The 72,089-nt window shown below is 39.5% G+C and overlaps 2 protein-coding genes across 2 annotated transcripts; both read right to left on the reverse strand.

Moving 5' to 3' along the window:
• Positions 1-10,230: 10,230 nt before the first annotated feature.
• On the reverse strand, positions 10,231-12,434 carry LOC111900576 (uncharacterized). The gene is made up of 2 exons (XM_023896457.2): positions 10,966-12,434; positions 10,231-10,708 (listed from the first exon to the last, which is right to left on the reverse strand). The coding sequence occupies exons 1-2, from the start codon at positions 12,432-12,434 to the stop codon at positions 10,231-10,233; spliced, it is 1,947 nt and encodes a 648-aa protein (XP_023752225.2).
• A 39,398-nt stretch (positions 12,435-51,832) lies between these two features.
• On the reverse strand, positions 51,833-52,723 carry LOC111900577 (uncharacterized). The gene has a single exon (XM_023896458.1). It carries the CDS (start codon positions 52,721-52,723, stop codon positions 51,833-51,835), a length of 891 nt encoding a protein of 296 aa, XP_023752226.1.
• Between the last annotated feature and the right edge of the window lie 19,366 nt (positions 52,724-72,089).

Here is a 72,089-nt window from a genome sequence, read left to right on the forward strand (position 1 = left end):
GTCATCTAGCAGTGGCCCAAAGGCTAAGCCCAATACAACCATTCCCTATGTTTCTGATCCAAAGGAAGCTATTTGCTTTATTGCAATCAAAAAGAGCATTGGAAGAGAACCTGCCCACAGTATATGTAGGATATCAAAGATGGCTAAGTGAATCCATCTTCGTCAGGTATTTACACTATTTCTTTTAATAACTCATTATCTTCTCGTTCATGGGTCCTTGATACAGGATGTGGTTTTCACATCTGTTCTGATTTGCAGGGGCTAAAGGAAAGTGAGGAGATAGAGCGAGGAAGGATAAACTTGATCATGGGAAACAAGAAGTCTTCACCAGTGACCAAGATCAGAGTTTATCAACTCTTGCTTAGTAATGATGTTAGATTAGATTTATTGAATTGTTGCTATTCGCCTGAGATGACGAGACACATTATTTCATTTCATGCATTGTTTAGACAAGGTTTTAAGTATTATTTTAATAATTTGAATGGTTCAATTTCTATTTATAAGAATTGTGTTTTCATGTTTTAAGCTTTACCTTGTGATGGTGTGTATGAAACAGTGACTTGTGCTGATAGCTTAGGAAATAGTGTATTTAATATTGACTTGTCTAATAGTGTAGAAAAGGCATGCTTGTGGCATTGTCATCTTGGACACATTAACAAGAAACGCATAGTCAAACTCCAAAAGGATGGAGTGTTGGAATCATTTGACCTAAAATCAGATGATGTGTGTGAATCTTGTCTTTTGGGAAAGATGACAAAATCACCATTCACAGGGTCTTGTGAAAGAGGTGAAGGTTTGTTGGACCTCATACATACAGATGTTTGTGGACACTTCAGATCAACCACAAGAGATGCTAATCGATTTTATGTGACTTTCACTGATGATTATAGTAGATATGGTTATGTATACTTAATCAAACATAAGTCAGAAACCTTTGAAAAGTTCAAAGAGTCTAAACATGAGGTCGAAAATCAATTAGGCAGGAAAATAAAGATACTTAGATCCGATAGAGGCGGAGAGTATCTTAGCATTGATTTCAACGACTATCTAAAGGAATGTGGGATAGTCTCACAATTGACTCCTCCTAGGACACCACGGTTCAATGGGGGTGGCCGAGAGGCGTAATCGAACCTTGTTAGACATGGTTCGTTCTATGATGAGTCGTGCTCCACTTCCAATTCATTTATGGGGTTATGCCTTAGAAACAGCCGCCCATATCCTAAATCTTGTCACAACAAAGAAGGTTGTCAAAACACCTCACGAAATGTGGACAGGGAAAGTTCCCTCGTTAGTACATATTAAAGTCTGGGGTTGTGAAGCTTTCGTAAGACGAGAGACTCACGACAAGCTAGCAGCAAGAAGTGAGAAATGTGTTTTCATTGGTTACCCGAAACAGTCTTTTGGATATTTGTTCTACAGACCTAGTGAGAACGTGGTTTTTGTAGCTCGAAGAGGAGTCTTTCTAGAAAGAGAGCTCATATTCAAAGAGGAAAGTGGGAGTACCATTGACCTTGAAGAGATTCAAGAGTCAACTATTAAAGGAGCCTTATATGACACTAGCACTCAACCAAAGGAAAAAGTTCCTGTTGAACCAGTTGATAAATCATTGCCTCTTCGAAGATCCACTAGGGTGAGTGTGCCACCTGAGTTGTATGGTTTTCATATTACTTCAAATGGTGAAACATTCATCAGTGATAGGACAATAGTGAATTTAGATGAACCAGTCTCTTATAAGGAAGCAATGGCAGGCCCAGAGGCTTCCAAGTGGAAAGAGGCAATGGATAGCGAGATAAAGTCCATGTATGACAACTAAGTTTGGAATTTGGTTGATAATGCACCGGGTCGTAAGACAATTGGGTGCAAATGGATCTTCAAGAAGAAGACAGACATGGATGGGAATGTACACACACTCAAGGCTAGACTGGTTGCGAAAGGTTTCACACAAACCCCAGGGGTTTACTATGATGAAACTTTCTCGCCAATAGTCAAGATTAAATCTATTAGGATATTGCTCGCCATAGCTGCCTTTCATGACTATGAAATCTGGCAGATGGATGTCAAGACTGCTTTCCTTAACGGGAAGTTGGCCAAGGATGTTTACATGAATCAACCAGAGGTTTTTGTTGGTGCAAAGTTTTCCAATAGAGTGTGTAAGCTTGAGAAATCCATTTATGGATTGAAACAAGCATCTCGCAGTTGGAATCTTTGCTTCCATGAGAAAGTCAAAAAGTTTAGCTTCTCTAGGAGTGAAGATGAGTTATGTGTGTATATCAAGGCTAGTGGGAGTATAGTGACTTTTCTGGAGTTATATGTCGATGACATATTACTCATTGGTAACGACATTCCAACCTTGAACGAAGTTAAGTCTTGGCTTGGAAAGTGTTTTGCCATGAAAGACCTAAGAGAAGCCACCTATATTCTTGGGATCAGGATATTGAGAGATAGAAAGAAGAGAATAATTGGACTTAGTCAGAGCACATACTTGGATAAGGTACTAAAGAGGTTTAGTATGGAAAATTCCAAGAAGGGAGAACTACCTATCCAAAGCAGCACAAAATTAAGTAAGACTCAATGCCCTAGTATAGATGAGGAAATAGCTGACATGAGTCGTGTACCTTATGCTTCCGCTGTCGGATCGATCATGTATGCTATGACATGTACTCACCCTGATGTGGCCTTTGCTTTGAGCATGGTCAGTCGCTATCAGGGAAACCCAGGTAGAGCTCATTAGATAGCAGTAAAGAATATACTCAAGTATTTGCGAAGAACGAAGGACTGGGTCCTTGTACTTGGTGGCAATGATACTTTGAGAGTAGATGGTTACAGTGATGCCAACTTTCAAACAGATAGAGATAACTTCCGTTCTCAATCTGGCTGGGTATTTCTATTGAATGGAGGAGCAGTTACATGGAAAAGTTCCAAGCAAGATACGGTGGCTGATTCTACTTGTGAGTCAGAGTACATAGCAGCGAGTGAAGCGTCTAAAGAAGCATCTTAGTTAAGGAAATTCATCAGGGATCTCGGAGTTGTTCCAACCATCCAGGAGCCCATGGAATTGTTCTGCGATAATGAGGGAGCGGTTGCCTTAACTAAGGAACCCAGAGACCATGGTAAGACCAGACATATCGACAGAAAGTACCATTTCATCAGGCATAGAGTAGAAGAAGGTCATCTTGTTGTAAAGAGGGTGTCATCTGAAGATAACCCAGCAGACCCCCTCACAAAGGGTCTGAGTAGGGCTAAGCATATTCAGCACGCTCGAAGCATAGGGCTGAAAGATGATATTAGTTTTAGTGGTTAGATTAGTCTGGTTCAGAAACTTGTTACAAAGTAAATGTAATTGACTTTTGGTGATTAAATAATAAAGTACTATTTATGAGTTTTATTATTGCCTTTTGTTAATTGTTTATTATTGTGTTTCATATTTTGCATGTTTAACTTCCCGAATAATATGATTGTTCAAACTCCACAGTCGCTCGTACTTTTGGAAGTAAGTAGTGAATTAAGACTGTCATGAATTGGATTGCATATTGTCTAAGGATAGACATAGCAATAGAATTGATGCAATGTTCATGAGTACTTAGAGAGTGAGATTTGAGTATTGGATAAACCTATGCTCAGAGTATTACTTCATGGAATTCATCACAAGTAATGCTGAGACGATAATATCTATGATCTTGAAATAGAGAGGATATGAGTTGTAATTTGCAAGTCGGCTATACATTGGTGATACGAAAACGCATCAGTAACTTGGTGTTACAAAAAATATCGTCATGTATGGTTTGATGAGTAAAAGATACAAGCATACGAGTCAATGTGTATTTGTTCCTTTTGCCCTAACAGGAAAAGCGATATCTGTGGGCCCCTCGATAATTTGGTGTTGACTTTTGTGTTGGGCCCAACCAGGACTAAATTGATGTGTTCGATTAGAAGCCCTATATCATCACAAATCAGAAATCGGGAAACATAGATTTTGAACAAAGAGATTGATTGTATTCCATGTCTTATGTCTAGGGATATCTAGTAGAACGAAGGGTCATGTGATCACTTATCTTAGGTCACGTAACTGACTGGGTCAGAGTTCGGCAGCAGCTTTTGGAAGCTACAATTTGCTGGTCAAATTTAGAAGTCATACTAGCAATTATAGTTATAGACTTATCCAAGTAGGAGACTGTTGGATTAGGCGTTTAAACCCATAACTATAATTGGTATGTACTTGAATTGATAGCAGCACAGTCCTTTTGGGTTGCCCTTAAACCTAGCAACCGGACAAGGAAATTATGAAAGGAGAGATATTGATTTATTATAAGATTAATAAATTAATATAAATGATCTATTAATATGTTAAAAGATTAATATATTTATTAGAAATCATAATGTTTAATTAATAGTTAGCCATAAATTAATTAGAATTAATTTTGGGGTTAACTATATTAATTATAAAGTGTTGGGACTAGTTTGCAATTATCTAATAGTTGAGTGGAAGGTTCCAAGACCTCTTTGGGAGGGGGTGGACGAAATCTATAGGTGATCCCCTAATGATTTTGTCTAAGGGGCTTGGATAAGGCCTTTAGATAAGCTTAGGCCCTAAGCAAAGGAACATTAGGGTTTTCCCTAAACCCTAGATCCCTCAGCTATATAAGGAGCCTCCTGGCTCTCAAAATTGGTCACTCCTACCTTGGAAGAAACCCTAGGCTGATTTTTGCATACCCTACCCTCTCTCCTTCAAGTTTCCTTCTTGCTAGTTCTTGGGTGTGATTCCATTAGAGGCATTACATTTGTGGTGCTAGGCTTCCAAGAAGATCAAGTTCAAGAGGATTATCAATTGTTTACTATAACAATTGAAAGGTATGTAACTCTTAAACCCTAGTTAGTTATTTTCGAAAATAGCCTCTCTCCTCTAGGGTTCTTGTTTTGTAATTCAAAGTTATATGTTCAATAGTTAAAACATAGATCCAAAGTAGGTTGCATGTAAACTTAGGAATTGTTTTCTAGTTTATTTGTTTTACCTAAAACACAACAGTTCAAAGGTACTAATGTTGACCTATGGTTTATTATGATTATGACGCTAGGTGTCTGTGTGACTCTTGCATTTATGATATATGATATGTGTCTGTATGAGTACCGGACAGCAATCGAGGTCGAGCGGTGCCTGATGAATATATTTTATGTTATTTATCTTTGTGATACTTGCATGTGTTTATGTGTTTGTATGTATACCGTGTGGGGCCTGATGACTTGTTCCGAGTGGGGCCAGATAACTGATAGATTTGTTTCGAGTGGGGCTCGATGTTGGGCGGGCCTATTATGTGTTTGATATGTATAATATGTGGTATTTTGGGGAACTCACTAAGCTTGTGCTTATGGTTTTCAGTTTATGTTTCAGGTACTTTTAATTTAAAGGGGAAGAGTTTGGAATGACTGCATTGCACACACCATATTTTTCCGTATTTTACATAACTCTGATGTATTTGGATGTTTATTTACATACTCTAGTTTCACTGTGATTTTCTGATTTTGTTTTGTAAAATGGTTTTATTACTATAAAAATTAAAATTTTTGTAAGCTTACACCCTATATGGTATATAAGCCCATTGCATAAATAATTTTTTAAAAACACCTATAAGTCTAAAACTCAAAAATTGTTTTGAACTAGTGAAGAAACCCGCGTTGCGGGATTGAATTTTATTACTTGCAGAAGCATATTTTATTATCATAGTTGACAAACATGGCAATAGATGTAGTTTACATTAGACTTCTTCATTGTTCATTATACATTTATAAACTTGAATTCGTTTATGGATACTTTTAAGTATGAAGTCCATATTATCTTCTATTGATTGGTCGTCATCAGTTGTATCCTGAAGTAATTTTTTGAGGGAACTGAAGTGTTGGTGTTCTTTATCTGTGGAAACAGCGTTATAGGATCTACTGTCCATGACGAAACCTTCTCTCAATCTGGTTTGTGCTGCTTCTAGCAGTTGTATTTCTCGTAGGTAAGCGATTTGTGAAGAAAGCACGGCAAGAACGATTTGTTTTGACATGTTGGATGTGTATTTTGATGAGGTTTTGTGGTGAGTAATAGAGATCTAATATTGGGAGTCTTATATAAGAGCTGAAGAGCGTGACGTCTGTTCAGGGGTTGCACATGGACGAATATAGTGACATGCAAGTTGTATTGTTTACTGTTCAAGTGGTGTGTTGTCATTTCTTTTCTGGTTGTCGGATATAGTGTGTGTTTTTTTGTTTATATATTGTTATTCTTTTGTATACAATAGAAAAGTTTACCCTTAAATATCTAGTGTTTGTTCTGGTATTTAGAAAAGATCAGATTTCATCAAATGAAATCTTTGTAGAACAAATATGTAGTTATGGCATATCTCGTATGGTATATGAAAACCGAAAGAGACACATATAAAATAGTCGTCCACATAACAACTTTTTTTTAACATGCATACGATTGATTTTGATTACATTGGCTAACAAAAGATTGTTTATATTTTCTAGCAAAAGAGGCAAAAGAGAAACCATTTGTTTTCATGATCAACTTCAATCCATGTAGGGACGCTCATCCTCAGGGAGTTTTTTGACTTCTTTCTTTAGTTCATCGATCATTTCATTTGCTTTCCTTTTGAGGCTATAGATAGCCTGTATGGACTTCGACGCCTCGTATTTGTAGTTGTGAATGATTTTCTGCATTTTCAGGAAGTTGTACGCTGGGCGCCTGAGCATGTTTTGTAGCATCTCATCGATCATTTGTTGAGTGAGTTACATTTGTCAGCAACAGGAAAATGACGGGCATGCATTTATTATTGTTCTTTTTGATTTTTAGGAATTTACACTACAAGGAAAAAGGCCATTACCGGCGACAAAAGTCGCCGGTAAAAGTCTCAAAAGTCGCCGGTAATACTAATAGCGGCGACGCGTCGCCGGTACCGAGTCGCCGCTACTGCCTCGTCGCTATTGATCAGTCTGTCGCCGCTAATGATAATAGTCACCGCTATTAGTATGTCGCCGCTAATGATTATTGTCGCCGCTAATAAGCTAGTCGCCGGTAATGACATCTGTCGCCGGTAAAAGCGTCGCCGGCAAAAGTGTCGCGGGTAATGAGTTCTGTCGCCGGTAAAAGCATCGCCGGTAATTTTTTTTTCAATTTTTTTTAAATAATGATTTTCGTTGCCGGTGATAATATCGCAAGTAAAAGTGTCGCCGGTAATAACAATATTCGATTAAATATCAAAACCAATAGTGTCGACGCTAATTACAAAACAAACATCCTATTAAATATCAAACATAATAGTGTCAATGCAAATTACAAACAAACATCCAAAATACAATTAAATATCAAAAGTCATAATATCCGAGTAGCAAAACAACAAAATTTTTACAATATACCAAGTAGCAAAACGAGACAACATATGCAAATAAAACTCATTCTTACATACCCTCATCGCCGTTCTCATCGTTTCCTTGATTATTTTGGGATTGAAAAAACGAATAAAGCTCATCCCTACATGCCGGGTCGGCGAGCATTGCACGAAGATTTTCCAACTACATAATTAATAACAATATATATAAACTTATAAGTTCGATCGTCAAACATAAACAAAAACTATCAAAATATATTGTTATTTTTAAAGTAAGATAGAAAACCAAAGTACATTGCTATATTTTGCACTTGGGACAAAAACCAAATTACCAAACTTTTTAGCAAATAACCACCACAAAACCAAAACTACCAAATCAACATGGATTTTACGATGCTAAAGTAGATTGCTATTTTACCTGTGATGGTTGTGATGGCGGTTATGATGGTTGCGAAGGCTGTGGAATCGTCGGGAGACCAGAAGGTTTGCGGCCAATGCCTCTAATGTGGCCACGTCGCTCTCTTAATACTTTCTCGAACGTAGCTCTTTCTTGAGTTGACGTTAACTCACTTTCACCTTGAGTTTGTTCTAGCAGCTCTTCAACTAACCGATTCTGTAACTCCCAAAAGTGAGTAACAATTAAGTATAAATAAACATTTAAATATATGATAAAATTATAACTAAATACTTACATATTGTTGTTCCGATTCAGCAGTAACAAATACACCATTCTTATCGGTATGAGCTTTGCAAAATGTTTCCACTCTCTTAAGGTTCTATTTAAGTTTAAAAATTAGATTATATTTTAAATAAATAATTACATGTATCGTACGGTATCTTCTTATAGCAAGTACTGCTATACGAGCTCGAACCCCCACGATTCACAGTTGTTTGCTTTTCACGGATTTTTTTGTTCCTTTCTGAAGCAATTTTGTGTTCGTCAGTTTGAAAATACTCAACTGTCTTCTCCCAGTTATCAACAAGCATACCATCCAGAGGATTTGCCAATGCTCTCGGGATATCTTCATACCCTCCGACCATCTTGAAATATTCTTTTGAGTTGGCTTTACGCTCTCGAAAACCTTTTAACAAGGCTGCTTGAAAACTCTCTGTCAATAGAGTAGCTTGTGTATCCTGGTACATTTGATTGAGATCAAACTTTGTCTACAATAAAAAAAAAAGTTAACCAAGTAAAAAACAATTATAGTTAAACCTATAAAATATATTTAAATAAATAATTACCGCTAAATGTTGTAATACAGTGTCCTTTATATCAGGGGAAACTCTTTTCCAACTCCATTTGTCGAAAGGGACCATCTGCCACATTGTTTTCCCAACTTATCGGGAAAACATGTCTCCCGCCTCTCCTACGGGATTAAATGTGATATCCCTATCATATTGCATGCCTATTGGTTTCCCCTGGTTCTGCAAGATTGCTTTTTCAAGCTTTATATTTTTTGCTTTTTCTCGAACTTTCCTTCGGGCACGTCCCTCAACTACAAATGTAATTAAAAATTATTAGAAACGACATTTAATTTATGATAATTGAACAAAAATAGTAAATAAAAATTCATGATAAGACTTACCGTCCTGCTCGTGCTGGCCAGGACCTCTACCACCTGGGAAAGGTGGGTACTTAGCTCTGTCTCCCCCATGTCCACGACCCATGATAGCAGCCATGGTAAACATAAACAATAGCCACACTCTCATCATTTCCTGAAAATTTATAAGATATACAAATACAGTTTTTATTATAGATACACATTACATAGAAATAAACATTTAGATAGGAATAAACATTTAGATAGGAATAAACATTTCTATTTAAACTAGAAATCCAAATAAAGTTCATATTACAAACACATATTACAAATACACATTACATAAGAACAATTCTAATCAGAATCTTCCTCATATCCTTCAGTGTCTTCTTCGGTATCATAGTCAGAATCGGTGTCATCGTAATCAGTCTCGCAATCAGAAACATCATTGACTCTACCAGTTGGCGGAGGAACATCAGATGCACTTTCTACATCAACAATGACTCTAGGAATGTTTTGAAAGTACATGCTGAAATCGATAAAAAGTGGAGCATCGGATGAAGAGATATTTTGAAGTACATCGACATCGTCTACATTTTCGTGTGAGACATTGTCAACATTTTGAACAAGTTCATCGTTCGATGGTAGATCCCAAATAGTTCGATGATTAACATGCTCGACAACACACTGATGGTTATTGTTTGCTCTCTGATGTAGAACACTTGTTTGGCTTGTGATGCATATATGAGTTGATCTTCTTTGTATGCTTCACGTCGTGTGTAGATACTGGTGAAACTATGACTAGAAATAACTCATGTTCGAGTATCAAACCACTTGCAACGAAATAGTACAGTTGAATAATCATGTGTATACCTCAACTCTATAATCTCTTCTAATTGGACATAATATTTCTCGCCTTTCTCACCCACCGCTAAAACCCCAAAGTTTTGTGTTGTATGTTGTGTGTCACGACTAAGTACCATAAACCTAACACCATTGACTATGCATGCTGTGTAAGAATAAACATTCATTTGCGGGCCCATTGCAAGAACTGACAACTCTTTGTGGAATTCTGGATATTTTTCTATTTTCATTTGATGAACCTAACAATTATAAATTAATATGTATTATGTATTCGTTAGATCCATGAAACAAATTTTTTTATTAATTTATATTACCTTTTCACGAAACCAATTACGAAATTCTCTCTTTTCATCACTTTAGGGATGCTCAGATTTGAATTTCCTATGTTGATGACCAAAAGATATAGATTTAAAAAGATAAAATAAAAAATTAAGAATGAAAGTTAGAGATAAGATTAATTACTTGATATATTGTCTGACTTCTTCACAGCTATTCAATACAAACCATTCCATGTTATGCATTTCCGTTAAATTAAGAGTTTTGATTTGAGTTGTGCTGGTCGGTCGACATTTAGACTCAAACATCCAAAACTTTGTTTTCTCAATGACAACATCTATATTTCTTTCCGGACGATTCTTTACATCTCGAAGGTACATTGAACAAAATGATAAAGCTTCTTCAGCAACATAACCCTCAGCTATAGAACCTTCTGGCTTCGCCTTGTTTCTGACATAGTTTTTTAGTTTTTTCATATATCTCTTGAATGGAAACATCCATCTCATACAAACCGGGCCTCCAGCAATTGCTTCATCAGGTAAATGCAAAAGTAAATGAACCATAATGTCAAAAAACGCCGGAGGAAAAATCAATTCTAACTTGCACAAGATTGCAATAATGTCTACTTTTGCTTTCCTCATATCCTCCACCTTCAATGTTCTGGAACAAAGTTGCTTGAAAAACATACAAAGGTCTACAATAGGTGTATAAGTATCTTTGTCTAACAACCCTCTTACTCCAATCGGTATCAAACGTTGCATAAGAATGTGGTAGTCATGCGATTTCAACCCAATAATGTTAGTATTAGTATCATTCACTTTCTTACTAATGTTAGAACCAAACCCATCCGGCAGTTTAACCTCTTTTATAAATTGACAAAAGAGTTGTCGACTAGATTTCGTGAAAGAGTATCTTGCCTGGGGTCTATGAAACTTGTCACCATTTTTTGCAACCATTCATTTCTCCGAATGTTTAGAATTCTCAAGTCCTCTCGTGCATTTGATGTGTCTTTGCTTTTATCGTTCATTAGGAGAGTACCTAACAAACTCTCGTCCACATTTTTCTGGACATGCATGGCATCTATGTTGTGTTTCAACTGTAGAGAAGACCAATACTCGAGTTCGAAGAAAATGCTTCGTTTCGACCAGTTCAACTCATAATCTTGCTGCTTTGGCTCCCCGCCTCCATGCTCAGGATGTTTACCCGGTTTACGAGTTAGTAGACGACCTAGTTGCTCTTGTATGTCATCATTACTAAAGTGTCTCGAAGCGGGTCTTGTCTCTTCCATCCCGTTAAAGTCCAACCTCTTTCTTAACGGATCATTAGCATCTAGGAAATGACGATGACCGATATATACGACTTTGTTTGTTGCATGGTACGAAGGAGTGTCTTCATTGCAAGTAGCACATGCTCTATACCCTTGCCCACTCCAACCTGATAAACTACTACGAGCTGACCAATCGTTTATTGTCCACAACAACATAGCTCTCATCGTGAAGAATGTGTTTGTCAACACATCTTTAATACGTATGCCTGAGTTCCACAAATGTTTAAGCTCTTCCACCAACGGTATAAGGAAAACATCCATATCCTTACCTGGAGCTTTCGGTCCTGGAATCAAAAAAGTCAACACGAATGATGACTCTTTCATACAAAGCCAGGGTGGCAGATTGTATATGGTAAGTATGACCGGCCATGTGCTATGTGGATTACACATGTTTCCAAATGGATTGAAACGGTCAGCTGAAAGACCTAGGCGTACGTTACGGGGTTCACTCGAGAAGTCGGGGTATTTTTTATCAAAATCTTGCCAATGTTCCCCATCAACAGGATGAATCATCACACCATCTTCTGAACGTCTGGTACTATGCCAAATCATATGTTTGGCAGTGTGCCTCGAACAATATAAACGTCGTAGTCTAGGGGTCACAGGAAAGTACCGTAACACCGTATGAGGTACTTTCTTACCCTTGGTGTTTTTATCGATCCATCGGCTCTCTTTACAAATGAGACAAACTTGCAATGAATCATGTTCTTTCCCAAAGAGACAACAATCGTTTTTGCACACATGTATCGACTCATACCCCAGGCCAATAGACTTTAGTTTCTTTTTGGCTAGATAATGTGAAAGGGGAACCTTGTTGCCTTTGGGAAATGCTAATTGCAAGAGCTCAAGGAGTTGATCAAATGAACTATCAGTCCATTTGTTGTTCACCTTGATATGCATTAACTTTGCTAGAAACTCAAGGGAAGAAAAGATGCAACCAGTATACAATTGAGTTTCCATTTCTTCCATCAACTGTGCAAAATCATCATCCACACCGCTACCCCTTGTATTCGAGGTTCCTTCATCGAGGTTGGTATCATTTTCTCTCGACTCCCACATCACATCGTCATTAAATCGGCCATTTCGTTACTTGGCAAGACGACTGGAGGAATAAAAGATTCACCATGATAGATCCAAATTTTGTACGCCTTACTGAAACCATTTATAAATATATGGCGTTCAATTGCAGTCGGGTACTTGAAGTAACGGTTATCACATTTTTCACACGCACATCTGATTTTCCCATTACTATCAAGGTGCGACTTGGACTTCTCAATAAAAGCTTTGAGTCCTGCTTGGAACTCGGGATGGTTTCGATATGGATTAGTAGTCCAGCTTTTATCAATAGACATGATGTTGCTGAAACATAATTATGGGTTTAGAGTTTAGTATACAGAATTAGCATTGTTTTTTTTTTCCAATCCACATTTTTTTACATCTAAAATAATACAAAAATTAAGTAATAAAGAAATGAAAAAAATAAATTAAAAATTTTTATTTATGCATTTTTTTAATTAATTTTAATTAAAATTACTTGTAAGTTTTTAAACAATTTTATAATAGACATTATGTTGTTGTGTTGGTCTTTATTTATTTATTTATTTTTTCAGTTATAGCATCCTTTAACCTATTTTTATGGTAACCGATTATTATTGGTTATAGAAATATAATCTTATGAATTAATTTGAAGATTATAAATTAACTATATAACTTATTGGTTAATTAATTTGGAGTTAGCTTTGATAAAAACTAGAAACTTTCTAGTTTTTGTATATATATATATATATATTGTGTTTTTTTTCAAATTATAAAAATAATGTATTTTTATTTTTTTTTAATTATAGCATCCTACTTATAAGAAAACCACATAATTTTACATAATACATAAGAACATGAAATTCACATACTTTTACATACATATTATGTTGTTGTGTTGCTTTTTTACCGTCGAGATTAAAATATATAAGTTTTTAAACAATTTTATAATTTTTTTTTGTGTTTTTTTTCCAATTATAAGTTAACTATATAACTTATTGGTTAATTAATTTGGAGTTAGCTTGGGTAAAAACTAGAAGCTTTCTAGTTTTTGTATATAAGTTTTTAAACAATTTTATAGTTTTTTTTGTGTTTTTTTTTCAAATTATAAAAATAATGTATTTTTATTTTTTTTTTAATTATAGCATCCTACTTATAAGAAAACCACATAATTTTACATAATACATAAGAACATGAAATTCACATACTTTTACATACATATTATGTTGTTGTGTTGTTTTTTTTACCGTCGAGATTAAAATATATATAAGTTTTTAAACAATTTTATAATTTTTTTTGTGTTTTTTTCCAATTATAAGTTAACTATATAACTTATTGGTTAATTTGTTTGGAGTTAGCTTGGGTAAAAACTAGAAGCTTTCTAGTTTTTGTATATAAGTTTTTAAACAATTTTATAGTTTTTTTTTTTCAAATTATAAAAATAATGTATTTTTTTTTTCAATTATAGCATCCTACTTATACCAAAACCACATAGTTTTACATAATACATAAGAAGGTGAAATTCACATACTTTTACATACATATAGCACATATACACCAAATACAAATACACACAAAATAACATCCTACTTAAACCAAATACACATAATTTCACATATATACATAATAACATCCTATTTATACCAAATACAAAAGTTTCACAATCATATATCACATTTACAACAAACATACATACATTCACATACACACAATAACATTCTACTTATAACAAATACATATAATTTCTACCAAATACTAATATACCACATATACATCAAACACACATACATTGGAATATATATACCAAATTCACATATATTCAAACAAATACGGAATATACATTCTAATTTTCACATATGACAATTTTCACATAATTTCACATATAAATACAACTTGAAGCTATACAACTAATTGCAATTCAATAACCACAAACAAAAAATTGAATAACTTGCTTGTAATCCAAAACAACACCACCAAAAACAAGAATATGAACAATTTATTATCATTCAATCACTACATAAAGCTAGAAATCGAAATTCATACAAAATAAAAATGAAATAATCAAAAAAAAACTTACCTTTCTTCAAGAAATTGAGGTAGAAATTGATCCCAAAGCTTTAACCACACCTAGAGACACTTGCTTGGAACAATGTTGGGAGAAATTTGCTTGGAAGAAGCAGATTGAAGAGAAAATCGGCGAGATGGTGAAGGAAATTGGAAGCAAACAGAAAGGAAAATAAAGAAGGGAGGTTATCTGCGTGCGTTTTTTTTTTATCTGCGACAGGCAATAGCGGCGACACCAGGGGCTTTACCGGCGACAATGAGTAATAGCGGCGACAAACTGGAGGGAAGGGTACCGTGTCATTTTTAGCGGACTATTAGCGACGACTTTTTTTAACCTTTAGCGGCGACATCTGTGTCGCCGGTATTTGGTTAGACAGGATAAGGCACCCCACCCGTTGGATTGCATATCTCATCGAACGGTTGAGATGCAATAGAGGGGGAAAGTGCGGATTCGGGTGACAACCCTTTAGCGGCGACACTATTACCGGCGACAAGGGGCTTTACCGGCGACTTTAGATAAAGTCGCCAGTAAAGCCTCTTGTCGCCGGTAATAGTGTCGCCGCTAAAGAGTATATTTCTTGTAGTGTTATGTATTTTATCTTTATGGTTTTTGAATTGAAACGATAATAAATTTGAGAAATTTGTTAATGTTATCAGTTAGTATAAAAAATATATTTGTATTTATTTATATTTACTTGCTTGTTATTATTACTTAGATAAGGAAAAGTGTGTGTCGATGATGGATGGTTATGTGTAGGAAAGAAGGAATGTTTTTCCATTGTGGGTGATGGATGGTTATGTGTAGGAAAAAAGGAATCTTTTCTAATTTGTTATAAATTTATGAATCTTATTGAACCTACAACAAAGATATGTTGCATAAGATGTTTTAATTTTTAATTAGAGACTATAGTATAGCATGTAGAGGATGGGATGCATTTCACATGATATATCATAAAACATATTAGGAAGTTGAGATGTAGTAGGTAAAGGTGTCCCAACAAAAAGAAAAAAAAAAGTGGCAAAAACATATCATATGGAAGAGTAGTTGACATGGAGCAAAACAAAGCCTAAAAAAATTTAAGGTTAAACCATGCATCCCAGTTGCATTAGTGGCTGATCAAGAGGTGTCCTTCTGTGATCTTAGTCTTTTCTGAGGTTGTTGTTATGACCCAGCGCTTTGGTAAGGTCTATCGCAGGAGGATTAGGTAGGGAATTGGTTTGGAAAATGATAAGGGGTAGTTTAGGAAATATCTAAATAGGATTAGTTTGGATAAGTAGAAGATAATAGTTATCTGTTAGTTTTTGTTGTTGTCAATTAGCAGGACACTATTTAAGGTGCTCCATAGTTTGTTTAGTTTTTTTATGCTTTAATAAAAATATCGTGTGGTTTTTCTTGGAGTTTCCCTATAGCTCGAATTGCAGGTAGGGAACTAGGGCATTGACCCAAGTTCTTAATATTTGGTATCAGAGCGAACCTTCACAGGTCTTGATGACGGAAAACCTTGAAGGGAAAGGCACTAATGCCGAACGAATGGCGGCACTGGAAAAGACCGTCAACCAGGTGCTTGATTCGACTGAAGCACATCGGGTAGAGGTGGCAGTACAAATGCAAGAACTCACCAAGGCGGTTTCGGATCTAACTCTGGCAATCAAGAAACCACAAAAGAAGCAAAGAAAGACTAACTATAGTCCGTCTTCCAGTTCAAAGGACGACGAGGGGGATGAGGAAGAGGGTTCCAGTGATTCTGATAAGAGTATAAGGTCTAATGTTTCCAGGCGTTCCAAAAAGAGGCATGGGAGGCGGGACCCGATACTCGATTGTCGGAAATTGAAGGCCTCAGTTTTCAGCAGGGAGGATGTTCATGGGTGGATTTACAAGGAAAAGATATACTTCGAAATTCAGAAGCTTGGCAAGAAGGATCAGTTACGTGTAGTGGCTATTTGTTTGGAAGGAGCTCCGTTAACCTGGTTCAGGTGGAATGATGCCAAGCGACCGTTTCGATCATGGGGAAGATTCAAACACAAATTGTTGGATCTCTTTCAAGCATCTCACGAAGGCAGCGTCCAAGAGCAATTCTTGGATATTCAACAGACGGGATCAGTCCGGGAATACATGGACCGATTTGAAGGTTTCACGAGACAACTTGAGCAGGTACCAGAGTCAATTCAAGAGAGTACATTCATTAAAGGACTGAAGGAATATGTAAGGGCAGCAGTACGAATAGTTGGACCAAAATCGTTGGCTCAGGCTATCCGTATGGCTATCAAGATAGACAAAAATCAGACCAGGGGGTTAAGCCGTAGCAGGGTTGGTTCTGGAACTCCAAAGCAGGGAACAAATGACACAGAAAAAAACAATGCCACTGCACCAACAGCTTTGGTTAAACAGGGAGTTAGTGGACCAGGTGCGTTTAAATGTCTTACTCAAATAGAGGTGGCGGAGAAACGAGCATAGGGTTTGTGTTTCAGGTGTGATGGCAAGTTTGCTCCAAGGCACAAGTGCCCTAGCAAGACGTTTCAGGTCCTTATTGTCGATGAGGAAGTTGACGAGAGATCTGACTTGGAGCATGCCCATTTTGATATGGCGGAGGTTTCGCTCAATACGGTCAGTGGGTTGACACCTCCCAGGACGATGAAAGTAAAAGGTGATGTCGGAGGACTAGAGGTGATTGTTTTAATAGATAGTGGGGCTATGCATAATTTCCTATCAATGCAAATCATACGCCTCTTGGGGGGTGGCTGTAGTAGCCAAGGGAATAGTAGGGGTCAATCTAGGCAACGGGCTGATGGTGAGAAGTCAAGGAACATGTAAGGGTGTAGTTCTCAACCTACCAGAAACATAGGTGGTGGGAGATTTCATTCCATTCGATATGGGGGGATCGGATATCATATTGGGTATATAGTGGCTGCAAACTCTAAGAGACATGACCGTTAATTGGAAGGAACTACGCATGCAATTCTGAGATGGAGGTTGGCTTGTGACGATTACAGGTGACCCAACCCTATCAAAATCCTTGGCTTCATGTAAGACTTTTTGTAAAATGTTGCAGCAAGAGGTGGAAGGTTTCTTGGTCTAGTTGGCTGACAAGGTTGATACTAACGAACCACCTGAGGTACCGGTTGCAATACAAGTGATTCTTGATGACTAATCGGATGTGTTTAACATGCCTAGTGGTCTACCGCCAAGCCGTAGCCACGAGCATGGCATAACTCTTAAAGAAGGAACTCCACCCATCAGTGTGCGGCCGTATCTTTATCCGCGTGTCCAGAAGAATGAAATTGAAAAACTTGTGGGGGAGATGCTTAGTGCTGGAATTATTCAGGCTAGTACTAGCCCATTTTCTAGTCCTGTGTTACTCGTGAAGAAAAAGGACTGGAGTTGGTGGTTTTGTGTAGATTATCGTGCACTAAACAAAGTCACGGTGCTAGATAAATTTCCGATTCCGGTGATTGATGAGTTGTTGGATGAGTTACACGGGGCTACCGTATTTTCGAAAATTGATTTGAATACCGGTTATCACCAGATTCGTATGAAGACGGAGGATATTCCGAAAATAGCTTTTAGGACCCATGAGGGTCATTACGAATTTTTAGTCATGTCGTTCGGGTTAACTAATGCTCCTGCTACTTTTCAGTCTCTAATGAATAAAATATTTCATCCGTTCCTACGACACTTCATTTTGGTTTTTTTTTTACGACATACTAATTTACAGTAGGTCAGAATCTGAACACGCACTGCACCTGGGGAGGGTTTTGGACATGTTGAGAGCTCACCAGTTGTATGCTAACACAAAAAATGTTTTTTCTTTTAGGATAGGGTCGAATATCTAGGTCATATAGTATCCAAGGAAGGGGTAGCGGCTGACCCGGCTAAGGTTGCGGCCATGTTGACGTGGCCTTTACCTAAAACGCTTCGTGAGCTGCGGGGATTTTTGGGTTTGACGGGCTATTACCGTAAGTTCGTTAAAAATTATGGGAAGATTGCTTGGTCATTAACAGAGCAACTTAAGAAGGACAATTTTAAGTGGACGGAAGAGGCCACAGAAGCATTCCAAAAGTTACAAAAGGTAATGACTGAAGTCCCAGTGCTTGTATTACCTGATTTTGGTAAGGAGTTCGTGGTGGAAACCGACGCATCGGGATACGGTTTGGGAGCGGTGTTGTCACAAGAGGGGAGACCATTGGCTTATTTCAGCCATATTCTGGGAACGAGGGCCCGATTAAAATCCGTATATGAGTGAGAACTTATGGCGATTGTACTTGCAATACAGAAGTGGCGGCCGTATTTGTTGGGAAGGTGTTTTATGGTGCGAACAGACCAAAGGAGTCTAAAATATTTGTTAGAGCAAAGGACTGTAACTGAATATCACCAAAGGTGGTCATCAAAGTTGTTGGGTTATAAATTTGTGGTGGAGTATCAGCCAGGGAAGGAGAACAATGTGGCGGACGCTTTGTCCAGACGGGTTCAACCTCCACAATTGTTGACTTTGGCAGCAGCGAGCCTCGTGGATTGGGAGGGGTTATGGAAGTAGGTTGGAGAAAATGAAGAATTGTGTGCTATCCGGCAACGACTCTTAACTGGTGAAACCATGGCAGGTTATAGGCTGGTACGAAATCAGTTGTTGTTTAAGGGGCGGCTGGTGATACCAAGTGACTTGGCTTGGATACAAAATACTTATCAGTGGCTCGCGAGGGAGGTCTATTGGAAGGGAATGAAAGGAGATGTTGCGAGAAGGGTAGCGGAATGCAACACGTGTCAACGGCAGAAGTACTCAACCATGGCGCCAGGTGGGTTGTTACAACCTTTAGAATTACCGAACAAGGTGTGGTCTGAACTGAAAATGGATTTAATCGATGGGCTTCCTCGATCGGAAGGGTACATGGTAATTTTTGTGGTGGTTGATCGTTTGAGCAAGTATGCTCACTTTGTACCTGTGAAGCATCCCTATACAACAGTTACCGTGGCTAATGTGTTTCTTAAGGAAGTTGTTAGACTTCATGGGATTCCCGACTCTATTGTCTCAGATCGGGACAAAATTTTCTTAAGTCGATTCTGGAAAGAATTATTCAAACTGCAAGGTACCGTATTAAAGCAAAGCATGACCTATCACCCGCAAACAGACGAGCAAACGGAAGTTGTGAATCGTTGTTTGGAGACTTATCTGCGATGTTTCGTGATAGATTCGCCTCGGAAATGGGTAACGTGGCTACCTTGGGCGGAGTACAGGTATAACACTTATTTTCACACTTCCACTAAGGCAACACCCTTTAGAGTTTTGTATGGGCGGGATCCTCCACATTTGTTGTTTTATGGCCAAAACGGGTATCCAGTAGGGTCCGTGGATCAATATTTGGAAGAACGAGATCGGATTCTCCAAGAATTACGGGGATATTTGTTGAAAGTGCAGCAGACTATGAAGTTACAAGCTGATAGACAACAAAGGGTAGAAAAAAGACGAAATGAAAAGTTGGCATCTCGGTATTTTGGTCCTTTCCGTGTCATAGAGAGAATAGGGCAAGTGGCATATCGGTTGGAATTACCTGGGACATCTCATATTCACAATGTGTTTCATGTTTCTCAGTTAAGGAAAGCTGTCTGGGAACGAATAGCTATGCCATGTCTGCCAGCTACTTTAACTGAGGACATGGAAGTGTTATTATAGCCTGGTCAGGTGGAGGGGGTACGCGAAGGGGTGGCTGGGAAAGAGGTGCTGATACGTTGGAAGGATTTACCGGAGTATGAGGCTATGTGGGAGCATTTGGCGACTCTGGCTAACCAGTTCCCTGACTTCAACCTTGAGGACAAGGTTTTAGTTTGGGAGGGGAGTAATGTTATAACCCAGTGGTTTGGTAAGGTCTATCGCAAGAGGATTAGGTAGGGAATTGGTTTGGATAATGATAAGGGGTATTTTAGGAAATATCTAAATAGGATTAGTTTGGATAAGTAGAAGATAATAGCTATGTGTTAGTTTTTGTTGCTGTCAATTAGCAGGACACTATTTAAGGTGCTCCATAATTTGTTTAGTTTTTTTATGCTTTAATAAAAATACCATGTGGTTTTTCTTGGAGTTTCCCTGTAGCTCGAATTGCAGGTAGGGAACTAGGGCATTGACCCAAGTTCTTAATAGTTGTTTATCCGTGGAATGATAAAAGTCAGTTACTTAGAGGGCTTTTATTGATTGTGTTGTATAGGTAATAAGAGTGTTTGTATACTTGAGGAGCTGTAAGATAACCGTTTTGGTACATCTGAAGTTTGTGATGTTGATGATGTCATTGAATATTTATGGTTTGGATCAAGTAATCTACTTTCAGTGGTAGGGGTAGGGGTGTGTGGGTTTGTTGATTGGATGACAGTTTGGAGATCTTCAATATCAACAAGGAGAAAACAGATGGTAGCAGCCGATGATGTTCTTAATAACTGAATTGTCATTTGTTTTGCAAGTGATGTATGTGTCTTGATAGCGGCAAATAAGTCTCATCTACCTAGGTGTGTATTTTCTGCAAGGAGTTTGTCTGGACCCATACCAATAGTTTTTCGTGCCACATAATCAGTAATGGATGCAGATAGAATACCAGTTTCATCTGTAATGGTTGCATTTAATTTATACCTGCATAAAGGCATTGTTTACTGAGTATATAACAAAGTGTCTATTTCTTGTGTTTAGAAGATGATGAACCTACATGAAGTTTGGTGTTGTAACTGCACCATGTGAATTGCAAAACCACTTGATTTCTTTTTCAAAAATAGGATCCTTATAGACAGGGCATGTCAGTTGACACCAGTAATCTTTAAAGAAGATATGGTGTATTGATGCTTTCACGTTGAATGTCTTGTCTTGAACATATAAAAAGGGAATATATGCAAGTGTATTGACAATAGTTATCTGAACAAATGGTTTGGTTATGAATTACCAAAAGCTCAAAACGTGTCTTTTTTGTGAGCTTATCAATTGTTGTTTGTATTCCTGTATGTTCACTTATAGATCTTGTTGGGCCAATGTACCTATAGAAAGCATGAAACTTGTGTTAAGTAGTATTTTTTCTATGATGATCCTAAGATCATTGACTTTGTGAATGGTTGGTTATCGGTGCATCAGTAGGGCTATGTCTGGGATTTTAGGGTTAACATACAGGTGTGTTGCACTCGAAGATCCATGCCTAAGTACTTGTTGAGAATAAGTAGAGAAGAGGGTATGTTTCTTTTTTAGTTTCTTTATAGAAAAACGACATCCAATATAAAAAAAAAAGATGAAATATTGTAGCTGAAGAAAAAATACCATGTGTTTCGGAAGCTTTTAGGTTGTTGAGTGCAACAACTATTGTTACAGGGAGAGGCATCAATTTTTGGGGATCAAACTTCTCAGGGCATCTGGTGCATTCTTTCCAAAAGTTAATTGCAAGTTCGTCACCATTGAAGTTGGCATACTAGATGCGGATTAATGAGAGGATTTAAAAACATGTACACGTATGGTATGCTGGTAGAGTGTTCTTACTTTTGATCAGCAAGGACCAGTAGTACAAAAGCTTCTCCATCCTTTTTTGTGCAGTCTTTAATTTTGGTGATTACCCCAATGAAATCTGTAGGTGTGACAATTATATATTTGGTAGAAAAGAAATGTGATGTTTTTCATACTGTGAAATTGAAATGTTTTTGAATTCATAAGAGTGAAGAGGTTAAGAAAGATTTAGACATAAGAAAAACGGAAATATGCATCTACCATGATTGTAGATCTCACCAGGTACCTGGGTAGTATGGTGGGGTTTCTCCCAACTCTAAAATTTGTTTTTCGGTAAGAAACATAACCAACGTCTATGTAGAAATCTTGTTCAACCATTTTTTGATATTCATATAATAAAGGACATGTGTATTCATCAATGGTAAAACAATCATAGGTTGTAACTATAGCATTCGGACTCCCAGGTATGTTGTTTATTTATTTATTTTGAGGACTATTGAGCAACTCGACGAGTTGGTGCTACAACTCGTCGAGTAGAGTCGTGTTGTGCCATGTGGGATTAATGATCTACTCGACGAGTCAGAGAGTCGACTCGCTGAGTAGACGCTGTAAAGTGAATCCCTAAATCCCCAGGTTTAGGGGCTATTTAAGGGCACTTATAGCCTCATTTGCGGCTCATCAACTGCTTGCCTTCACGGAGAGAAACCCTAATCTCCCTTGAGCTGATAGAGAGAGTGTTGAGCTAATATTGAGTATCTTGGTGCATCTTTTGAAGAGAAGAGAAGGATTTCAAGCAAGTAACGAGAAGAGGTTGTTAGATTTGTTGCTATTCATCCAAGAGCTTCTGTAAAAGGTAAAAAGTTTATACCTTTCTCATTAGTTTGGGTAGATCTCATTTTATTGGAGTTTAGGGCTTCTTTTCCATATAATATTGGGGCTTTGAGTGTATTAAGCACATCTAGAGATTTGGACATCAGATCTGGACCTTCTGAGGTCCCTAGAGTCCAAAGGTCCCTGCTTTATTCAGCCATAATAGAGCCTTTGAGTGAAAAACCCTTAATAGAGCATGTTCTTGGCATTTCAAGCGCTAAGTGCCATGCATGAACGTAAAGCTCGTGGCTTTACGTGATAAACGAGTCTTGAGAGATTAGATCCAGAGTGTGAGAGGGTTTTCTTCCTTGAAATCGTCTGAATGGACTCGCCGAGTCGATGAGCCGACTCGACGAGTCGGTTAGGGTTTGTCCTGATGAGCATGATCACGCGATAACTCGACGAGTGGAGGGTCAACTTGACGAGATGATTTGATCCTTCACGATAATTATGAGGAAAACGAGTGGACTCGACGAGTCACATGGGTGCACTCGGCGAGTCAAGTCAAACATGGACTGTTGACTCGAGCTTAACTTCTGTTGACTTTAGGGTTTGGTCAAATATGAGTAATGGAGACCATGGAGGGGTAAAATGTTCTTTTTCCCATTCCAAAAGTTACAGAGATAGAGATCAACCCTTAGTAAATTTTGAGTATGAGTAGAGTAATAATTGGAGATATTTATCCTAATGTGTTAGACGGAGGCTAGTTCGAGATTCCAGAGTACGAGACCTTTACTTACTTGCTTACAATGTAAGTCTTCTCACTATACTTACCATGAGTGGTATCTTTGTGTGACCGAGATGTCTTATGTGCTTATCTGTGTATTGTGATATTCTACAACTTGTCTTTGTGATTTATGTTGAGTATTATTATTATGATCTTATTGAGTTAGGACCGGAGGGTCCACCCGAGTTGTGGGATCGGAGGGTCTCCACTGGAACACATTGACCGGAGGGTCGTATCGAGTTAGCCTTAAGTGGCTAATGTGATGTGTGTGGTATTTTGGGGAACTCACTAAGCTTCGTGCTTGCCTTGTTATGTGTTTTGTGTTTTAGGTACTTCTCAGGATCACGGGAAGGCGCCGACTTGATTGTACACACATCAGAGATTGAGTTATGATTGAGATGATCCTAGAGTTTTTATATATACAGTTTTTGGATATCAGATTTGATGATTTGACATTTTGACATTTTGTGAATTTATTATTGAGATAAATGTGTTTTTAAATTGAAAATTTTGGTTTGAAAATTTATGTTGTTACAAGTTGGTATCAGAGACTTGGTTTGAGGGATTCAGATGCACCTCCGGGTGTGTTTGGACTCAAACTGAGGATCTGAGAAAAAAATTTCAAAATAAATGATTTGTTTTCTAAAACCAGTAAGAGTTTTAAGAGAAACGAGTTGGAGCGGTGTGTATAATCAGCCAAATCCAGAACGGTGATTTCCCAAAATACCCTTACTTTTGTATTATGAGAAATTTATGCGATATTAGAATTGCATGCTAGAGAGTTGGCTAGGTATTTCATAATCTAGGGCTAGAGTTTCCTGATTTGTGATGCCTTATCCTAGGATATGCTTTTGATTAGTGTTATCTGTTATTTGCTCTGAGTATGTGCAGAGTTCAGAGTCGGAAGATAATCTAGGAAGAGATACCTAGATGAGCTTGAGAGGAGTCTATTGAGAGAGTAGTATGTGATTCGTGAGATATAGAGTATTTGTGAATTAGAATCCTAGGAGGAGGACTTGGGTGACTACATGTGGGGTGTGGAAGGTAGTATTGGGCCCACACTACTGAAAGCACCTGGTCTGTATGCAATCCAGGTAAGAATCCTTAGGATGCTAAGGAAAGAGTAGGGATGGGTATTCGAGTGTGAGTATGCTCGAGCGAGTCTCTGATGATTTTGTGTTGTGTTTCAGAGACATCATGGTAGGTACACACCACACCCCAGAGAGCAATGGAGTTAGAGATGATGAGATTCGCAGGATGATTCACGACGAGGTGGCCGTAGCCATACGAGAGGCTATTCCGGAGATGTTTGGATATATTAAGACCACTTTGATCGAGACGTTTGACGAGCGATGTGCTGCAGTTTCAGAGGCGGCGGCTACAGCTGCTGCTAGGCCACAGGGAGGTGATTCGTTGTTGTACCAGGAGTTCATCAACACGAAGACACCATAGTTTAATGGGACTCAGGATCCAAATGTTGCGATGAGATGGATCTCTAATATCGAGGGATGTTTCTGCACTTGTTCATGCCTAGAGCATTTGAGGGTGCGGTTCGCGTTGAACCAGCTTTGCTTGGGAGCGAAGGACTGGTGGAAGTTTGTGACGGCCAGTTTTACTCATGTAGAGCACACTGCAGTGACTTGGGAGAGGTTTATTGTGATGTTCCGAGATGAGTATGTTCCCCCGGTGGAGAGGGAATGATTGGCCCATCAGTTTTTGTCTCTCAAGCAGAAGACAGAGTCGGTAACTGAGATTACGCGAATGTTTCACGAGAGGGCATTGTTCTGCCTAAGCATGTGTTGACTGAGCAGGCGCGCATGAGCTAGTATTTAAGCATTCTGAGGAGGGATATTCGAGAGTTCGTGGCGAACTCGTCTTATCGGACATTTTCTGAGCTTCAGGCAAATTCCAGGAAGAGGGAGATCGAGCTGGAGACTCAGGTCATGGAGGACGCAGGGTCTCAGGGGAGAGACCAGAGGCCGACGCAGTCGCAGTCGCAACGGGCTAAGCCCACTGATTCAAGAACTGGGGCAGAAGGGCCGCACTTATTGAAAGTGCGGAAAGAGTCATGAGGGGTCATGCTGAGCGGGGATTTGCTACAAATGTGGCAAAGAGGGGCATATGGCAAAGGATTGCCCCAAGGGGTTTGCAGTTTGCTTCCACTACAACCAAATCGTCCACCGGAAGGCCGAGTGCCCTCAGCTGCGTCAGGGATCAGCATAGGGATCTGCACCTGCTATTTTGCGTGCTACTGATAGTTAGTCGGTGAAGGCCGAGGTTCCGAGGGCTAGTGGTAGAGCTTTTCAGCTGACAGTGGAGAAGGTCCGCACAACACCTGATGTTGTGGTTGGTACATATTTCCTTATTTATTTTGAGATTTATTGTGCTTATTCTGTGCTATATTTAGCTACATTTCTTGTGAGTTATGTACCTGCTTTAGTTTTGTTTGACTCGGGTGCGAGTCGATCCTTCGTGTCTTTAGCTTTTAGTCGTCACATCAGTGTTCGACGTGAAGTGTTGGGTCGACCTATGACAGTTTCTATAGCCGACGAGCACGCGGTGTTTGCTTCTGATGTGTTCTGGAAATGTGTGCTCGAGATTTTTGGTGTTGAGTTTCTGATAGATCTGGTGCCGGTCGCGATGGGTGAAGTCTGTGTCATTGTGGGCATGGACTGGTTGAGCCGGTTCGGAGCTACGATCGACTGCGAGCGTTAGTTGGTGACCACACGACACCTTAGTGGGGGAGTGCTTACAGTGTATGTTGAGGGTAGCAGATCTGGGTCAACATTCTGCTCTACCACCAGAGTGAGACCGAGTCTACAGCAGGGTTGTAGGAGCTTTTTAGCGTATGTGATGGATACGCGGGTTGCTACCGAGAGACCAAGTTCTATCGCTGAGGTTCCAATAGTGAGTGAGTTTCCGGATGTTTTTCCCAAGGAGTTACTTGGCGTGCCTCCTAGGAGGAAAGTGGAGTTCCGGATTGATTTGGTTCCGGGAGGGGCACCTATCGCCAAGACACCTTATCGCCTTGCGCCACCATAGATGCAAGAGTTATCCTCATAGCTCCAGGAGCTGTTGGGGAAGGGCTTTATCAGACCGATTAGCTCGTCGTAGGGAGCGCTGATCCTTTTTGTCAGGAAAAAGGATGGTTCACACCAGATATGCATTGATTACCGGGAGTTAAACAAGCTGACGGTCAAGAACCGTTATCCACTTCCGAGGATCGATGATTTGTTCGATCAGTTGCAGGGGCATCTTGATTTTCCAAGATCGATTTGAGGTTTGGATATCATCAGATTAGAGTCCGCGAAGAGGATATCCAGAAGACGGCCTTTAGGGCTCGTTATGGGCACTACGAGTTCGTGATGATGCCTTTCGGGCTCACCAACACACCGGCAACGTTCATGGATCTCACGAACCAGGTGTGCAGTCCTATGTTGGATCGATGGATGATCATGTTCATCGATGATATCTTGGTGTATTCGAGATCCCAAGAGCAACATGAAGAGCATCTGAGAGAGATTCTTGGAGTTTTAAGATCTGAGAGGATTTATGCCAAATTCTCGAAGTGTGATTTTTAGTTACTAGAGGTCCAGTTCCTAGGACATCACATTAATCAGAATGGGATATTGGTCGATCCGGCCAAGATTGAGGCAGTTATGCGATGGGAAGTGCCGCGATCCCCATCTGAGATCATTTGTTTTCTGGGATTGGCCGGCTACTATCGGAGATTTATCAGATATTTCTCCAAGATTGTCGTCCCCCTCACCAGGTTGACCCGGAAGGGTGTTGTTTTTATTTGGAGTCCCGAGCAACAGGCCTCATTTGAGACGCTTCGTCAGAGATTGTGCGAAGCCCCGATTTTAGCCCTTCCTGAAGGAGTGGAGGACTTTATGGTATATTGTGATGCATCAATATCAGGGATGGGTGCGGTGCTGATGCATGGAGGCACGTGATAACATATGCATCGAGGCAGTTGAAGCATCATGAGACGAGATATTCCACCCACGATCTACAGTTGGGGGTGGTGTTCTCCCTCAAGATCTGGTGCCACTATTTGTACGGGGTTCGGTGTACCATATACACAGACCACAAGTGCCTGAAGTATCTCATGGATCAGCCCAACCTAAACATGAGACATAGGAGATGGTTGGATGTGGTCAAAGACTATGACTGCGAGATCATGTATCATCCAAGCAAGGCTAATGTGGTAGCCGACGCCCTGAGTCGTGGATCCGAAAGTGCTCCGATCCGAGATGTGTGTATGAGGATGACGGTGATGACTCCAGTCTTAGATACCGTTTGAGCGGCCCAGGTGGAGGCCTTGAGACCGGAGAACTGCAAGAGGGAGCGGGTGATTGGGCAAACGTCTGAGTTTGTGACGGACATTCGGGGGTTTATGACTTTCCGAGGGCAGATTTGGGTGCCCTATACAGGAGGATTTCAGTGTATTCTGATGAAGGAGGCGTATAGATCGAGATTCTCGATCCATCCCGGGGCCACTAAGATGTATTTGGACCTAAAAAGAGATTACTTGTGGCCCTGTATGAAGAGGGATGTTGCTTCGGTAGTTGAGAGGTGCTTGACCTGACGTTGGGTTAAGGCAGAACACCAACGTCCACATGGTCCATTACAGCCTCTGGAGATTCCCCAGTGGAAGTGGGAACAGATTTCTAAGGACTTTATCACCAAGTTACCAAGGACTGCGTGTGGAGTCAACGCGATTTTAGTGATTGTGGATCGGCTAACGAAGAGTGCTCACTTCCTCGCTATCAATAAGAGTTCTTCTATAGAGAGACTGGCCGAGATTTATGTGAGAGAGGTGGTAGCTCGATATAGAGTGCAACCTCGATAGTGTCAGATCGAGACGTGCGGTTTACTTCCAGGTTCTGGAAGAAATTTCATGAGGAGTTGGGTACCCGGTTACATTTCAGTACCGCATATCATCCACAGATAGACGAGTAGAGCGAGCGGACGATTTAGACGCTTGAGGACATGTTGTGTGCATGTGTTATGGATTTCAGAGGAAGTTAGGACACTTATTTGCCCTTGGCTGAGTTTTCTTACAACAACAGCCATCGTTTGAGTATTGGTATGCCTCCCTTTGAGCTTCTTTATGGGAGGAGGTGTCGAACTCCCATTTGTTGGGGAGAGGTAGGGCAGCGAGTGATGGGTGGAAATGAGATAGTGTTGAAGAAGACTAAGTAGATTCAGCAGGTCAGACAGAGGTTACTGACAGCCCATAGTCACCAGAAGAGTTATGCAGACAGGCGACGATTCGCCCTGGAGTTCCAGGTCAGGGATTTTATACTCCTGAAGGTATCCCCTTGGAAAGGGGTGATCCGATTCAGGAAACGGGGCAATTTGAGGCCCTGATACATCGGTCCCTTCAAAGTGGCTGCCAGATTGGGTAAGGTAGCATACCGGTTAGAGCTACCTATAGAGTTGAGTCAGATCCATAACATCTTCCACGTGTCTCAGCTGAGGAAGTGTGTAGCCGATGAGACGGCAGTGGTGCAATTAGAGGACATTCAGGTGGATGCGAGCCTGAATTATATTGAGAGGCCGATTGCGATCTTGGATCAAAAGGTGAAGGTTCTAAGGAACAAAGAGGTGCCCCTGGTTCAGGTCCAGTGGCAACATTGGAGAGGGTTCGAGTTGACTTGGGAGCCGGAATCCGAGATACGAGAGCAGTACCCAGAGCTATTTCTAGAGCATAACTTCGGGGGCAAAGTCTGATTCTAGTGGGGGAGAATTGTAACATCCAGACTCCCAGGTATATTTATTTATTTATTTATTTTGAGGACTATTGAGCAACTAGATGAGTTGGTGCTACAACTCGTCGAATAGAGTCGCGTTGTGCCACGTGGGATTAATGATCTACTCGACATGTCAGAGAGTCAACTCACCGAATAGAGGCTGTGAAGTGAAACCTTAAATCCCCGGGTTTAGGGCCTATTTAAGGGCACTTATAGCCTCATTTGCGGCTCATCAACTGCTTACCTTCACTTAGAGAAACCCTAATCGCCCTTTGAGCTAATAGAGAGAGTGTTGAGCTAATATTGAGTATCTTGGTTGTCACACCCCCAAACCAGAATGGCGGAAACATTCGGGGGTGGATGACTTCACGTAGTATCACAACCATTGAATATCGTAAAGAAAGTAACACAACCATCACATATATAATGAAAACGTATGTTGTTGCGTTATACATATTAGCAAAAGAATATTACAATAAGATGATAAATGTTCAATAATAAAACATCCTTAGTGTTCCCTTCTCCAAAAGCTGGTGGTTACCTGTATTACTGATTCCCTGAGAAATACAAGTGGTTTCGAAAAAGTGTCAACAATTAAGTTGGTGAGTTCATAAGTGTTTTGCATTGAAAAGTATGTCCTTTTTGATAGTAAATCGATGAACGAGGTTTTCAGAAAATCCAATATTTTCTATAAATGATTTGAAAAGTTTCCCGTGTTGGAGTGCGTTTGTGTTTTCCATACTTGAACAATAGTGATAAAATTTGTGTTAACGATAAAATGGAAATCTGAAATGCATATATGAATCTCGTAAATCAAACTTGTTTTTATACTTTTATGTGAGTTTTATAACCATACTATTGACACTGACGGCCTGTAACAACATTCTTCAAGTGTTGTAGTGTTATGACATTTGTCACCCCAGACCTGCCGGTCTAACTATAGCTAATAGTTTAGGTGCGGGGTTGTCAATCCCGTATAGATCTATACACAAGTATCACGCTCTCTCTCCAAGAGATTATGGTATATAATACAGGACTTGAAATGCATACATACGAGTACGTTGAAGTTTAAATGTCTCACATTACTTGGTATAAACATATTTACGATAATAAAGACTTTACTTCTTTTGAAAACATTTCATTTGTTCGAGATGTATATGTAAAATGTATGAATCATTTGAATACTACACTCATTATAGTTTCTCAAAAGTATGTTTCCATTTAGTAAGAACAACTTGGTGATATAATAGCCCTTTAATCATAACGTTATTATTGTATCAAAACCCTATAAGAACGATATTATAATTATGTTTATAAAATGATACTTTGACTTGTAATGTACTTGTATTCCCCCCCCCCCCCCCCCTAAAACGTGAAAAGAATTGAAAGTAGGGGTATGAACTCACCCGTTAAGTTAGAAGAGAGAGGATAGAGTTGAGTAAAGTTTCGACCGCGGAAAGTTGCGTCTTTGGGTTCTCGGGAATCTCTGCAGCGTAGATCCTTCGTCGGGGGCTCGAGTGCGGAAACCAAGGTAAAGAAATGGTCTCTGGAGCTGGGAGAATGGCTGAGGAATTGTGAAGGTGTGCCAAAACTCGAAGCTCATGCCATCTATTTATAGTGCTGGAAGAGTGAGTACGCGGGGCGTAATTTTGGAGTACGCGGCGCGTACGTTGTTACGATGGGCGTAATATGGCGTCATGGCTTACGACTCCTGGCTAGCTAAGCGTAGAGGGGGCGGGCCGATGGGACTCGACTCTGGGTCTAGTACGCGGGGCGTACTCCCAGAGAATGCGGGGCATAATCCGGCCTGCCCTCTTCTAAATTCCGTAACTTTCGTGTACGAGCTCCATTTTTCGTGTTCTTTATATCCACGCGTAGGTGAGATTATGCTCTACAACTTTCATTTAGACTCCGTCGGTTAGTTTTGAGTTTATTTTTTATGATATATTTTTAATAGGCCGGGCCTTCTAAAGTTCGTTAAAAATTCATAGGTTCTTTATTCGACGTCGGTTTTCATTTGTCTTTTTATCGTTTTATTACCACTGAGGAGATCTTTAACTTTCGTTTAGGTGGCGATAGCTAAATAACACTCGATCTTCAATCCGAGTTTTTAGCCCTCTACTACTGTTACGAAACTTTGAAAATTCGTAACTTCTTCATACGAGGTCCAATTTGGGCGATCTTTTTATGCACGCTCACCTTTCAACGAGATCTACGACTTTTGTTTAGATACTTAAGGCTAAAATGTATTTTATTGAGATTTTACTTTTTACGTCAAATAATGTTTTAACGTCGTGTCGTAAATATATGAGTGGTTATAATTTCTTCAATATAACCCGGTTTTGAGCGTTCTTTATGTTTTTGGAAACCTTGGCATGATATCTAATATTCGATGCAGCCCAACCTAGATACTTGAACGCTTTATTTTCGAGGTTAATTTCGTTGTACTTAGCTTTCGAGTGTTACAATGCTTTTGGAAAATATAGGGTTGTCACATCATCCCCCTGTTAAGGGAATTTCGTCCCGAAATTTAATCAAAGATAGAGTTTACAGTTTTAGGAAAAAGATGCAGGTACTTCTGTTTCATCTGATCCTCGCGTTCCCAGGTGTATTCAGGTCCTCGCTTGGCGTTCCAGCGGACCTTTACAATAGGTATGCGGCTTTGTTTAGTCCTTTTGATTTCCCGATCCATGATCTCTACTGGTTCCTCCATAAATTGGAGGTTTTCATTTATTGCAATTTCGTCTAGAGGGACGACAAGGGTCTCGTCGGATAAGCACTTCTTTAGATTCGATACGTGAAAGGTAGGGTGTACGTTGTGGAGCTCCTGAGGTAGTCTAAGTTTGTAAGCCACTGGACCAATCCTGGCAAGGATTTCGAATGGTCCGATGTATCTAGGGTTCAGTTTTCCACGTTTTCGGAAGCGTATTAAACCTTTCCAAGGCGAGACTTTGAGTAGGACATGGTCTCCAACTTGGAATTCCAAGGGTTTGCGTCTCTTATCTGCGTAACTCTTTTGTCTATCCCTTGATGCTTTTAGACGTTCTCGGATTTGAATAATCTTCTTCGTAGTTTCCCTTATGATTTCTGGTCTAGTGAGCGTGTTGTCAGTTGCTTGTCCTTTTGCTAGTTGTTTGTCCCCCATTTCGGCCCAGCACAAAGGTGACCTGCATTTGCGGCCATAGAGGGCTTCGAACGGGGCAGCTTTGATATTGGTGTGGTAGTTATTGTTGTACGAGAACTCGACCAAGGGTAGATGTATGTCCCATGCCTTGCCAAAATCGATTACGCACGCTCTCAGCATGTCTTCTAGGGTTTGTATAGTTCTCTCGCTCTGGCCATCGGTTTATGGGTGATAAGCGGTACTCATGTCTAGTCTTGTCCCCAAAGCTTTTTGTAGCGACTGCCAGAACCTTGAGGTGAATCTACTATCTCGGTCCGAGATAATGGATATGGGCACACCATGCAGTCGTACAATTTCTCTGAGGTATGTCCTTGTTAACTTCTCCAATTTATCCGTCTCTTTGATCGGTAGGAAATGCGCTGACTTAGTTAACCTGTCGACAATTACCCAAATGGTGTCGAGTCCGCTTGTTGTTTTGGGTAATTTTGTTATGAAATCCATGGTTATCCGCTCCCACTTCCATTCGGGTATTTCTGGTTGTTGTAATAAACCCGAGGGCTTCTGGTATTCCACCTTGACTTTGGCACAGTCAGGCAGTTGCTCACGTAGGTAGCAATTTCGGCTTTCATGTTTTGCCACCAGTACAACTTCTTGAGATCGTGATACATCTTATCGGAGCCGGGATGTATGGAGTATCGTGTTTTATGGGCTTCGTCCATAACGATTTCTCTGAATCCACCAAACTTCGGTATCCAAATTCGATCCATGAAATAACGAATCCCGTTGCTCTTGGTCTCAAGGTTCTTATCCATTCCCCTTAGGGCTTCTCCCGTCACATTTTCGGATTTCAAGGCTTCTATTTGGGCTTCCTTGATTTCCTTGAATAAGTGTGATTGGATCGTCATAGTTAGGGATTTCACTCGGCGACCTGAGTACTCCTTCCGACTGAGTGCATCAGCCACTACATTAGCCTTTCCAGGGTGATATCGAATTTCGCACTCGTAATCACTTAGTAGTTCTACCCATCGTCTTTGTCTCATGTTGAGTTCCTTCTGATTGAGGATATGTTGGAGGCTTTTATGATCAGTGAAGATGGTACATTTTGTGCCGTAGAGATAGTGTCTCCATATCTTCAGAGCGAAGACGACTGCTTCTAGCTCAAGATCGTGCGTTGTGTAGTTCACTTCGTGCGTCTTTAGTTGCCTTGAGGCGTAGGCGATGACCTTCCCTCTTTGCATTAAGACACACCCAAGTCCTTGGTTTGATGCATCACAATAGACCACGAAGTCCTCCGTTCCCTCTGGCAGGGTTAGGATGGGCGCACTACATAAGGCTCGCTTTAGTGTCTGAAATGCGCTGTCTTGTTTTTCTCCCCAGTCGAAGGTCACATTCTTCTGGGTTAGGGTGGTAAGTAGCTTGGCAATGTTTGAAAAGTTCGGTATGAATCTTCGGTAATACCCGGCGAGTCCCAAAAATTGCCGGATTTCTGTAGGGGTTCTTGGAGTAGTCCAATTATCTATTGCCTTTATCTTGTAAGGTTCCACGTGTATTCCTTCTTTGCTTACAACATGTCCTAGGAAATCCACTTCCCAAATCCAAAATTTGCATTTGGAAAATTTTGCGTAAAGTTTCTCTGCCCTTAATGTTTCTAGTACTTGGCGGAGATGTCTGTTGTGTTCTTCCTGGCTTCTTGAATAGATGAGTATATCATCTATGAATACGATCACGAATTTATCCAGGAAGGGACGACATACTCGGTTCATCAACTCCATGAACACTGCTGGAGCATTCGTCAATCCGAAGGGCATTACCACAAATTCGTAGTGACCATAACGTGTTCGGAAAGCCGTTTTGGGGATGTCTCCTTCCAGTACTCGCAGTTGGTGATAACCAGACCTTAGATCGATCTTTGAGAAGTAGCTTGCTCCCTGCAGTTGGTCGAATAGATCGTCTATGCGCGATAAGGGATATCGGTTCTTGATCGTCAGTTTATTTAATTCCCGATAATCGATGCACATGCGAAAGGATCCGTCCTTCTTTTTCACGAATAGGACTGGCGCTCCCCATGGTGAGAAGCTCGGTCTGATGAATCCCTTGCTCAGCAGCTCGTTTAATTGACTGGATAGTTCCTGCATCTCAGCTGGGGCTAGACGGTAAGGTGACTTTGCTACAGGGGTAGCTCCGGGGATTAAGTCGATTCTGAACTCAACTTGACGTTCCGGTGGGATTCCTGGAAGATCTTCTGGGAAAGTATCTGGGAAGTTGCAGACTTCCGGAATGTCTTTAATGTTTTTCGATTCTCGTTTCTTATCTACTACGTGGGCTAGAAAGGCATGATATTCCTTACGAAGATACTTTTGTGCTTTAATACAGGAAATGATTTGTAAACTTGAACTAGGTTTGTCGCCATAAATGACCAGAGTTTCGCTGTTTGGCAGATTTAGGCGAACGGCCGTTTCGTGGCAAAGGATATCGGCATGGTGAAGGCTCAACCAGTCCATACCGATGATGACATCGAAACTTCTTATGGAAATGGGCATAAGATCGACTCGAAACAAGTGCTCATTTAAATTTAGTGTGCACCCTACGTATAAATCGTTTGCGTGTTCTGTTTTACCGTTTGCCATTTCTACAGTGAATATTTTATTGAGTGGTTGGGGTTTTTGATTAAGTAGGTGTTTGAATTTATGACTCACAAAACTTCTCTCCGCACCGCAGTCAAAAAGTATGCATGCATAAGTGTTGTTGAGTAGAAACGTACCCGTAACCACCGTAGGGTCCGCTATTGCTTCTCTCTGTCCTACTGCCAGCACTCTCCCCACACCACCAATATTCCTTTCCTTAGGACAATCCCTCCTGAAGTGTCCAGTCTCTCCGCACCCATAACATGCCCGGCTTACTCCAGTGCCAGAAACTTGAGTGATTGGTCGTGCCGGTGCTTTATAGAAACTGGTTGTGTGCCCTTTCCTGTCACAGTTCTTGCAGTGCATCTCGCAACAAATACCATGGTGATGGTAGTTGCACTTGCTGCACTTGGGCAGATTCCCCGCATATGGTTTTGTTGGTGCAGAGGTAGCAGGAGTTGTGGTGGGGGTAGTAGCAGCATGAACCGCAACCATTTGCTTCTTTGAAGGTTCTTGCGAAGTTTGTCCCTTCCTTTTGTTCCAAAATTTCTTCTTGCTGTTGTTGTTGGCATTGATCTCATTGTTGCTGTTCCCTTTGGTTGGTTCAGCCATAATAGTCGCGACTCCTTGACAGACACCATGATCAACAAGAGATTGTGCTAGTTCCTTGGCGCTGGCGAAAGTCAAGGGTTTGGAGGCTAATACACTTCCTCGAAGTTGGGGTGATAGTCCCCAGATGTATCTCTCGACCTTTTGGCTTTCCAGGGTTAACATTCCTGGGCAAAGTGTTATTAAGTCACTGAACCTGTTGGTGTAACCAGCTATGTCCGATCCTACCATCGAGAGGTTCCACAGCTCCTGTTCAAGCTTCTGAATCTCGCCTCTTGGGCAGTATTCTCGAAGGAGCATTCTTTTCAGGTTTTCCCAACCCATGGAGTTCGCCACCACCAGGGTTAGTGTTTGGACGTGGCCGTTCCACCATGTCAGGGTGCGTTCGGAGAAAGTAAAAGCGGCAAATTTTACTTTGCTTTCTTCAGGACATGCACAGATTTCGAATACAACTTCCGTTTTCTCTATCCATTGAGATAGAGCCAATACTCCCCCAGTCCCATAAAAGGGAACAGGTTTTCCGTTGGTGAAATCTTTGTAAGTGCATACCCCTGAACGGCTTTGACCTTGGCCATTTGTAAAACTGTTTGTTCCTCCCCCCGATCCGTTGTTGCTCATTTGAGCCATTGCTGCAGTTACAGCAGTCTGGAACATAACGGTGTCCATAATTGGAGGAGGTGGTGGAGGTGGTGTTGAAGTTGAGTTTCTGCGTGTTGATCTACGAGGAGGCATGTTCTGGTAGAGAAAAATAAGAATGAATACTATAAGTTTCTAATGTTTTGACAATCGTGTGTTACTTGTATCTTGTAATTTGTTTTGACTTTAGTTTATGGTTTCAAGGTAGGCATAGAATTTTAAACTCATAATTTTTGATAGGTATAAAATAAGAAATACTTCATATTCATACATATAGGTCACACCTGAAGTGTGTTACATTACATGTTTTGTTTGGAAAATTTGACCCTCCTAAGGGTCTCCGATTACAGACACAAAAGGGAAATAAGGAAAAACTTTTATCCGAAATCCTAATTTATAACAAAATTGTTGGGGCTCGAATAAGTCCTACTTGCGGCGTTTGGAGCTAGATTCGGCATCCGACCATTTGACTCCCATTAGTCGCCTCTCGAGATCTGCTTGTTGTTCCTTCATTTCTCTTATTTCTGCCAGAGTCGTTATCATTTGGTTATGAAGTGTTCCCGTGTAGATTTGGGTATTCTCATGTAGTCCTTCCAAACGGCGGATGTCAGCGGCGTTACCTTGGGTAGCAGCATTGATCTCGCGAACTCTGGCTGCTTGTTGGTCCGCCTGGTAGTTCTGGTTAGCTATGGCATTCACGACGACAGGTAGTGCTCGATCAGCTGAGCCTCCCCCACTGACATTGTAAAAATCTCGGCACATGCCGAAAGGAGGGCGTACACCTTGCTGGCGGCTCCAGTAGTAGAGGTGGCTTCCCCAGATAGGGGTGGGTTCCGGTTGATATGGTCTGATTACGGGAGGATGAGGGATGGGAGGGTCATACACTTCTGGCTCGGAGTCTGTCCCGCTAGAAATCTCCTCGATCTCTTCGTCGACTTCGAATTCCTCTCCGACTTCGACTTCGAATTCTTCCTCGATAACCCCTTCGGGTTCTTCCTCAACCTCTTCTTCGATTTCCTCTGGGTCTTCCTCCGGGTCTTCTTCTATCCAACCGTCGTTGCCTTGGTTTGGGTAGTAGGGATCTCCTGGTAAATGGAATCCGGCCATTTGTCTGTACTAGGATAGATGTATGAGAACGTTATAAGAAAAGAAATTTCTATTTAGCGACTTACTATTTTTAACTATAATTTTTATTATACAACTATTTTTAATAATACTCCTATACCATTTCAACTTGGCGAAACTAAAATAATTTTGTATTTGGTAAGTTTTCGGCTTGTTGTTCACTACGACCATTCCTCGACGTATGTTGGTCAAATCCAGGATAAATATAGTTGATCAGGCTATATTTATTCTCGACCTGATTACATACCCCCGGGCTCAATCGTAGTGTCGTAACTTGCCTTAATACTTTTTTTTAGTAAAACTTGTTATGATACGAGATTAATGCATGCTTGTAAAAATGTATATCTTTAAAAGAAAGTATTTTGTTCATGAAAATGTTTCGTCAGAGGGTTTTTGGTCCCCTTTGCATTTATAGTTTGTATATCGTATGTGGTTCGATATACTTAGTTCACTATAAACAATGCTCTGATACCAATCTGTCACACCCCCAAACCAGAATGGCGGAAACATTCGGGGGTGGATGACTTGACGTAGTATCACAACCATTGAATATCGTAAAGAAAGTAACACAACCATCACATATATAATGAAAATGTATGTTGTTGCGTTATACATATTAGCAAAAGAATATTACAATAAGATGATAAATGTTCAATAATAAAACATCCTTAGTGTTCCCTTCTCCAAAAGCTGGTGGTTACCTGTATTACTGATTCCCTGAGAAATACAAGTGGTTTCGAAAAAGTGTCAACAATTAAGTTGGTGAGTTCATAAGTGTTTTGCATTGAAAAGGATGTCCTTTTTTATAGTAAATCGATGAACGAGGTTTTCAAAAAATCCAATATTTTCTATAAATGATTTGAAAAGTTTCCTGTGTTGGAGTGCGTTTGTGTTTTCCATACTTGAACAATAGTGATAAAATTTGTGTTAACGATAAATGGAAATCTGAAATGCATATATGAATCTCGTAAATCAAACTTGTTTTTATACTTTTCTGTGAGTTTTATAACCATACTATTGACACTGACGGCCTGTAACAACATTCTTCAGGTGTTGTAGTGTTATGACATTTGTCACCCCAGACCTGCCGGTCTAACTATAGCTAATAGTTTAGGTGCGGGGTTGTCAATCCCGTATAGATCTATACACAAGTATCACGCTCTCTCTCCAAGAGATTATGGTATATAATACAGGACTTTAAATGCATACATACGAGTACGTTGAAGTTTAAATCTCTCACATTACTTGGTATAAAAAGATTTACGATAATAAAGACTTTACTTCTTTTGAAAACATTTCATTTGTTCGAGACGTATATGTAAAATGTATGAATCATTTGAATACTACACTCATTATAGTTTCTCAAAAGTATGTTTCCATTTAGTAAGAGCAACTTGGTGATATAATAGCCCTTTAATCATAACGTTATTATTGTATCAAAACCCTATAAGAATGATATTATAATTATGTTTATAAAATGATACTTTGACTTGTAATGTACTTGTATTTCCCCCCCCCCCCCCCTAAAACGTGAAAAGAATTGAAAGTAGGGGTATGAACTCACCCGTTAAGTTAGAAGAGAGAGGCTAGAGTTGAGCAGAGTTTCGACCGCGGAAAGTTGCGTCTTCGGGTTCTCGGGAATCTCTGCAGCGTAGATCCTTCGTCGGGGGCTCGAGTGTGGAAACCAAGGTAAAGAAATGGTCTCTGGAGCTGGGAGAATGGCTGAGGAATTGTGAAGGTGTGCCAAAACTCGAAGCTCATGCCATCTATTTATAGTGCTGGAAGAGTGAGTACGCGGGGCGTAATTTTGGAGTACGCGGGGCGTACTCACGTACGCGGCGCGTACGTTGTTACGGTGGACGTAATATGGCGTCATGGCTTACAACTCCTGGCTAGCTAAGCGTAGAGGGGGCGGGCCGATGGGACTCGACTCTGGGTCTAGTACGCGGGGCGTACTCCCAGAGAATGCGGGGCGTAATCCGGCCTGTCCTCTTCTAAATTCCGTAACTTTCGCATACAAGCTCCGTTTTTCGTGTTCTTTATATCCACGCGTAGGTGAGATTATGCTCTACAACTTTCATTTAGACTCCGTCGGCTAGTTTTGACTTTATTTTTTATGATATATTTTTAATAGGCCGGGCCTTCTAAAGTTCATTAAAAATTCATAGGTTCTTTATTCGACGTCGGTTTTCGTTTGTCTTTTTATCATTTTATTACCATTGAGGAGATCTTTAACTTCCGTTTAGGTGGCAATAGCTAAATAACACTCGATCTTCAATCCGAGTTTTTAGCCCTCTACTACTGTTACGAAACTTTGAAAATTCGTAACTTCTTCATACGAGGTCCAATTTGGGCGATCTTTTTATGCACGCTCACCTTTCAACGAGATCTACGACTTTTGTTTAGATACTTAAGGCTAAAATGTATTTTATTGAGATTTTACTTTTTACGTCAAATAATGTTTTAACGTCGTGTCGTAAATATATGAGTGGTTATAATTTCTTCAATATAACCCGGTTTTGAGCGTTCTTTATGTTTTTGGAAACCTTGGCATGATATCTAATATTCGATGCAGCCCAACCTAGATACTTGAACGCTTTATTTTCGAGGTTAATTTCGTTGTACTTAGCTTTCGAGTGTTACAATGCTTTTGGAAAATATAGGGTTGTCACATTGGTGCATCTTTGGGAGAGAAGAGAAGGATTTCAAGCAAGGAACAAGAAGAGGCTGTTAGATCTATTACTACTCATCCAACAGCTTCTATAAAAGGTATAAAGTTTATACCTTTCTCATTAGTTTGGGTAGATCTCATATTATTGGATTTTAGGGCTTCTTTTTCATCTAATATTGGGGCTTTGAGTGTATTAAGAACATATAGAGATTTGGACATCAGATCTGGACCTTGTGAGCTCCCTAGAGTCCAAAGGTCCCTGCTTTATTCAGCCATAATAGAGCCTTTGAGTGAAAAACCCTTAATAGAGCATGTTCTTAGCATTTCAAGCCCTAAGTGCCATGCATGAACGTAAAGCTCATGGATTTACATGATAAACGAGCCTTAAGAGCTTAGATCCAGAGTGTGAGAGGGTTTTATGCATTGAAATCATCTGAATACGACATGAGTCTTAATGGAATCGCCGAGTTGATGAGCCGACTCGACAAGTCGGTTAGGGTTTGTCCCAATGAGCATGATCACACAATAACTCGACGAGTTGAGTTGAACCTTCACGATACTTATGAGGAAAACGAGTGGAGTCGACGAGTCACATGGGTGCACTCGGCGATTCGAGTCAAACATGGACTGATAACTCGAGCTTGACTTCTGTTTACTTTAGGGTTTGGTCAAATATGAGTAATGGAGACCATAAAGGGGTAAAATTCTGTTTTGCTGTAACGCCCGGGTTTCAGGGCTAAGCATTTTAGACAATGTAATAGTCTAGGTCAACTATTGTAACTCTTTTTGAAGTAATAAAGATGAAATATTTGAGTATTATGTGAATTATGTGAATTTATGTGTTTTATACTTAATTATAAAGGTATAATTAATAAAGAATAAAAATAAGCGTCAAAATTAAAGTGTTAGATAAGTTCTATATCTTTACATAAAGTTGTAGTGGTCGAAACAAGGATTCCGGGGATATAAAGAACGCTGAAATCCGAGTTATAACGAAGATGTTATGACCCGTCGAAGTTTTGCGACGGAACCGGCACGACACCAGGAAGCGTAAAAAGTGAATTTATGATAGAAGACTTTTTAGCCTTATTAATCTAAACCAAAGTCGTAGAGTATGTTTTACCGAGAAAATCCATAAAAAGAATTCCCAAATCTGACTTCGTATGAGGAAGTTATGATTTTTCAAAGTTTCGACTTCTCAGTGTACAGCCCGAAACTCAAATTTTAGTTCACGCGGTTTTTGGCTTACACGACCTAAATGAGAGTTGAATATCTCATTAATATGAACTCAACGGTAAAAAGACAGACGAAAACGGATTCCGTATGAACGAGTTACGAATTCTTCTCGGTCATTTACCAGTCTAATCTCCTCCTACTGTTAAATTTAAGATCGGTCGAGAATTAGCCGACAAAGTCTAAATGAAAGTTGTAGATATTGTTTTTACCTACGTTTGGAAAAAAGAACATCAAAAGTGGAGCTCATATGCGAAAGTTACGGGGTTTAGAAGTCAGCAGGGTGCTGCTGCAAAAGGGGTGACGTGCACAATGTAGGCCACACACGTTTCGCCACCAAAATGCTAACACCTGGCCTGGAACTCAACGAGTTGGAGGCCAACTCGATGAGTTTTTGGGATTTCCAACCTATAAATAGAGGTGTCGGGTTCCCTTATTCTTCACACCTTCCCAACTTCACTTTTTCTCTCTAGTTTCTCTCTCTAAAGCCCCAAACCCCCCCCCCCCCCCTAAAGTCTAGGTAAACGCCCTAGCACCCAATGGAAGCCCCGAAGCTCCTAAAACCGCAAAAAAAGATCCTTTTGGGTCAGAAACGCTGCTCCAGCGAAGCCCGATTTTGAGAAAAACCCGCTGTAAGTGAGCTACGCCTAACCTATCTTTAGTTTAGCTTATGTTTTAGTATAGTAATGTTATTAGGACCTTATAATAAGTACTTGGGCTATTATTATGGGTTATATAAGTATTGTTTAACGCTTATATAATAGTAATAATAGCTAGACTATTAATTAGTCTCGGTGAATATTAGACTAAACCCTAGTGGTAATGATACTAGGTTTTGCCGAAGGAAAATTGTGTTAAGAGTAACGAAGTGTTGTCCAAGCGCCGAGTCACCACCTTCTCAGGTGAGTGCATAGTTACTTTCATCTTACACATAGATATGAAGTATTATATATAAATTACATGCTAAGTGTCCATATTATCTGAATCCTTGTTGTCTATGCTGGATGAACGATTTTATACATGTTTTAAATGATTTAAACTATATAAGTATTTTATATCTACAAAAATGTTGCGGTAAAACATGGGTAGATTTACTAAGACGATGTGTGATAAAATGATGAGAGGCCTCGATGTTGTTGTTGTTGATTCTGTCATCTAGCGGAGTATGGATGACGACCACGGACCCTTCTAAACAGTCCAGTGGAACGCTAGCAGGCTCGCAACCTGCAGGTGTTTGTGAACGATGTGTTCACCGGTGTACTCCATCCGCCACATGGTTGCCTTTAGGACATTTATTGCTAAGGAACCCCCTTAGCAGTAGTGTCCATCCCGATGATGATCCTTAGGATAGGTCCCTTATGATAGGTGTTTAGGGATGTTATGTGAGGATAACGGGAACGAGTAATCGGGTTATTGTTGGTTGATGAAATTAATAAACTTATTTATTATGGGTTGAAAACCCTATGTGCTCACCAGGCTCCCAAGCCTGACCCACTCAGTTTCATGTATTACAGGTAGTGGCGCTCGAGCATAGATGTGATGTTTTGGATGAGGGATTACGGATATAAGCCTGTATATATGAAGTAATGTAGTAAGGCTTATATTGTACTGTTTATACTTTTGATCTGTATCGAACATGACATCCCGAGTCTTTTAATGAAATACATTTCTACAAAAATGCTTTGATAAATCTTTATCATAGTTTTTCTTGGGGACGAATTCCGCAACTCTTTTATTTAAAATATTACTATGATTTTTAAACAAAGTATAAACAAAACCGGTCTTTTTTGGCCATGATTTTGGGGATGTCACATTTGCCCATTCCAAGAGTAAGAGAGCGAGAGAGAGAGAGAGAGAGAGAGAGAGAGATCAACCCTTAGTATATTTTGAGTATGAGTAGAGTAATAATTAGAGATAATTATCCTAATGTGTTAGGCGGAGGCTAGTTTGAGATTCCAGAGTAAGAGACTTTTACTTGCTTGATTACGAGGTGAGTCTTCTCACTATACTTACCATGAGTGGTATCTTTGTGTGACCGAGATGTCTTATGTGCTTATTTGTGTATTGTGATATTCTACATCTTGTCTTTGTGATTTATGATGAGTATTATTATTATGAACTTATTGAGTTAGGACCGGAGGGTCCACCCGAGTTGTGGGATTGGAGGGTCTCCACTGGAACACATTAACCGGAGGGTCGTATCGAGTTAGCCTCAAGTGGCTAATGTGATATGTGGGGTATTTTTGGGAACTCACTAAGCTTTGTGATTACCATGTTATGTGTTTTGTGTTTTAGGTACTTCTCAGGATCATGGGAAAGTGCCGACTTGATTGTACACACATCAGAGATTGAGTTATGATTGAGATGATCCTAGAGTTTTTATATATACAATTTTTGGATATGAGATTTGATGATTTGACATTTTGACATTTTGTGATTTTATTATTGAGATAAATGTGTTTGTAAAATTGAAAATTTTGGTTTGAAAATTTACGTTGTTACAGTAAGTATAGACTCTATATAACCCTGGTTGGTTCTTTGGCCTAATATCTGAATGGCATCTTCCTGATATCATTATTAGAATATGAAGTTACTTACTTTCGCTATAAATTAAATCTTTACAAAAACAAAGAAAGAATACAAACTGAAAGCGTAGTAACTTACATATTTGTCCACTACAAGATACCATGTTTCATGGCAGCAGTTATTTGGCTTCCATTTCCATAGTATCCATACTTGTAATGGTCCTCCAATACAACCATATTTAAGTTTTGAAATGGTTGTCATCTTCTATTCAAGAGTTCTTGTAATATACAATTTATAGTAGTTATTAGAAACAATCATATAATTTATAGCTGGAAAGAAAAAAAAAAGGGAAAAAAATAAAAAAAAACGATATAAAATAATGTGAAAACGATTGAAAAGATAATATGATTGACTGTGAAAGTAGGTAAGCAAGGGCAATACAAAATTCAGTAGTTTTCCATTATATTATGATTATAATTTGCTATTTTATACAGTAAATCCCTAAAGACAACATTTTTTGTTACATTATGGACATTGTTATCGTCGTTGTTTAGTAGGACTTTCATGGAGTCTGGAGATGTTTCCCTAGACAGCGCAACATAAAGCTGACCATGTGTGCAAACGTGTTGTGGTAGATATACCCTTATTTTCTTAAGTGACTGTCATTGGCTTTTGTTTATTGTCATGGCATAACATACTTTTATTGGAAACTGTTTTCTTGCAAATTAGAAAAGGTAGGTCTGGGGGATTGTGAATGAATTTGATACGAGGAATCCAAACTCGTTTCCCAATACATGTGCCTCTTGTGGTAGATATACCCCTATTTTCTTAAGTGACTGTCCTTGGCTTTTGTTTATTGTCATGGCATAACATACTTTTATTGGAAACTATTTTCTTGCAAATGAGAAAGGTAGGTCTGGGGGATTGTGAATGAATTTGATACGGGGGATGTAAACTTGTTTCCCAATACATGTGCCTGTTATGACGGTTGCTTCTATGACTAATGGGAGAAATTGGGGTACTATAAGATATGTACCATTACACAAACTATCCTTCTGAATAATGTTTCTCATCAGAATAATGGGGATGTTTGGTTTTAAGGTAAGCAAATGTGGAGGGATGTTTGGAAACTGTAGCTGATTTAGAAATTCTATTGGATATAAACCTTCTAACTATGACATGTATTTACCATTAGGCTGCATTGTATCCATGCTCCTGTATATCCTGTGATGGTTACCTGTCATTTGTAGGACGTGTTCATTAATTTTGTCAGCAACCTCATTTGTGGGGTATATAATTGCTCTATCTGAATGGTCAGTGGCAGATGCATTATGAAGAACACCATCTTCATATACAAAGTGTATCAGAACCTGCAGTGAGTTCTTTAAAGGAGGAATTAGGAGATCATCTAGTATCTTTATCCAAAACGCATTCATTGGGTCTTCCTTGTTAGGTTCACCTTGTAATACCGTAAATTTTTTTTAAAAAAAATTCATTTAAAAATACAATTATCTCTTTTCCACAATCACAAAATCCCACAAATATCAAGTTATCAAACACATGTCCAAAAGTTGTTCACAACACAAATCCAGGATCCTCCAAAAAAACATATCTCCAACTCACGTGTGTGTACAATCAAGTCGGTGTCTTCCCGTGATACTGAGAGGTACCTGAAACACATAACACATAACACGGTAAGCATGAAGCTTAGTGAGTTCCCCAAAATACCCCACACATCACATTAGCCACTCGAGGCTAACTAAATACGACCCTCCGATCCTAACTCAATAAGATCATAATAATAACACTTAGCATAAATCACAAAGACATAACGCATAATATCACAATACACAAGTAAGCACATGACACCTCAGCCACACAGTGATACCACTCATGGTAAGTATAATGAGAACACTCACCTTGCAAGAAATCGGATACCCTCGATCTCAAATCACCGGTCTAGCCTCCACCTAACACATACGATAATTATCCCTAATTAATAACGGCGCTTAAAGAAGCTAAACTAACCCTTCTACAAACTCAAAGAAGGGTAAAAGACCATTTTACCCCTCCATGGCCTTAATAGTCCACAAATCAACCAAACCCTAAAAATCAACTAAAAGTCAACGGCAGCGCGTATGCCACACGTACCAGCCCTCTATGCTGGTTGTACTCCAACGCCATGTATGCATCAGGGATTCATGACCCTATAGTTGCGCGTACTAGGATTACGCTCAACGTACCCCCCAGATTTTCTCTTCATACTCGATTGGTCTTAATCAGTTAAGACCTTAGCTCATATCCCAGATCGGGACTCCCTAAAGGCTCTTACAACATAAAGTTTGTGACATTAAGCCTTTGCATGGCTGATAAAGTCACAAACACCCAAAACTCTCATTCTCTTATCTCAAAATTCTCATATCTCATGCATGGGTTGATTCACACGTCCAAGTCTCGATTTTTATGACACTATACCACTAAAGACACTCAAAGGAGCCGATCATAGTCTCTGGAGCTCAATATCTCATAAAGCATCCAACTTTGGGACCACAAACCTAAAATGATCTAACATGATGCACAAAACAAAAGAGTGAGAAAGCTTTGAGCTTTATACCTCAAAATGAAGCTCCACACTCAGATAAGCTCAGATCCAAAGCCTAGAATCACACTCCTTCTTCACTCCAAAGAAATGCGAGATCACTCAATAGCTCACAAATGGACACGCAAGTTTAATGGACAAGTATTTAGGGTTGAGAGGGTTGATTGTCTGAGGATGATGCCCAGGAATGAGGCCATCATATCCTTTATATAGGGACACACCCCAAATTAGGGTTTTCACTCTGGTACACCCAGCGTACTAGGTGGCTTCCGCATCAAAAACGCGCATATGAGTACAATGAGTGTATACGTATGCCGCGCGTACTCATTTACCACCTTTTTTCTCAATAAGGGCTAAACTTGGCAATTTACCAAAAGAACAAGGGCTTATAAGGTATAACTGATCTTGGGATGTTACACACCTATAGTTTCATTACTGACTTTAAGTATCCATTCTGCAAAGTCAGATGTGAAGAATTGAGTACCAGGATTAGCAGGTGCATTCATCAACCACATATTCTTGGTTAACCTATAAACCTGAAAGGATTTCCACAGATAGCAATGAGGTAGTGTCGAAGACATAATGGCTTCATGAGTACTTTTTGACTTGACAGGTAAGGTTTGTCTAAAGTCTCCTCCAAGAATAATAGAAACACCGCCAAAATGGTTTCTGATCGCAGTCAAGAATGTCACGAAGTGAACGGTCAACACATTCAAAGCAACATCGATCACTCATAGTTGCTTCGTCCCAAATAATTAGTGAGGTATGTTTTAGAAATTCTGCAAGTGACATCTTCTTTTTAATGTCGCATGATTTTTTATCAGATAAGTCAATAGGTATTTTGAACCTTGAATGTGATGTCCTGCCGCATGGAAGCAGAAGTGAGGCTATTCCAGAAGCGGCTACAGCAAGAACCACTTTCCCAAGTGATCTAAAATATGAGATTATAATAGTCCATAAGAAGGTTTTCCCAGTACCTCTATTGCCATAAACAAAAAGGAGAGAGTGTTTTTTCATTTCATTTGATGTAACAACTGCTTATTAGACAGCCATCTACTGTCTGTTAAAATAGGAGAGCATTTGGAGATGTTTTCTATGCAAATCTTCTTTGTCATACATGATTTCCTCTAGTTTGAGATAGTTAGTTAAGACATTTACGGAAGAATTGGATGGAGTAGATAACTTGAAATCAGCCAATGATCTACTTGGGGTACTTGAATGGAGCATGTTCTCTAAATCCTATAGCAGTTGTTGAATTATATCAGAATGTACGTCAAAGGAACTACCTGGAAATTCCAGATGTAGTTTATATACATAATCATCCACCATTTTGGCGTATGCAAATTCCCATAGTGAGAATGGACTGTTGACTTCACAAAAGAGCAGAAGATGACAGAAAAGGGACTGTAGCTGAGGGGAAATCACCCAAGTTGATGCTTCATTAAAGGCAGCCATCCATTCAATGTCATCTCCTATTAAACCAAGAGCGTTACATGCATCACGAAAAGCTACATATAACTGGCCTGACACAGTCCGAACATCTTTATATGATATACATTCTTTTGGTGACACAACAACATCTATAGATAAAAGAGTTCGCCAGAAGATGGATGTACAAAAAGCAATATGCCAATTGCTTTTGAAGATTCATAAACCCTTTGTGACTATTCTTTAGAATCAGAATCCCATTTATAATGTTTTGGATAGTCCATGTAAGTTAGATTATGTCCTATAGGGTCATGTGCATTGCTATCGAACCATCCCAAAGTGGTGTTCTTCCAAGGGATAGATTACTAAGCACACGATGAATAGGCATGTCAGCTCTAAAGATAACATTTTGCATATATGGTAAATACACAGGCAGTATCATAACAGGTGGATGTATGATATGAATATCAAAATTCAGAATCCTCCATGCAGCTTCATGAGGACAAACATATCATCCATCAACGAAAGCATTAACCTCATTCACCGACTTAATGTTATGAATGGAACTCGTTTCAGCAGCTGCCTCATTTCTTTGAACTTGTGAGTCTGATGCGTTCAACACCTTTTGATATGTATTTGAAAAGATACTTGACCATCATGTTCCAACCACAATACTCGACGTTTATATGTGCTCTGAAACGGGAAGATAACCTTTTGTTGTAGGTTCCTACATAACCATTGTCAACGATAATCCCGTTTGGCATCATGTGACGTGAGCTACTGTTTCTTTTGTAACATGTGTATCCATTTTTATCAAAGAAAGTGCTCTTCTGAAATGGCTTTCGGATGTTCTTGCTGCATTTATCGTTCTTCATACATGGTGCAGACTTATTTAACAATCCATAAGGACCGTGAAGCATGCAGCTGGTAATTCTATCATACAGTGGTCTTTCTAAAACAGGATCAGGCAACTCTGCAGTCATATACTTATCAATGTCAGCTGGTTCTTTTATCATGTCTGCAGATGATGTCCATAACAATGTATGACAGTGTGGAAGGCCTTTTTTTGGATCTCTATTGTGTATAAATCTAGATAACATGTGGATTGGATGTGTGAGATTATGTAAACAACTATAAGGGAGAAAATGAAACCATAAGGGTAAGCATGTAGAAAACCATAAAGCACAGAAGATGTACTTATGTCTGATCATGTCACCAAAGGTCTTATCTTCTTTCAAAAACTTGATAAACGCATCAACTTTAATTTGGAAAACACATGAAATTATATCAGTTCTACTGTGAACATCGTGTTGCAGGTGAAGGTCCATAAAATGTTGAATCTCCGACCACTTTATGTTACATGTGAAAGTTATGAAAAAATGTGGATTCCCATATACTCTACATATAGCAAGTGCATCTTGGTAGTGTTTGTACATGTAACAGGGACCACCAACGAATGTTGCAGGTGAATAAACACGTTTACCTATCACTTTATTGTCTCTATCACCTTTGGAAAGTGCATCATAAAGATCACTAACATAATTTGACCGCAATTGCTCTTGGTGATGCAGTATGTAGTCCAATCGGTCTGCCTCCATGCAGGTATATGCATCCACCAGATATTTCTAAAAAAGGTGTCCTGATTCTAAAACATGTGAACATATATGTTGGCACAGATGTATCTGGTAATTGTAATACATGCTAACAGTGAGCTTTTTTTTGTAGAGGCACCAGTTTTGTTTTGGACATTTAAACGTGGTGACCAACTGTCTTCTCCATATGATAACAACAAAGGGTATTGTAGAGGCATATAACAGGGATGCAATTTACTAACACGTTGGGCATTACCACATTACCACCTTTTGATTGGATGACAATATCATATCTTCCACAATTACTTTCATCACCAATAATTATACACCTTAGGCTACCTGGAACTGGAACACTATATCTACGATTAGGAATGTTACTATGAAAACAGACAAAGTAAGATTGTAATCCTATTTCATTAGCAATTTGTTTGGATGTTTTGAAGTTACGTATGTACTCATTTCGAGCTGTCAAACATCGTATAAGAACCTAAGCCGTTTCAGTGTCTATGTTTAAGCCTATTGGAAAGTTCATTGTTAGTGTCGTAAGTATATAACTGCAAAAATATAGGCCCATTGTCATCTTCAGGACAAAGAGAGCCGATAGAGTGGTAAATCTAACCAGAGACCTTAAAAACATATGGGCCAAGACCATCATTGACTGCGTCATCAACATCAGTCCCAAAAGAAGTCATAGAAAACATATTGTTGTATGCCCTGATATCGGCCATGAAACGATTGTGTAAATATAAAGACCGAATTTCAGGAGGGGGGAAGGGTAAGGTAGGATACAATGCCAAACATATAGCACATCACTGGGTGTATGTTGGTTGATGAGCACTTGAGGCAGCCATATTTCTTTCGGAAAACCAAAAAAACACACCACAAAATTGACAAACATGGTCACAATCCCCGATGTCGTAGATAAGAGGGATAGGAAGAACCTAGAATCCCTGCATCCTAGGAGAGCTGCGAACAAAGCCAGCGGCAGATGAAGACGAAGAAAACGCAGTAGAAGGCACCTTGCGTTTAGGTAATTTAGGCATTTAGACGTGAAGAGAAAAACATAAAGAAAAATATGAAAGGGACCAACAATCAAACACAAGAAAAGAAACGAAAAGGGCAACAAATGGTTTATTGGTTACTTGTAAAGAGAGACGACGATCCGGAGAAGAGGAAAACAGACAGGAATTGTAAAAGTCAGTCGGTGGAGAAAAGGTGATATGGAAAAATATAAGAAGCAAGAAAACGAACACGTAGATAGCAGGGTCAGAGGTTAAGACAGATGGAATCCACTATCAGGGTTCACTATAAAAAAAACAAATTAGTGAATAAATAAATTCAGAAACTGTACAAAACAGAATTAAAAAAAATTGCACCCTAACAGGTTTAGAATTAGTATATTATATAACGCCAGGTCTACCTTTTTTGTATATTTTATACTAGGTTATAACCCGTGCGCACCACGGGTTAGATATTAAAATGTATTGTTTTAATAAAATTGTAAGTTATATATTTAAAATTGATATTTGATAATAAAATCTTTACTAATTAAAGTGTATATGTTTTGCAGTAATATGATAATGACATAACTATTGGTTGAAATTACGAACCTTTAGTTGTTTGAATATGAAATTGGTATTTTGTATTTGTAGATATGCAAAAAAGGTTATTATTTTATAAAATGAAATATAATTTTAACTAAAGCAAATACTGAAATTTATATAAATAATAAAATTATAAAAACTTTTTTACAAATTTCTAAAAACTTCTTTATACACAACATTGGATGTTTTATTTGTTAGTCTACAATATTTATCTAAAATCAACAATTTTAAACCATGTCTACTTTGAACTCAAGATAAAGCAACATACAATTGACTATGTGTAAAAACAGAATCCTTGATAAACAAACCAACATTTGATAAAGACTGTCCTTGGCTCTTATTCGTTGTCAATGTGAAACACACAGCCAATGGAAATTGTCTTCTTTAGAATTTGAACAGGATCTTGTCTTTAGAAGGAGTTAAAGACATTCTTGGAATAAAAGTTTGGTTTCCAATATTACTTCCAGTTAAGATAACTGCCTCAATAACACGTTTTCCCAAAGATATAACCTGTAGTCTAGTCCCATTACACAAGCCACTTTTCGGATCAATGTTTCTCAATAACATAACTAGAACACCGACTATTAAAATGAGCTTATGGTTTGGCAGACCTAAGACTTTAAGATCATTTAAAACATCAGGTGATTATAAATTTGTATCAAACTGATCATGAAGAAACTCAGATTGGCATAGGCTATATGAACTTAAGTATTATGTTGGTTCTCCTGGAAACAATGACAACAAACGATTGTTTATTTCTTAGACAACTTCATTCTAGGGAGCAAGTATTGCTCTTTCTTGAAAATAACCAGCAATGTTGAAGTTTTCCAGTATAGAAGGATATACAAAACTAATTAATGAACCTATAGGATCATGTGGATTAGTAATGACAATATCTTCTGGAATATCAACAATTGCTTCACCGTCATTCGGACCACCAAGATTACCTTCTCCTATGTCTAAAAGCCAAGTTGAAAAATACCTTATTTGTTTAATAGTAGATGGATCGCTTCCAACTGTTAACCTCATGTTTTTTGTTAATTTATGAACTTTGCATTGTTTCCATAAATATGAAGAACTTAAAGAAGCATTAACAATGTTTTGTCTACTACTACTTGGAACAACAGGTAGAATTTGTCTGAAATCACCTCCAAAGACAATCACTTTCCCTCCGAATGGAATATTTGAATTTGTAGGATTGACACACTTTAATATATCATTCAGAGTTCGATCTAAAGCTTCGAATGCATGCTTGTGTACCATGTGTGCTTCATTCTTTGGATTTATTCTACAAAAAGAATCCTCGGTAAGCTTTATGGGAATTATAAACCGAGAGTGTGTTGTCCTGCCTCCAGTCAATAATACTGAAGCTATCCCACTTGAAGAAACATTTAAAAAAATCTCACCTTGAGCTCTAATTGCTGCAGAAATTGTCTTCCAAAGAAATGTCTTACCAGTTCCACCATAACCATAAACAAAGAATACACCTCCCTGATTATATTTAACTGCATCCATGATATCAAGAAAAATGTCCCGTTGCTGGTTTGTTAATGCAACAAACAACTGATCAGACTCGTTCTTTAAATTTGGTATGTCATAATCTAGCTCCTCCGTAATAAGACAATTGTTTGAAGATGAAACAGAATCAACATCTAGGTAAGGCATCTTTCCAAATTTTTTAAGTCTGGAATTGTTACAGAGTAAAATTTGTTCTATCTCAAACAAAGTCAAGTTTTTAAGTTGATATTCGTTTAGTGATAAACCTATACGGAAAATAATGGGAAAATGACATATATGCCCAATAAACTTTCTAGGGTTTACCCATTTAGCCACTTAACTTATTTTGTGGCTTTCTAAGGGAAAAAATTACACTTTGTCGGGTCGATTAGGTCCTTTTGGGCAAAATGAAGGGGTCATCCGGTTACCCCTTTGCCACATTAGATATTTGTTGACCAATTATTTCTTATCCCAGTACTATTCATCTTCTTCCCCATCTGATATCCCTCAATCATGTTACCTGATACACATTAGTAAACATCAAAATCATGTCGTCATGTTCTGATTATGCCGATAATTATGTGAGGTTAACAAAGTACACACCCAATAACATTTCTCCCAAAATCGTTGTCGCTAATTTCTACTTTCTTGTTACTAGGACCTTAGCTTTTAAACCATTAGCTCCTTACTTACCTGATTCTTCCTCTTATTATCGTCATTGGTGCTACAATAGTGAAAGAAGGGATCGAAGATTGGCAAAGACAACAACAGGTATGTCCATAAGTTTGAAATTTAGATATTTCATGATTGAATGGTAGATCTTATAGGAAGTTAAAGCTTATTTAATTTCGAAATTTCTAATCTATTTTCAGGATCATGAGGTAAATAATCGAAAAAGTTAAAGTTCATCATAGTGGTGGAGTTTTCGAATCGAGCCAATGGAAGAAACTAAGAATAGAGATATAGTGAAAGTAGAAAAAGAAGAATTCTTCCCTGCAGATCTTCTGCTTTCATCTAGCTACGATGATGCAATCTGTTATGTTGAAACAATGAATCTTGATGGCGAAACACAGATTCCAAGCTTCGAAACACAAATTACATCTATGGCACCCCTGCAACTCCACCGGCCACCACACACAATCAAGCCATCAATTGCAAATTTTCTGCTTTCGTTTCACCTTCGTCAAGTTAACCGGGCACCGAAAGGCTTCCCACTTTTCTAATTTTACTTACGTTCCTCTTCATTCTCGATCGACTGCCTTTGTTTCAAAGTTTTCCATTTAACACAGAGGAAAACGATAAATAGGAAAGAAATGGGCCTAATTTTTGGATATGTGGCACTCAAACCGGTTATAACAAGTCAAGAAGACTAAAAAGACAGGTAGCCACAAGTTTGTTCCCTTATAAAGCCACTTAAAAAGTTAAGTGACTAAAAGAGTTAACCCTAAAAAGTTTATAGGGCATATATGTCATTTCTCCAAAAATAATTTATTAATTAGAACATATAAAAAAACTAATTGATTGGGACGTAAAATATAATTGAATTTATACTAAAATTGTATATGATACTCTTTTAATAATAATGAGATAAATTTATATTACCTGGAGACTTTAATCTCTGTTGTTGATTGTAAAGAATTCCATCTAACAGGTATTCCCAGGTGTTTTGCCAAACTATCTTTGGTTTACACAAACTGTTGGACAATAGCATCGTAACAAATAAGAACCGTAGATAAAAACCAGATCCAGAAAGACTTGCTTCCTTAATTGCATCGATGAATTCTTTGTCGTCATCTAAAATGCCACGATTGTAACATGCATCTTTAAAAGAAGAACATAGTTCACCATTGACTATGCGAATTTCTTCGAATGATTTAGGACCTTTGACTTCACTTAAAAGAATTCTTAAGAAATATGCTTCTTCGAGTTTAAATGAAACAGAGTGAATTCTCCCAATCGCATATCCAACTTTCCTTGGCTTCCAAATCAGATCTTTATGGTGCCAAACAAACTTAGTAAGAAATTCAACATATGTCAGCTTTCGTGCTTTTTTATTGATTTCATTACACTTCATCTAAGATGTGAACATTGAAGAAGCAATTGAAGTTCAGTCAAGAACTATTGGATTAGTGTCTAAGTCCATAACTATTTTGGTATGTACTTGACCCGATTATGAGCATGGTCCTTTTGGGTTGCCTTCACCATAGCAATATGTAGGATGAATTAAGGAAAGAGAGGTTTAATTATAATTTATTAATATATTATAAGAATAATATATTAAAGGAGAAATCATAATTTTTAATTAATATTAATCAAGAATTAATTAAGAATTAATTTTGTGGCTAAAAGAGATTAATTAAGCTTAGGGGACTAAAGTTGTAATTATAAGATAATTACACTTGGGCTATGGATCACCTAATAATATATAGGTTGGACGAATTCTATGGGAAGCCCATAAGGAATTCGTTCAAGGGATATGTTAAAGGAGTCCATGGGCAGCTTAGGGCCTAAGCAGTCAGATTAGGGTTTCCTAGTTGCAAACCCTAATAACTTACATGTATATAAAGGACCCCTATGCCCCAAAAAAGTGGCTAACACTTGGATTAGGGTTTCCAGCCGTTTTTGGTGCCTCCTCTCTCCTCCCTCTTCATCCAAGTTTCTTAGTGGTGTTTGTGACTCCATTAGAGGTGCAACACTTGAGGCACTAAGCTTTCTGAAGCTAAGGATTGATTGTTATTGCTATATAACAATCAAAGGTCAGATCTAAACCCTATTTTGTATTAATATGATTAATTATATGCTAGATCTAGGGTTTATAGCTTTGGATATTCAATTGCATGTTCATTGGACAAACTAGATCCAAAAGCTATTAGGGTTTGCATGTACACCATAGGAATGATGTATTGCTCGAAACCCATCAGAGGTATCAGAGCCTAGGATTATTTGTTAGTGAATTTGATGCTTATTTGATCGAAAATTTGCTGAAAATCGAAATTTTTGAGTTTTTCCGACTTGACTCGCTGAGTCCATAGTGAACTCGACGAGTCCAAGCCTGACTCGACGAGTCAGAGAGTCAGATGGAGCTAATTTCGGGATTTTAACTTGTTTTGGCTGTGGATAATTTCCTAATACGTTTTTTATTAATAAAATCCAATTTTTATCAGAATTTGGAGATTATCCTTGCCAAAATAGAAGATAATTGTCAAAATTTAGATAATCTTTAGTTTTTTTAGATAAATATTGATTATTTGTAATTTAGATTTGAATTATCTTGTGAAAAAGTTTCAATTTCTCCCTTTAGGTTTTATAGTTTAAATTTGAACTTAAATGTTTTGGTTTTGAAATTTAAATAATTAAACCTCATTGTTTTGAAAAGTTTCAAAACTTGTCCTCAAGTTTTGGAATTTAAATTTTGGTTAAAAGTCTTAATTTGAAATTTTAAATCCTAAAACCGAAGTAATTTGAAAAGTTCAATTTACACCCTTATGGTTTTATTAATTATTTAAATTGTATAATTAAAAGAGATTTAATAAACCCATAAAGTTTTGGTTTACATTTAATTAAATTAAAAGTATAATTTATTAAATTAGACCACCTAGTATTTTAAATGTGTAAAATACACCTTATACTATATATAACATTAAAAGTCAAATATTATATATATGTATGAGTAAACAGTCAATCTTACCGTTAGTAGGCCTCATTCACGAAGTTGGTCTATAAGGGGTGTTTAAGGAAATTGCCTATAAAATGGCGATTGAATGGGTATCCACTCTTACCCACCGCATTTTTGACTAGTGGAGGGTCGTTAGCCAAACGGGTAAGATAGGACGAAACCTTCCATTAAAAGTATAATGAAGTACAAAGTAACTAAATGCCTTCATAAATTCCCAAATCTAGTTACTTTAGGCAAACTGTGAAATTGTATGCTAATCCATGGAATGACACTTTGTACCTTTGTCGAGACGTTAGTGGAGTGTGTGTAGTTAACCGACACACTAATTTGGGTTTGGCATTGGTAGCGAAGGGTGGCTCGATGTTTGTCATAGATCAATGGAGCGTGTGTGGCTAACCGACACATTGATTAGGTGATAGTAGCATTGAGTGCACCACGTAGATTCGTATGGTTATTCACACCTTTTTTGTGATCCTCGGCATCCCAATCGCAAACTTGAAGGGTATAATCGAGATTAAACATGCCATTGAAAAGTTTAATGAATCTCAAAAGATCTAGGAGTTTCAATTCATTTAAAACTTAAAGTTCATTTTCGTTTTTCATGGTGGAAATTGGTAAATCGTCATTTGCCTACCTTCAAATATTCTGCAACTAGATTACAACATCCTTCTTCTAGGTTGTAGAGTATTGTGTTGGATCCTAGCCTTGATGTTTCATTTTGGGTGTTACATCAAGGATTCTTATCAACTGACTTGAATTTTCTCCCATTTTGTAGATGTCTGAATCTTACAATGGTCTTCCTAAATCCTTTGGAACAAGCTTTCCAAATGAAGATGATGTTCCAAGATACGATCAAGGAAATGAGAGTCATGCTTCACTTCCTCCACCTCCTCTAATTGTTCTCCCTGCCCCACAAGTTCAAAAGCTTGAAAAGTTCAAGCTCACTCAAGCCCTTTTGGCAAGTAAGCACGAAGATGGGAAACCTGTGTGTACACACGTCTTAGAGATGAAGTCACACATTGATAGGTTAAGGATGTTGGATGTCGATATCTCATAAATGTTGGCTGTTGACTGGGTTCTTCAGTCATTTCCTGATTCATATAGTGAGTTCATAAGAGAGTACTATATGATGGAACTCGACGTGACCCTAATTCATCTCATTTATTTGCTTATAGCTGTTGAATCAGTAATGATTTGGCGTGCTGGTCAAGCAAATTTGTCTGGTGAGTCAAACTCCCAAGATTCATTGGACACTGGCTACATTAGAAGTCCAGAAAAGGATGAGATTGTCCCTGGCTATGTACCAAAGGAGTCCATTTGCTTTTACTGCCAAGAGAAGGGGCAATCGAGACGAAGCTGCCCTGTTAACCTGAGAGATCTAAGAGATGGAAGAGTCAAGACGTATGGCTCTACTTTTGGTAAAATCCATTAACTAACTCTATAAGTTCCTATTTTTGGTTCTTAATACATGATGCGATAAGATTACATTTTGATATTTTGCAGGATCGAAGAAAAGAAATGAAACTTAAGGAAGAAGCGTGCAGAATCTGATCACGAAAAAATGGATTTCGATCGCATGGATTCAAAGATCGGATTTTTGAGCTGCTGCTTTAGAGTTAGGGTAGATTGCTAAGAAATATGTAATAGCATAGTTTTTAGTTGAATTGCATTGTAAGGAGAAGTTTTTCCGCAATAAAATAAATTTTGAGTTTTATCTTATTTATTTATCCTTACAATGGCGTGTATGAAAAATTGATGTTTGTGTATTTCTATTGTTAGCAAAAAGGATTTGATTCTTAATTAGGTTATTTGCGGAAGTGTCGAGAGTTTACCAAATAGGGAGAGTTTCTCATCGCCCAAGTTTCAAGTGGATAGAAACTTGGAATCATGCAACGGGTATTGTATGATGAATGAAAAACTTTCACATTTGGGAAATTTAGATTAATTCTTTAACAAAGTGTCAATTGAAGGACTAGGAGATCGAGTACACTAGGTCGTGCGTTGATCAAGTCTACCACAAGAGTGACAAAGATATTCATCATGATTTACTAAAGTTCAGTAAATATGGTTATACTTATAAGATTGAGTATAATTCTGAGTTGATTGAAAGAGTTTCAATCAATAGCAGAACAAATAAGAAGAATCTAGTAGGCAGAAAGATAAAAGTTTCTCTATTCTAAGAAGAAGGGAGAGTACCTTTTATTGTGTTTTATGATAAGTCTTAATGATTAAGAACCATGTCTCAGTTGATCCACTAAGCGAGTCTTAGTGCAATTGCATGTCTAAGAAGAGGAATCGAGAATTGTAGAAATGGTTAAATCAAGAAGTCAATCATACTTCGTTCCAATTTTAATTCTTAGAGTCAAGATTGTGACTTGAGTGAAAAGTCTTAAGTAGGTTTGTAACACTTATCAAATGTAGAATAAGAAAGTTTCCTATTCTTGTACACTCGAAATTGGTAAGTTGTGATGTCTTGGATAAGACAAAGACCAACTAGGACCAATTAAGTGAAGTGTTAAACTTGATAAGAAGCTACACTAACTCTTGAATATTTGTTTTGTCAAGATATGTTTCTTGACAAGAGAACCTTTTATGTCATAGAGTCAGTGGGAGTCTTAAACGTCTTGAAAAGTTTCAAGAACAAATTCAAGAATAAACCTAGTTAATCATCACTAGCACATGACTTGAGGTTTACAACCTGTCATGTTGACATAATTTTGTTTTCTGTGCCATTCCATTTGAGTTAACTATGTATGTGAGTTCTATGAGTTCTCATTTGAATGCATAAAGGCAAACACCCTGATCAATAGAAAGTACATTGATAAGGTAAGGGTGAGCTGCTTAACAACCATGAAGCAATGGTGGGCATTCGTGCTGCCATAAGGCGAGAAATCAAGATTGAACAAGTTCAATCCATATGAGTTGGATTTGTCACAAACATTGTCTTATGATTGTTGTTATGTCAAATTTACATGGATAGGAACGCATACATCATAAAATCTAAGTGTCATAAGGTTTATCCTCTTCATGAAAATGATTGTGAGGAAATGCTTTCACTAAGAGAGATTTTAAGAAGATTGCAATTGTGAAAATTGTATTCTCAAATTCGATTATGATTACGGCATCCCTTTTCATAGTTCGAAATTAGTCTGAACATTTGGGACTTAATAACATAAGTTCTAAATTTGTTTAGACACACATGTAAGCTTTCTAAGGCAAAGGTGTATGAAGTTAAGAAGCTTAGATAAAGGCTTATCAAAGCATTAGGTATTAGAAATATGAACTTAAGGAATTCAATAAGCATTGTCTTTTGGAAGTTCCATTGTTTTTTGAATACATGTCAAAGCTAGTGGGAGCATAAGTGTTATGCCAATAAGGAAATAATCATCATGTTAGTGGGAGCATGATTATTATGGTAAGTATTTCAAGTTAGCAATATTAATTATAGAAAACAAGAGTAATACTTTGCAAAGTTGCAAGGGTTGAAAAGTTGTTTTGCTATAATTAATGGAGAGAATATTATACTTCATTTCAAATCTAAAGGCTTAGATTGTGGAATTTTAATCAAATTTAGTCAAATATATATATGAATGTTGTGTTGGAATGGTTCAACATGAGGAAATTATATATATGGAAAGGATAATTGCATTCTCAAATTTTGGTTATGATTACGGCATCCCTTTTTATAATCAAAATTGTGAGAACATGGCAATTAGAAATACTATAGCAAAAGACTGGTAAAGTATCACATCTTTATGTAAGATATTATGAATCGTGTCCCATACGCTTTAGGTATAGGATCAATTGCATACGCTATAATGTTTAACCATTCTAAAATTTTCCAAATGCTCAGTGCATTAAGAGGGAAAAGGGATTAGAATCGGTTTTGACTAAAATAATTAAACAACTGTCAAAGGATGATCCAAAGTTCGCTGAGGATTGGTCGCTTGTGAATAGTTGGAAGTATAGCGTTGGATGGACCATACCGACATTATTATGAATAGATCATATTCTATTAAGAATGAGTTGTCATATGGAAAATATGGAAATGTTTCCATATTGGGAGTTCGAAATTTAGATTTTATGTCTAGATTAGAAAATTTTATGCAAAAAGGATGTTCAAAGGAATGTACTTTGAGTGAGAGACATCACATCTATAGAATTGTTTTGTAACAATTTCTGATAGAATACTTAGTAATTTCATTGGCCAAGTCTTGGTTACTTCTATGCTATGACTTTACGAAAGGATCGTTGCATAAAATGTTAGAATCTAACATATTCTAGTAGTGGCAAGAACCTTGTGTTCTTACACTAACGATGAGGATTAGGAATTGTGAAATAAGCATCATTGGAAAAGTTTTCAATTAATCTATTTCATGTACCATAGGAAACAAAGTGTGCATGATTGGAGCAAGGGACAATTGTTGGTGTAATTCAAGTAATGAGTAGATTATTCGAAACATTAAATGATAAATAATGAGTAATCAATATGGTGGTTAAATAGAAGTGTTTTATTTACTCTCACAAGTTTGGGGCCATATAGGATTAAGTATTATTGTTGTGTTTCAGTTTGCATGTTTTGACTTCCAGAATAACTGGGTTATTCGAACCTCCACAGTCGGTCATACTGTAACACTCTAAAAATTTCAAACAATTTAAACTTTTCAAAAACAAACCAGTTTCATAAAGTTATTACAAAAAGGTTTTCAATACAATTATTATCAGAGTCTTCCCAGAACCACATCATAAAATATAATCATGAGGAGTGGTACGATCACGCCTTTGCCTTGCCACGGTCTCCTGAAGAACCTGAAAAACATTAAACCACAACTGTAAGCTCGAAAGCTTAGTGAGATACCCCAAAATACCAACCACATATACCATACATGCACAACATGCCATATCATAACAGAACACAGAACAACCATGCACTTCGGGTCTACTGTGTGACTGGTCCGCCGTACCGGCCTTCAGTTCACCTGGTCCACCCTCCGAGTCTAGCCATATACATCGAGTCTACAATGTGATTGGTCCGCCCGCACCGGGCCTTCAATCCACCTGGTCCACTCTCTGAGTCTATAGTATGACTGGTCCACCCACACTGGGCCATTAGTCGGCCTGGTCCACTCTCCGAGCCTCGGCACGTCTGGTCTGCCCTCTTTGGGCCTACAGCCTATCCGGACCGCTCGCTGGGCCTTCGAGATAACCGGTCCACCCTGGGTATGTTGGCCTACAACACAAAGCAGGACCTGTCTCAACCCAACCCAGTCCAACAACCATGTGCACATAAACATACAATCATATAACAATTCACATCCAATCAAACTGATCTAGCATATCACATAACATAGCATACTCTAAACAGGATACCGACCTAACCGGTCACTAGCATAGCATCATCCTATATACCAGGATACCGACCTTAACCAGGTCTCTAACATATACCATCCTAACTACCAGGATGCAACATAGCAAAGCAACAACATAACTACGATACCCGGATTACAATCCGATAAAGCGCCGGCCTTGGTGCCTTAGACCCTATTGATATAGTGAGGATAACTCACCTCGCAACTGCTGACTGAAAAGATAAGACCAAGATGCTCCGACCACTCACAAGATCTCCACCACTGGCCAACACCAACAATGAACTCAAAACAAATGCCAACAATTACCAAAATGCCCCTGGAAGTCAACTGGTCAAAGACAAACTCAAAGTCAACCTCGTGACTGACTCTAGTTGCCAAGTCAACCCGATGACTCGTCGAGTCTCCATGCTCAGAACTTCCCCAATCTGCGACTCAACTCGCCGAGTCACCCCGAGACTCACCGATTCCAGCAACTCTGAGTCCCCTCGCACTCAACTCACCGAGTCCTCCCTTGACTCATCGATTCACGACTCAACCAGAAGAAGGTTGGGACCTCACGACCAGACTCACCGAGTCCAAGAACAGACTCGCCGAGTCCAAGGCTATCTTCAACCAACTCGCCGAGTTGTTCTTCCAACTCGTCGAGTTCCTCCCCACCTTCATGCAACTCGCCGAGTACACCTAGATCTCAATCCATACAGAAGCTTTCCAGGCCATGCAGATGATCCAAACCATAGATCTACCCTTCTACAACCCATCCATCACGTAAAGTGGCAAACTTTACGTGAATCCAAAGAGATCTAAGCATATAACACTCTAGGGTTAGGGTTTGGGACAAGATGGCTTCACCAATCACTCAAGAATAGGGACTTCAATGCACTCTAGACCTTCTCCATTCCAGATCTGAGGTAGCAACCCCAGATCTAACCTCTAAACTCGAAATATCACAAGCTATTCTTTCCAAATACTCCAAAATGATGAATCTAGATGAATAACAACCCAAGCAACGAAATAATACCTCAAAAGGAAGCTCCAACAGAAGAGAAATCCGAATCCTAGCAAAGCCCCTTGCTCCAAGCCTCTTAACTCTACAAGATCTCTTCCAAAATCTCTTCTCCAAGGTCCAATTGCTCTCAAATCATTCACAAACGCACATTAGGGTTTTCTGGACTTCAAGAGAGGGTAAAGAGGCTGGGGAGAGGGTATAATGTCCTTTATATAGGGCTCATCCTTCGAAATTAGGGTTTTCTCCACACAGCACCAACTCGCCGAGTCCAGCCGCCGACTCACCGAGTTGGCCACTTAACACGCGACCAGAATCGCGACCCTAATCGTCGAGTCCACCCATGGACTCGCCGAGTTGCTCTTTCACATTTACACTTTGAACCCTGAACTTGCACTCCTGAACTCGGGATGTTACAATTCTCCCCTACTTAAATTAGGCTTCGTCCTCGAAGCCTGCGACAACACAACTCCAGAACTACTCTCGCAATGTACCTCCTGGCATTAACCAGACCAGGTTCCTAAAAACACAACCATCGAAACCCAAAACCCAAGTTTCCCCCTTGCGGTGTCCTGACCACCGCTTCAACCGGCCACCGGCCTCATCCTCTGATAACCACACTTATTAACCGAGTACCACTCCATGATACTTCACTCGCTCCAAATCACAACAATCACTTGACTCATACGAGCTAGAAATAACCCTGGACCACCGGAATCCCGATCTGAGTCCAACTTTATCCACTCCATGCTGACAAGATGACACATCCCTCAGTCTCAGAGCAACTCCCATGAGCTCTCCTCCGTAATCTCATACCCATGCAAAACTGGCTCTAGTATCCTCGGGTTGGGAAAACCCGATACACTGACGACACCTCCAAACATCCCCCAGGATGAATTTCCACCACATACATAATTCCTTGATCAAACTCAAACTGGAAATCCAAGATTCCATCCTTGCATCCCTTCCGAGCCTCTTGGCCCTATACCTGCGGAATTCCTTTCGCGACCTCAGCATACATCCCACCTGGATGTGATTCCATACCACCGCCGCACACACTGTGCAATAACCATAATTGGAATGCCCCAATCATAACTCCGCACTACTGTTTTCACTTCCGTGAACTTACATTCCCTCTCGGAGCTACATTCCTTTCCCTTTCCTTACCAAGGAGATCTACTTGGCTGCCTTGACACTACCACAAGTACCACGGTGCTCACCCCTTACTGCACCATCCCCTTATAGCATATCCGCTATCTCATGCACCACACATGCTTTGAATCCACTCGCAGGGACTCTCGAGTCCATGCACTACCTTCCACTAATCACGATTACTACCCGGGGGCCAGACCTTCTGATGCTATCACATCGCGACATACTCATTCCATTCCCTTATACCGATCTATCAACACATGCAGAGTCTTCAGCATGACTGGACCGCCTTACCAGGCCTTCAGCCCATCTGGACCACTCTCAAAACCTTCAGCAGGTCTGGACTGCCCTCCAGGCCCTTCGGCTTGGCTGGACCGTTCTCCAAGCCTTCGACCTGACTGTTACGCCCACCGGCCTTCAGTCTATCTGGACCGCTCAACTAGCATTGATCATCCCACGTTATCCTTCTAGGAAAACTCTCCCATGCATACTGTTCTAGCCCTCTAGGGGTTTCGAACTCTATCTCCATCCTACATACTCAATCCCGGCCCGATCCCAGGCCTTCCACAATCAATCACCCTTGGTCTGCATCCCGCCCCATCTGTCTGACACTTGCTCATACCAGCCTACGCTCAGCTGACAGAACCACTGTTGAATCCCAACAGCTAAACACCCTCTCATGCTTATCAATCTTCTGGAGAATTTTCCAATTCTCCCTCACTTAAAGCACTGACTATCAACCACCGGTCGCCATCACCTACCTCCCTCGACAACCCTACACAACACAAACCCTTACACGCGAACTGATTCCCACTAGAACGAGCAACCTTCCCAAAATTACATAACAACACTGATCATTTCGGGCTCGAAAGAAATCCAACCTTCAGCTAACAACTCCTCAGACTACAGATGCTACCCGACATTCAGACCAAAAGCCAGATTTCCCACTAATAATCCTCATGAATAATAACCAATGAAATTCCCAACACCACACCCATAACCATACCACAACCCTCAAGGAACGACGAAAACAATACCAAAAATCACACAACGACACTAGCAGATAAACAATACTCCATAATAATCACAAAATAACAAGACATCAAGAAAGAAACATACCCACAGCTGCATCCGGCACTGCCCTGACCTCCTCTGCTGCAAGCTGAAAAGCACGACCTTGAGCCCTTGGGGGCTCCGCTCCACCCTAACCTCCACCCGTAATCCTCAAAGTGGCCAGTACTGGAGCTTGCACCGGTCCTGCAGCAAGCTGTGGACAGTTGACCCTCAAGTGTCCAACCTGATGGTAATGATAACAAATCCTCAAATCCCGAACCGGGGCTGTCTGTCGACAATCCCTCGTGTAGTGCCCCTCCTTTCCGCACTTGGGGCATGAACCACTGAACCTGCAAACTCCAGTGTGACCCTTCCCACACCTTCCACAAGTGCGGCTGCTCTGATCTCCCAATCCAGAGTCAACGGTCTTGGACCGTTTCGGCGCCGGCTGCGACTGTGTCGGGTCCTGCCTCTGCTCTCTCAACTGCAACTCAATCTCCAACTCACGCCGCCTGGCGGCCTCCTGCAACTCTAACATGGTCTCGCACCTCTGCGTAGACACAAACTGCCTGATATCCCTCTTGAGCATACTCAGAGATTAGGACATATGAGCCTACTCCGAAGCGAACTCAGGGAAAAACACCGCCCTCTCAGTGAACATCCTGGTGATCTTCGTCACCGACTCCGAATCCTGCTTCAACTCTAGGAAATCCTGAGCCAACCTCTCTCTCTCTTAACCCGCGGAACATAACGAGTGCTAAACATCTCCCAGAAGTGATCCCAAGAAACCGTAGCCCTCTGCACATCCGAATATGACCCCGTGGTCAATCTCCACCAATCCTTCACCCCAAGCCTCAACAGGTTCAGAGCACACGTCACCCTCTGATCAGCAGGGCATGAACACGTGAAGAAACACCCCTCCATGTCTGACAACCATCTCATAGCAACAATCGGGTCCTGAATTCCATCAAAGGTAGGGGGCTTCGTATTATCGAAGTCCCAATACTGAAAACGTCTACCGGCTCCTCCCCCTGCCGCTGATTTAGCGGGGCTATTAGGACTTGGGTCTCTCTCTTGGGCGGGGCATCAAGTACATGTATCTTTACCGATTAACCAATTTCTAAACGCTGGAGTAGATCCGAAAGAAATACCACTTCCTCATGAATTTATCTTGAATCGGGATCTTTTGGCTCAACTTTATCCCAGTTTTGCCGAGGGAGCAACCCCATTTTTCACCTTGAATTGGTCAAAATATGCGGACTTTCTTACTTTTCGTGGAGGATTAGACCCAGTAACTGGAGGTCTATGGCTAACTGATACGGCACACCATCATTTAGCTATTGCAATTCTTTTTCTGATAGCGGGTCACATGTATAGGACCAACTGGGGCATTGGTCATGGTCTAAAAGATATTTTAGAAACTCATAAAGGTCCATTTACGGGCCAGGGCCATAAAGGCCTATATGAGATCCTAACAACGTCATGGCATGCTCAATTATCTCTTAACCTAGCTATGTTAGGCTCTTTAACCATTGTTGTAGCTCACCATATGTATGCCATGCCCCCTTATCCATATCTAGCTACTGCCTATGGTACACAACTGTCATTGTTCACACATCATATGTGGATTGGTGGATTTCTCATAGTTGGTGTTGCTGCGCATGCAGCCATTTTTATGGTAAGAGACTATGATCCAACTACTCGATACAACGATCTATTAGGTCGTGTTCTTGCAGCCGCTATAGCCGCCGCGGCAGCCGTCTCTATGAGAGCCGCATAACGCTCATCAAAATACTCAACCATGGCGGTCTTGATCGACCCAAACAGTTCCGGAAACTCGGCTCGGAACATCGCAACAACCTCATCATGCGGGATCTCATGAATCCTAGCATCCAGCTTGCTTGTGCTCATCAGATTAATAACCTCGGGCGATACTGACCCTCCCTGACCGCCCTCTCCTGCTCTCGATCCTGACCCGGATCCGCTCCCAGCATGCCTCGTAACCACCATACTGAAAAACATCGCAAGATCTCAGATACTTCCCACTAACCCGGGAACCAACCCCCAACCCAACCCTAGAGGTTGTGGCTTCTTTGATACGCGTATGGGTCCTGCGCTTTCAGTAGTACGGGCCCATACTTCCTTCCACACATACCCATATTTATATCAATTATCACCACAACACCCTAGTGAAGAACATACATAACAAGCACTCAACACTCACTCCTAGAGGAACACTGGAAATCTCCCATAGAAGAAACCCTAGGCTAGCAGGCATTATAAATCAGGCAACATTATCATGAAATTCTGAAGATCCCTAGCCTAGCACTAGCATGCTGTTCTATCATAACTCAAAAAAACAAATATCATGTATGGTATTTTGGGGATACTTACTGGCTCCGGCTGATCGTCCCTCCGCGTCCTCCTTTACTCATTTTGAAAACCATTTTAAATTCTCTTTTTGAAAACTCCCTTGATTTGAGACTGGATTCACACGAATGTTCCTCCAATTCACTCAAACCAAGTCTCTGATACCAACTTGTAACACTCTAAAAATTTCAAACAATTTAAACTTTTCAAAAACAACCCGGTTTCATAAAGTTATTACAAAAAGGTTTTCAATACAATTATTATCAGAGTCTTCCCAGAACCACATCATAAAATATAATCATGAGGAGCGGTACGATCACGCCTTTGCCTTGCCATGGTCTCCTGAAGAACCTGAAAAACATTAAACCACAACTGTAAGCCCGAAAGCTTAGTGAGATACCCCCAAAATACCAACCACATATACCATACACGCACAACATGCTATATCATAAAAGAACACAGAACAGCCGTGCACTTCGGGTCTACAGTGTGACTGGTCCGCTGCACTGGCCTTCAGTCCACCTGGTCCACCCTCCGAGTCTATCCATATACATCGAGTCTACAGTTTGATTGGTCCGCCCGCACCGGGCCTTCAATCCACCTGGTCTACTCTCTGAGTCTACAGTATGACCGGTCCGCCCGCACTGGGCCTTCAGTCGGCCTGGTCCACTCTCCGAGCCTCGGCACGTCTGGTCCGCCCTCTTGGGGCCTACATCCTATCCGGACCTCTCGCTAGGCCTTCGGGATAACCGGTCTGCCCATGGTATGTTGTCCTACAACACAAAGCAGGACCCGCCTCAACCCAACCCCATTCCAACAACCATGTGCACATAAACATACAATCATATAACAATTCACATCCAATCAAACCGATCTAGCAGATCACATAACATAGCATACTCTAAACAGGATACCGACCTAACCGGTCACTAGCATAGCATCATCCTACATACCAGGATACCGACCTTAACTAGGTCTCTAACATATACCATCCTAACTACCAGGATGCAACATAGCAAAGCAACAACATAACAACAATACCCGGATTACAATCCGATAAAGGGTCGGCCTTGGTGTCTTAGACCCTGTTGATATAGCGAGGATAACTCACCTCGCAACTGCCGACTGAAAAGATAAGACCGAGATGTTCTGACCACTGACACGATCTCCACCACTGGCCAACACCAACACTGAACTCAAAACAAATGCCAACAATTACCAAAATGCCCCTGGAAGTCAACTGGTCAAAGTCAAAGTCAAAGTCAACCTCCTGACTGACTCTACTCGCTGAGTCAACCCGATGACTCGTCGAGTCCTCATGCTCAGAACTTCCCCAATCCGCGACTCAACTCGTCGAGTCACCCCGAGACTCGCCGAGTCCAACAACTCTGAGTCCCCTCGCACTCAACTCACTGAGTCCTTCCTTGACTCATCAATTCACGGCTCAACCAGAAGAAGGTTGGGACCTCACGACCAGACTCGCCGAGTCCAAGAACAGACTCGTCGAGTCCAAGGCTATCTTCAACCAACTCGCCGAGTTATTCTTCCAACTCATCGAGTTCCTGCCCACCTTCATGCAACTCGCCGAGTACACCCTTGTGACTCGCCGAGTACCCCTAGATCTTAATCCATACAGAAGCTTTCTAGGCCATACAGATGATCCAAACCATACATCTACCCTTCTACAACCCATCCGTCACGTAAAGTGGCAAACTTTACGTGAATCCAAGAACAGGGACTTGGTGAGTAATCCCAGATCTAACCTTCTCCATTCTAGATCTGAGGTAGCAACCCCAGATCTAACCTCCAAACTCGAAATATCACAATCTATTATTTCCAAATACTCCAAAATGATGAATCTAGATGAATAACAGCCCAAGAAACGAAATAATACCTCAAAAGGAAGCTCCAATAGAAGAGAAATCTGAACCCTAGCAAAGCCTCTTGCTCCAAGCCTTTTAACTCTCCAAGATCTCTTCTAAAATCTCTTCTCCAAGGTTCAATTGCTCTCAAATCGTTCACAAATGCGCATTAGGGTTTTTTGGACTTCAAGAGAGGGTAAAGAGGCTGGGGAGAGGGTATAATGTCCTTTATATAGGGCTCATCCTTCAAAATTAGGGTTTTCTCCACACAGCACCAACTCGCCGAGTCCAGCCGCCGACTCGCCGAGTTGGCCACTTAACACGCGACCAGAATCGCGACCCTACTCGCCGAGTCCACCCATGGACTCGTCGAGTTGCTCTTTCACATTTACACTTTGAACCCTGAACTTTCACTCCTGAACTCGGGATGTTACACATACTTTGGAAGTAGGTATGAAGCAAGATTGTCATGAAGAGTCTGTAGATTGTCTAAAGAGTTTAGACATAGCACAAGTTTGCTGTAGAGTTCATGAATGCTTTGATAAGATTAGAGTAATGGATTAAACCCACGCTCACGAGAATCACTTTATGAATTTTATCATGAGTGATTGTGAGACGATAATATTGTATATTCTTGAAACCGAAACGTGTGAGTTGTTATTTGTTGGTCAATTGCACATTGATGATAAGTAAACGCACCAGTAACTTGGTGTTATAAAACTTACTGTTGTGTGTGATTCGATCAGTAAATGCAAGCGAGCATTTGAGTTGAGGTTTATCCATTCCTTATACCCAAAGTGGGATAAAAGCGATATTTGTGGGCCCCTCGATGATTTTGTGATGACACCTAAGCGCTTGGCCAAGCCGGGACTAAGTTGATGTGTTGAATTGTAGTCTGTTGTCAGTCGTCATAATCGGAAGTCGGGAAACAGTATAGAGAGAATGATTGAAATTCATGTCTTGTGTCTATACGATATCTTGAAAATGGAGGAATATATGATCCTTTATCTAAAGGACACGCGTATCTGATAAGATCAGAGTTGACAGCTGCTTTTTAAAGCTACGATTGTTGATCAGGTTCTGAAGTTATGCAAAATAGTTATTAGACTTATCCAAGTGGGAGACTCTTAGATTAGTGTCTAACTCCATAACTATTTTGGTATGTACTTGACCCGATTATAAGCATGGTCCTTTTGGGTTGCCTTCACCATAGCAATATGTAGGATGAATTAAGGAAAGAGAGGTTTAATTATGATTTATTAATATATTATAAGAATAATATATTAAAGGAGAAATCATAATGTTTAATTAATATTAGTCAAAAATTAATTAAGAATTAATTTTGTGGCTAAAAGAGATTAATTAAGCTTAGGGGACTAAAGTTGTAATTATAAGATAATTACAATTGGGCTATGGATCACCTAATAATATATAGGTTGGACGAATTCTATGGGAAGCCCATAAGGAATTCGTCCAAGGGATATGTTAAAGGAGTCCATGGGCTTCTTAGGGCCTAAGCAGTCAGATTAGGGTTTCCTAGTTGCAAACCCTAATAGCCTACATGTATATAAAGGACCCCTATGCCCCAAAAACGTGGCTAACACTTGGATTAGGGTTTCCAGCCGTTTTTGGTGCCTCCTCTCTCCTCCCTATTCATCCAAGTTGCTTAGTGGTGTTTATGACTCCATCAGAGGTGCAACACTTGAGGCATTAAGCTTTCTGAAGCTAAGGATTGATTGTTATTGCTATATAACGATCAAAGGTCAGATCTAAACCCTATTTTGTATTAATATGATTAATTATATGCTAGATCTAGGGTTTATAGCTTTGGATATTCAATTGCATGTTCATTAGACAAACTAGATCCAAAAGCTATTAGGGTTTGCATGTACACCATAGGAATGATGTATTGCTGGAAACCCATCAAGAACATCTTCAATGTCATCGTCTGCCTCATATACAACTTGTTATTGATCGGAAAGATGAAAATATAGTATAATCACCGCAGGATATCTATAATGAACATCGTATTTAAAAATCCGCCATGATGCTTCACATGTAGAAATATATCTACAATATAGTATTCTTTAATTTCATCCACTGCATCCTTGTTATCAGAATCATTATTGCTTTGCACCATAGAAACAGTAGCTCTATCAGGACCCTTGTTTATTTATTTAAACAAATACTTTATGGAAGATCCTTTCTTGGACAATTCAACATTAATGTAGCCATGATAACTTTTTAATAGATATTTGTTGTATGGAACAACATTTCTGTTATCTAATTGAACACCAGAATTTTCAACTAAATGTTCATCATTTCTTCTCCTATATAAGGGAAAACCATTTGAATCAACTGAAGTATGATTACAAAATTGCTTTGGAAAGTTTTTAGAACACTTTCTGTCGACCATGCATGGGCAATTCAAAATTTCAGCTCCACATGGACCATGAATCATGAACTCCTTAATAAGTGAATACAATTCTAGATCATCATCGATATTTGGAATCCCATCAGAAATAATGGGATCGATATCTTCAACTGTAGGAAGCTTATAGTCAGCATGCATAAACAAACATATATGACTATGAGGCAAACCTCTTTTTTGAAATTCAATTGTATAAACCACTGCATGCAAAATATACAAATAAGAATATTTATTTAAGGGTTTAATTCATTTTTGGTCACTTAACTTTTGGTTTTGTGCTCATTTGGTCACTTAACTATTTTAAGTTTTAAAAGGTCATCAAACTTTTGGCTTTGTGCTCATTTAGTCACTTAACTTTTGGTTTGGTCACATTTAGTCACCTAACTTTTAAAATTGTACTCATTTAATCACTAAACTTTTAAATTTTTTCAAAAGTTTAGTGACTAAATGAGCACAATTTTAAAAGTTAGGTGACTAAATGAGTACAAATCTAAAAGTTAAGTGACCAAACCAAAAGTTAAGGGACTAAATGAGCACAAAGTCAAAAGTTTGATGACCTTTTAAAACTTAAAAATAGTTAAGTGACCAAATGAGCTCAAAACCAAAAGTTAAGTGACC

This window comes from Lactuca sativa, chromosome 8 (assembly GCF_002870075.4).
Source record: "Lactuca sativa cultivar Salinas chromosome 8, Lsat_Salinas_v11, whole genome shotgun sequence".
NCBI classification, from domain to species: domain Eukaryota; kingdom Viridiplantae; phylum Streptophyta; class Magnoliopsida; order Asterales; family Asteraceae; genus Lactuca; species Lactuca sativa.

What these genes read in the sequence shown, in the direction of transcription:
- LOC111900577 (XM_023896458.1), bottom strand. Translation starts at nt 52,723, where the DNA reads ATGCCTTACCTAGATGTTGATTCTGTTTCATCTTCAAACAATTGTCTT.
- LOC111900576 (XM_023896457.2), bottom strand. Translation starts at nt 12,434, where the DNA reads ATGTGGGAGTCGAGAGAAAATGATACCAACCTCGATGAAGGAACCTCG. An exon ending in ACAAGTTTCATAGACCCCAG is followed by an intron (nt 10,709 to 10,965) that starts GCAAGATACTCT and finishes ACTTTGTTCCAG; the next exon opens with AACATTGAAGGTGGAGGATA.